The sequence below is a fragment of the Muntiacus reevesi genome, chromosome 1 (genome assembly GCF_963930625.1).
Source record: "Muntiacus reevesi chromosome 1, mMunRee1.1, whole genome shotgun sequence".
NCBI lineage: Eukaryota > Metazoa > Chordata > Mammalia > Artiodactyla > Cervidae > Muntiacus > Muntiacus reevesi.
Window position 1 is genome coordinate 114,892,474 of NC_089249.1, and position 68,919 is coordinate 114,961,392.

The 68,919-nt window shown below is 39.1% G+C and overlaps 1 protein-coding gene across 3 annotated transcripts; it reads left to right on the forward strand.

Moving 5' to 3' along the window:
- Positions 1-11,295: 11,295 nt before the first annotated feature.
- LOC136149225 (guanylate-binding protein 5-like) lies at positions 11,296-34,749 on the forward strand. Of its 3 annotated transcripts, XM_065909332.1 has the most exons (12): positions 11,297-11,522; positions 17,407-17,610; positions 18,126-18,253; positions 19,392-19,501; positions 19,757-19,953; positions 20,520-20,762; positions 22,022-22,302; positions 24,262-24,474; positions 25,246-25,348; positions 25,655-25,830; positions 27,270-27,363; positions 34,407-34,747. In XM_065909332.1, the coding sequence occupies exons 2-12, from the start codon at positions 17,415-17,417 to the stop codon at positions 34,493-34,495; spliced, it is 1,830 nt and encodes a 609-aa protein (XP_065765404.1). In that variant the 5' UTR covers positions 11,297-11,522; positions 17,407-17,414; the 3' UTR covers positions 34,496-34,747. The 3 variants fall into 3 exon arrangements, with proteins under 3 accessions (XP_065765413.1, XP_065765404.1, XP_065765419.1); XM_065909341.1 differs by lacking the exon at positions 24,262-24,474 and having other exon boundaries at positions 11,296-11,522; positions 34,407-34,749; XM_065909347.1 differs by lacking the exons at positions 11,297-11,522; positions 17,407-17,610; positions 18,126-18,253 and adding an exon at positions 18,547-18,849 and having other exon boundaries at positions 34,407-34,748.
- The last annotated feature ends 34,170 nt before the right edge of the window (positions 34,750-68,919 follow it).

Sequence of the window (68,919 nt, forward strand, 5' to 3'; positions counted from 1 at the left end):
TCTATGGGAGGAGGCGAGGGGGGGATGATCTCAGAGAACAGCATTGAAACAGGTATATTGTCAAGTGTGAAACAGATTGCCAGCCCAGGTTGGATGCATGAGACAAGTGCTCGGGTCTGATGCACTGGGACGACCCAGAGGGATGGGATGGGGAGGGAGGTGGGAGGGGGGTTCAGGATGGGGAACACATGTAAATCCATGGCTGATTCATGTCAATGTATGGCAAAACCCACTACAATATTGTAAAGTAATTAGCCTTCAACTAATAAAAATAAATGGAAAAAATAAAATAAAATAGAAAAATAAATTAGAAAAAAAATAAAATAAAGAACAATACTGCATAGGAACCTGGAATGTTAGGTCCATGAATCAAGGTGAGTTGGAAGTGGTCAAACAGGAGATGGCAAGAGGGAATATTGACATTTTAGGAATCAGTGAACTAAAATGGACTGGAATGGGCAAATTTAATTCACATGATCATTATGTCTACTACTGTGGAAAGAATCTCTTAGAAGAAACGGAGTAGCCCTCATAGTCAACAAAGAGTCTGAAATGCAGTACTTGGGTTCAATCTCAAAAAAACCCAGAATGATCTCTGTTCATTTCCAAGGCAAACCATTCAATATCACAGTAATCCAAGTCTATAGCCCAACCACTATTGCTGAAGAAGCTGAAGTTGAATGGTTCTAAGAAGACCTAGAAGGCCTTCTAGAACTAACACCAAAAAAAGATATCCATTTCATTATAGGAGACTGGAAGGCAAAAGTAGGAAGTCAAGAGATACCTGAAGTAACAGGAAAATTTGGCCTTGGAAAATAGAATGAAACAGGGCAAAGGTTAACAGAGTTTTGCAAAGAGAACACACAGGTCATGGAAAACACCCTCTTCAAACAACACAAGAGACAATTCTACACATGGACATCATCAGATGGTCAATACTGAAATCAGATTGATTATATTTTTTGCAGCCAATGATGGAGAAGCTCTATACAGTCAACAAAAGCAAAACTGGGAGCTAAGTGTGGCTCAGATCATGAACTCCTTACTGCAAAATTCAGACTTAAATTGAAGAAAGTAGGGAAAACCACTAGACGATTCAGGTAAGACCTAAATCAAATCCCTTACGATTACACAGTGGAAGTGACAAATAGATTCAAGAGATTAGATCTGATAGACAGAGTGCCTGAAGAACTATGGATAGAGGCTCATGACATTGTACAGGAGGCAGTGATCAAGATTATCCCCAAGAAAAAGAAATGTAAAAAGTCAAAATGATTGTTTGAGGAGGACTTAAAAATAGTTGTGAAAAGAAGAAAAGCTAAAGGTAAAGGAGAAAAGGAAAGATATACCCATTTGAATGCAGAGTTCCAAAGAATAGCAAGGAGATATAAGAAAGCCTTCCTCAATGATCAATGCAAAGTAATAGAGGAAAGTAATAGAGTGGGAAAGACTAGAGGTCTCTTCAAGAAAACTAGAGATACCAAAGGAATATTTCATGCAAAGATGAGCACAATAAAGGACTGAAATGGTATGGACCTAACAGAGGCAGAAGATATTAAGAAGAGTTGGCAAAAATACACAGAAGAACTATTCAAAAAATGCATTCATGACCCAGATAACCACAATGGTGTGATCACTCACCTAAAGCCAGACGTCCTGGAATATGAAGTCAAGTGGGCCTTAGGAAGCATCACTACGAACAAAGCTAGTGGAGGTGTCGGAATTCCAGTTGAGCTATTTCAAATCCTATAAGATGATGCAGTGAAAGTGCTGCACTCAGTATGCCAGCAAATCTGGAAAACTCAACAGTGACCACAGGACTGGAAAAGGTCAGTTTTTATTCCAGTCCCTAAGAAAGGCAATCCCAAAGAATGCTCAAACTACCACACAATTGCACTCATCTCACATGCTACCAAAGTAATGTTCAAAATTCTCCAAGCCAGGCTTCAACACTATGTAAACTGAGAACTTCCAGATGTTCAAATTTGATTTAGAAAAAACAGACGAACCAGAGATCAAATTGCTAACATCCATTGGATCATTTCTACTTCTGCTTCATTGACTACACCAAAGCCTTTGACAATGTGGATCACAACAAACTGTGGAAAATTCTGAAAGGGATGGAAATAACAGACCACCTGATCTGAGTCTGAGAAATGTGAATGCAGGTCAAGAAGCAATAGTTAGAGCTGGATATGGAACACTAGACTGTTTCCAAATAGGGAAAGAGTACGTCAAGGTTGTATACTGTTACCCTGCTTATGCAGAGTTCAGTTCAAATCAGTCCAATTCAGTCACTCAGTCATATGCGACTCTTTGTGACCCATGGACTGCAGCATGCCAGGCCTCCCTGTCCATCACAAACTCCCAGAGTTTACTCAAACTCATGTCCGTTGAGTCGGTGATGCCATCCAGCCATCTCATCCTCTGTCATCCCCTTCTCCTCCTACCGTCAACTTTCCCATCATCAGGATCTTTTCCAGTGAGTCAGTTCTTCTCATCAAGTGGCCAATGTATTGGGAGTTTCAGATTCAGCATCAGTACTTCCAATTAGTATTCAAGACTGATTTCCTTCAGGATGGACTAGTTGGATCTCTTTGCAGTCCAAGGGACTCTCAAGAATCTTCTCCAACACCACAGTTCAAAAGCATCAATTCTTTGGCACTCAACTTTCTTTATAGTCCAACTCTCACATCCAAATATGAATACTGGAAAAACCATAGCCTTAACTAGATGGACCTCTGTTGGCAAAATAATGTCTCTGCTTTTTAATATGTTGTCCAGGTTGATCATAACTTTTCTTCCAAGGAGCAAGCAATTTTGGAGGAGAACTAATGCTGAAGCTGAAATTCCCATACTTTGGTCACTTGATGTGAAAAACTGACTCAGTGGAAAAGACCCTGATGCTGGGAAAGATTGAAGGCAGGAGGAGATAGGGACAACAGAGTATGAGATGGTGGGATGGTTGGATGGCAGATTATATCATGTAAAATGCCAGGATGGATGAAGCACAAGCTGAAATCAAGATTGCCAAGAGAAATATCAATAACCTCAGATAAGCGGATGACACCGCCCTTAAGGCCGAAAGTGGAGAACTAAAGAGCCTCTTAATGAAAGTGAAAGAGGAGAGTGAAAGAGTTGGCTTAAAACTCAACATTTAGAAAACTAAGATCATGGTATCTGGTCCCATCACTTCATGGCAATTAGATGGGGAAGCAATGGAAACAGTGACAGACTTTATTTTTTTGGCTCCAAAATCACCGAAAATGTGCTAACTTTGGGTAGAGAGCTTATAAAAGGCAAGATACTTAAATCATTCAGAATAAGAGAAATGAAATGAAAACAATGAAATGCAATGTTTCACTTCACATGTTGTCAAGTTTTGTTCCCAATGTGTTTGAAAACATGTACTTTTATGGGAGTAAAAATTGTATAGTATCTATTGAAATCATGTCTAAATACTTCTTAAATGTGAACATGTTAACTTTGGCCACGAGTTCAGTTTTAGGACACACACACATAGAAATTATATTATTTGTATTAATAATTTTAAAGATTGACAACTGCTTTTCCATGCCTATATATATGAGATTGGTAATATAAATTTTAGCACTCATACAATGGAACACTGTTTATCCAGAAAATTGAGAGACATTGTTCTTTTTTCATGTAATACTTACTGAACTCAGAAGATCTCATATAGTCAGAACTGCAAGAAAGACCACCAAGTAACTGGGTAGGCAAAAAAAAAAAAGAAAGAATCAGGACAGGACCTGTTTCCCTGGGAGGGGGCTGTGAAAGAGGAGAGGTCCCTCACCTTGGACCTGAGAACTCCCTTCAACAGCCGGGAGATCAGCTCTGTGACAGACAGGGAGCTTCAGAGGCTAAAAGAAGAATGCAGCAGCCAGACTGCTACAGGCAGAATAAAGAGAGACCAGCACAGAGGGTCCATGTCACCTGGCTGCATTGCTCAGCCTGAGACAAAGTGTCTGCTAATGTATGAGGGTGGAGGGCAGAGGTCAGGGGGTGGGTTGAGGGGTTGGCTGGGTGCTGAAACTCGGGTTTCAGAGGACAGACCTGGGGAGAGGACTGGGGTTGGATGCACAGAAACAGCCCGAAGTAGCTAGTGTGTGGTACAGGAGAGTGGTACTCCCAACTGGGAGTGTGTGCAACAGAGCCCAAGTCCACAAAAAAGCCCCACAGTCAACACACCCCCAAAGGGAGGGGAGGGGCCCACCACAGCAGCCCCATTCTCTTGGCTTGTTCACAGAGGGTATAGCTCTGCCTCCACAAGTTCTGAGAGCACTCAAGCACAGGCAGATTGCCCCCAGGTGGAGGCAAGCCTGAAATCCTAGCTGTGTCCCAGGTGACTTTAGCGGATTTACACTGCCAGTGCCCATGGGCCATCCAAGCAGAATACTGGTGCTTGGTTGGCCTGGCAGTGGCTGCTGTGGGCTTTGCAGTGTAGGCACACAAGGGTGGGGCCAGGGTCTGGGCTGATTCCATAGTTCCCATGGTGGATCCTGGTGCCTGACTTTAGTGGATCTCTGCTGGTGGCTTTGTGAAAGCATCTGAAGGACATCCAGGCTGACTGCCTGCATCCCCATGGCTAAGGTGGGACTGACAGCAGAGCCAGCAACAGTTACCATTTGTTCCCCATGCAGTGGGTGACAAGAGACCACAGAGTGCAATTCCTGGTGGAAGATCCTGCGGAGTAATTCTCAGCATCTCCTCTCTCAACAGAGGCACTCCAATCTGGCCTACCTAACACTGCAGCTCAAATGGACCTGGAGACTTCTCCTCCAATATCTATGGGTTACAGCCTTGTGTAACTCAATGAGGCTATGAGCCATGCCGGGCAGGGCCACCCAAGACAGACGAATAATGATGGCCTGTTCTAACAAATAGCAGATTGTCGTCTGTTAGAGTTCTAACAAAATGTGATCCAACTGGAGAAGGGAATGGCAAACCACTCCGATACTCTTATCTGGAAAACCCTATGTCCATGAGGTCACAAAGAGTCAGATACAACTTAGGGACTCAGCAACAACTCCAATGACTTGGCCCCCACAGAGCTGTGACACCCACAGAGCAAAGAGGAGTTTCCACTCAACATCCAGTGCAGGCTCTGGACACATCACTAATCACACCTCCTCTCAAGGGGATAACAGCCAACACACACTGAGTTAAAAAGGCAGGAAACATCCAACTAAAAGCAGCCCCTGTACCAAAATTATTAGACTCAGGCCGGCTACACAGGAACACTCTCATATAAAAACAGCCCTTTAAAACCAGACTTGATAACTATTACTCCTAAATTCACAAAGTAAGAGAAAAATATGTAAAATAAAGAAGCACGGTGACCATTCCCAATTAAAAGAACAAGAGAAATCCCCTGAAAGAAAAACCATGAAAACGACCTTTTCAGACTACTAGATTTTGAGTCCAAAAAGGAGGTAATAAAAATACCACACACACACACAAAAATTATAAGCAATATCACTGATAAACAAAGATGCAAAAATCCTCAACCAAATACTAGCAAAACAAGTTCAACAATACATTGAAAGAATCATATACCATGATCAAGTGGGATTTATTCCAGAAATACAAGGCTTTTTAATATCCACAAATCAAAGTGTGTGATATATCACATTAGCAAATTGAAGAATAAAAATCATACAATCATCCCAGTAGAGGCAAAAAGCTCTTGATGAAATTCAACATCCATTTATGATAAAAAAATCTCCAGAAAGTGGGCATAGAGAGAAAATACCTTATCATAATAAAGGCCATATATGACAAACTCACAACTAATATTATATTTAATGGTGAAAAGCTAAAAGCATTTCCTCTAAAATCAGAAACAAGACAAGGATGTCCATTCTCACCACTTTTATTCAACATACTTTTAGAAAACAAACTTATGGTTATCAAAGGGAAATGTGGGGGAGGGATAAATTAGGAGTTTTGGACTAACATATACATACTACTATATACAAAATAGATGATCAACAAGGATCTATTGTATAGCACGGAGAATTTTACTCAACATTCTGTAGTTACCTATTTGGGAAAAGAATCAGAAAAAGAATAGATATGCATATTTGTATGACTGAATTCCTTTACTGTATACCTGAAACTAATACAATATTGTCAATCAACTATACTCCAAAACAAAGAAAAGTGAAAGTGTTATTCACTCAGTCGTGTCTGACTCTTTGCAACCTCATGGACTGTAGCCTGCCAGGCTTCTCTGTCCATGGGATTTCTCAGGCAAGAATACTGGAGTGGGTTGCCATTCCCTTCTCCAGGTGATCTTCCTGACCTAGGGATTGAACCCAGGTCTCCTACATTGCAGGTGGATTCTTTACTCTCTGAGCCACCAGGGAAGTCCAATATAAAATAAACATTAATTTAAAAAAGAAAACAAAAAGAGAATATTGTCTATCAAAAGTTTCTTGTAATTCTTTTTATTTCTACTCAGAATAATATTAAATAAAGAACTGCAGGACTTCTCTGATGGCCCAGTGGCTAAGATTCCACACTCCAATGCAGAGGGTGGGCCTAGGTTCTATCTCTGATCATGGAACTAAGTCCCACATGCTACAACTAAAAAGTTTCCAAATAGCAACTCTTCAACTACAGATCCCCCATGCCAAAATGAACATCAAAGATCCCAAGAGCTGCAACAAAGACCTAGCACAGTCTTAGAAATAAATATGTAAAAAAGTAAATATTAAAAAAAAAAACCTGGTATCAGAATAAAATCCAACATCATCATTAAAATGATGATAAGACAAATCTAACTTCTAAGATTACTCCCTTTTGTACAACATACATATTTCACAGAGACAAGGGTTTCTTTTGGGTCATAGAACCACGAAACTAAATCTAACATGATAATGGTGATGATGAAGACAATGACAGTAACAAGTACAGTAGTAGAAGGGCTCACATTCATGAAGTCATGTTTGAACAGAATGGAATGGATTTCCCACATTTTGTCTACCAGGTCAAACAGTCAAGATGCTGTAAACCAAACTCAAATGTAGACCTGACTGATAAAACTCATATACTTTTAAACATGATTGCATTTAGTTATTTAGTTAATAGATATTGACTGCTGACCATGTCCTGGACACTGTGGAAAGCATTGGGGAAGGCAGCAGGAGTACTATGGTTAGTAAAACAGCTATGGTCCCCATGTACATGCAGTGTTTTAGTTCATAAGTAAGACATCAACAAATTGGCATCCCAACAAGTGTAATCTCCTAACTTATTTCTCCTCCTCCGCCTTTCCCCTTCAGTAACCATAGTTTGTTTTCTATGTCTATGTGTCGCTTTCTGTTTTGTAAATAAATCGTATCATTCTTTAGATTCCACATACACGTAATATCACATCATATTTGTCCTTTTTCTGACTTACTTCACTTAAAATGATAATCTCTAGGTCCATCCATCCATGTTGTTGCAAATGGCCTTATTTCATTCTTTTTATAGCTGAGTAATATTCCATTGTGTGTATATGTGTGTGTGTGTGTCTGTGCTCAGCCGTGTCTGACTCTTTGAAACCCCACGAACTGTAGCCCTCCAGGTTCCTCTGTCCATGGGATTTTCCCAGCAAGTGTACTGGAGTGGCTTGTCATTTTCTTTACCAAGGAATCTTCCTGACCCAGGGATAGGACTCACATTTCTGCATCTGCTTCACCCCAAAATTCATGATAGAAGGGGAAATGTGCATGTTTATAAAAATTTATTCACATATGTGTTAGAGCAGAGGTGGTAAATACAAGGACGTAAGTCTTAGCAGAAATATATCCTCTAAAACTCAAGGTAGAGAGTAGAGGAAAGCAGACAGAGTAATAACAGATTGTGGAGTCATCAAGGTAGAAAGAAAATGAGTTTTGGCACTCATCTCACATGCTAGTAAAGTAATGCTCAAAATTCTCCAAGTCAGGCTTCAGCAATACATGAACCATGAACTTCCACATGCTCAAGCTGGTTTTAGAAAAGGCGGAGGAACCAGAGATCAAATTGCCAACATCCACTGGATCATTGAAAAAGCAAGAGAGTCCCAGAAAAACATCTATTTCTGCTTTATTGACTATAAACTGTGGATCACTATAAACTGTGGAAAATTCTTAGAGATGGGAATACCAGACCAACTGACCTGTCTCTTGAGAAACCTGTATGCAGGTCAGGAAGCAACAGAACTGGACATGGAACAACAGACTGGTTCCAAATAGGAAAAGGAGTACGTCAAGGCTGTATATTGTCACCCTGCTTGTTTAACTTATATGCTGAGTACATCATGAGAAACGCTGGGCTGGAAGAAGCACAAGCTGGAATCAAGATTGCCGGGAGAAATATCAATAACCTCAGATATGCAGATGACACATGCTCATGGCAGAAAGTGAAGAGGAACTAAAGAGCCTCTTGATGAAAATGAAAGAGGAGAGTGAAAAAGTTGACTTAAAGCTCAACATTCAGAAAACTAAGATCATGGCATCTGATCCCATCACTTTACGGGAAATAGATGGGGAAACAGTGGAAACAGTGTCAGACTTTATTTTTTGGGGCTCCAAAATCACTGCAGATGGTGATTGTAGCCATGAAATTAAAAGATGCTTACTGCTTGGAAGGAAAGTTATGACCAATCTAGATAGCATACTAAAAACAGACATTACTTTGCCAACAAAGGTCCATCTAGTTAAGGCTATGGTTTTTCCAGTGGTCATGTATGGATGTGAGAGTTGAACTGTGAAGAAAGTTGAGTGCCAAAGAATTGATGCTTTTGAACTGTGGTGTTGGAGAAGACTCTTGAGAGTCCCTTGGACTGCAAGAAGATCCAACCAGTCCATCCTAAAGGAGATCAGTCCTGGGTGTTCATTGGAAGGACTGATGTTGAAGCTGAAACTCCAATACTTTGGCCACCTCATGGGAAGAACTGACTCATTTGAAAAGACTGTGATGCTGGGAAGGATTTGGGGCAGGAGGAGAAGGGGATGACAGAGGATGAGATGGCTGGATGGCATCACTGACTCAATGGAGATGAGTTTGTGTAAACTCCTGGAGTTGGTGATGGACAAGGAGGCCTGGCAGGCTGGGATTCATGGGGTTGCAAAGAGTCGGATATGACTGAGCGACTGAACTGAACTGAACTGAAGGCTTGTATACCCATCAAAGTTGTGATGAGCAAGAAGTCTTAGGAAAAGAGATGACTCCTACAGTACATCTTTAATAGAATCTACTATACTCACATATGACTTTTATATAGCCTGCATTTGGGAGTGGAGTTTATAGGAGCTGATATTTCCAATTCCACCTCAGATAAATTCCAGTCCAAAAATTGAGTGTTCACCATCACCGTGACTAAAAATTCATGCTACAATAGATCGGACAATGATCCAGTATGGTCTCAGCTTGCCACAGAAAACCAACCAAATGTCATATTGTAGGAATAGAATAGAATCATTCTTATTCGATTTTCCCTTTAAGGTATGTATGTTAGGGTCTCTAGAGAAGGATCTGCCACTTTGGTGCCCCAGATGGTGACACCACGGATACCAGCCAGCACCAAGGCCCCAGCAACCCTAGAGGCACAAGTCTGGACAAGTAGACACCAAGGGGCAACTCTGCCAGAGGCAGTGGAGGGTGGAAAGTGCTAACCCTCAAGTGTAACCAGAGGCAGTTCAGATAAATAAAAAACTTTAGCTAGTGCCAAGTTTTCCATAGTGCCACCTATAGGAAAACAAAAAATGGGCTCCTATTTCTAAAGAAACTAAATATCCACTGACAGAGGAACTGGTAAAGGAGATGTGGTACATAAATAAAATGGAATATTACTCGGTCATAGGAAAGAATGCAATAATGCCATTTGTAGCAACATGGATGAACCCAGAGATTATCTCACTAAGTGAAGTAGGTCCCACAAATAAAAATATTGTGGTATCACTTATATGTAGAATTTGAAAAAAAGGATACAAATAAACTTGCTTACAGAACAAAAACAGACACACAAACTTCAAAAACAAATTTATGGTTACCAAAGGGGACAAGTAGGCGGGATAAATTAGGAATGTGCAATTAACCTATACACCCTATTATATATAAAATAGATAATCCAAAAGGATATATAACACAGGGAATTCTATTCAGTATTCTATAATAATCTATATGGGAAAAGAATCTGAAACAGCATGAATATCTGTAAAAATAAATAAATAGTTTTCATTTTTTTAAAAAAGGTAGAACCAGAGACACACACTCAAGCTTTACATAAAGAAGAAAGGTGCTCACCACTTCAAATGCATCAGCACAAGAAACAATGACTCTTCACTACATGAAGAACAGTAATACTGTATCACACAAAGAAAATGACAGTGCTCCAGGAATTCAGAAAGGCAGTTCAATGGACTCAGGAATAAAATAAGTGAACAGAAGGAATACTTTGCCAAAGAGACTGAAACACTAAAAAAGAGTCAAATAGAAATTCTGCCACTGAAGGACTCAATAAACAGGATAAAGAGTGCGTTAGAAAGTATTAGAAATAGAGCAGACCACATGGCAGAGAGAATTAGTTTGAAGATAGAAATCTAGAAATAATAGAGGCAAAAGTGGAAAGAGAATTAAAAAATGAGGAAATTCTGTAAGAACTATCTGACTCCTTTAAGAAAGGCATAAGGGTAATGGGTTTCCCAGAAGGAAAGGAGCACAAGGGAGCAGAGAATTTATTTAAAGACATGATAGCTGAGAACTTCTTAAGCCTGAGGAAGGAACTTGACATTTAAGTTCATGAAGCAAACTGTTTGCTTTGAATATTTGCCTGACTGATGAAAGGCACAGTTGCAAAAATCCATTTGTTGACCATTTAATGACATTATTTTTTAAAATCTTTAAAACTGTTTAGCATCTGGTTTATTTACTTAGGAAGTCTTTTTCTTTTTCTTTTTTCACTGAAATTATACAACAGTTTATTCTGTGTGTCAAACTCAGGTTTTCTTAGAAAAAATTCTATCAAAATTCCTAAATATTTAGCAAGAGAGGACCTGAATTGTATAGGATGGCTGCTTCCTTACTTTGGGGTTATAATCACTGTTACTGTAGACTTACTGTGGTTTTTTCACAGCCTTGAAGACAGTTTGGAGAAGGGAAAAATGCAAATGATTTCAAAGTTCTCTTCCATGGACAATATACAGTTTCTGGGAAATCAATCCAAATATATCCAGACCAAGAAGCTCCATCTGAAATCATTTAGTCACTGAGTTTGGCTTTTGGTTTCAGTTTCCTTCAGCGACATTTCAAAAACCCCTTTCACTATGAGTTTCCGTTTCATATTCTAATCTTTTGTCCTCTGGCAGAGTGGGGTGAAGAGAAAAGAAATCCCTAGGATTGGTAAGGAAAAAAGATATCAGAAACCAGCACAAATAATCTAAGAGAAGGAGCAAGAACTCAAGTTTTCAATGAAGCAGCTTTCTGAACAGCTCTAAGAGATTTCTTCTACTGAATTTACAGTTAAGGTAATACCGGGGGAAGGGTGGGAGAATGTTTGCAAGGGGCAGGATGTTTTTAAAAAGCCATTCATGGACCTGTGCAACAGTAGGAGAAAGAGAGGGTGGGACGAATTGAGAAAGTAGCATGACATATATACAATATCGTGTGTAAAATAGATAGCTAGTGGGAAATTGCTATATAACACAGGGAGCCCAGCCTGGTGCTCTGTGACAACCTAGAAGAGTGGGATGAGGGGAGGGGAGGGAGGCTCCACTGGGAGGGGCTTTGTATAAATATATATAAAATTATGACTGACTAGCATTTGGTATAGCAGAAACCAGCGCAACATTGTAAAGCAATTTTCCTCCAGTTAAAAATAGTCTGTTCATGGTATGATGCAGCTGAGCTCGATGTGGACTGTCAGAGCCCCATTAAAGGTAAATTGTGGTGATGTCAGCCAGGCAGCAGAATTAATTGTCAGTTCCTTTTGCTTATGGTTGAATTAGACAGGAGCATGTACGGGGACAGAGAGTGTGAAATGTCTTCACCTGTTTTTCTTTCTTTGCCACCTTATGATCCATGGGGATTGTAACTGCCACTTAAACTGTCTTTGATAAAAAACCTGATTAAGATCCTTCAAGTTGCAGCCTGAATTTTTCAACAACTATGAATTATTTTCATGAGAAACGGCATTGAATGAGATGTAATGTAGATTGGCTTGCTTACATTAAAAACAAAAGAGAAAAAAGGAAAACAGTTGAATCCCAGAAAGTACAATGAAATAAGGGTTCACGAAAATGGCTATACAGTTTGTTCCTAGTCTTGTACTTTGTTTGACGATGGATTTCTTTGTTCAGAAAGAATCCTAAATTAATTAGCTTTGATTTCTTGACACCCTTTCATTCCTTAAGGCCTTTTGTATTTTTGTATTGTTTCTGCTACTCTATTGATGTTACTATTAAGAATCACTTGATATAACAGTTGCCTCCTTGAGCACTTTAAACTTTCTGGCAATTTCCTTCACTCCTTGGAACTCTCTCCTCCTTTGAATGTATTGTTGTTGTAGCCACGCATTCCGGGAAACAAACTCACTCAGAAGGACAATGCAGACAAGACAGAGTCTCCTCTTAGTCAAGGACCCTGTCCAGTTTTTTGAAAACCTTATATACACTAAGTGTACAAACCCGCCTCCCCAAATTCCCTGAAACTAGTCTGAACGAAGGAAAAAGGAAGATACAATCAAAGTTAACCCGTGATTCATATGCCTTAAGCTAGGTAGTTAACAGTGGACAATTATCAATAGGCCTGTGGTCATACCCCAATAAGCATAATAGAATGTATGATTCTACTCGGCTACACAGATAATCAGGGTATTCTTTTAGGCAGCATGGAGAGTCTAGGTACAAGCCCTGGGGGGCCTGGTTTTCCAGTTGGTATGTCGTTGCCATACATACTGGGCATATAGCTCAAAGTCCACAGTCCGGCCCAAGAGGAGTCCTGCTTTCAAGATAGAGTCTATCCTGTCTGTTTCCTCCTTCATTATCATGGCATATACTTTGCACATCTCCTTCTTGTTTGATTTCCATTTTCTCCTTTATAAGAGTTTTTTTCTCTACAAATTCAAACCAAAAACAACACAAAACAAAGTGAAGGCAAACAACAATAACAAAACCACACATCATAAACTGAGTTATGATAGCAGAGCAACAGTTACGCATGGGGCTCAAACACAGTGAATCGGCAAAGATGTTTTGGAGGCTGGGTTATTTGATTAACATTAAAGATGCTACCCAGATAACATCTGGTGACAATATATAAAATACTTCCACTAGTATAAATACACAGCCCTAATGATATTTATTAAGTGGCCTGAAAATTCAGTCAATTTCATTTCCTTTCTTGTTAGTGACATCATCTCACAGCAAAAGATCTGGTAAGCTCTCAATATCTACAAATAAATTTTGATTGCTTATCTTCTGTTTTTCTAGCTAATTGTTTTAAGTCATAACTGCCAGGTCTCCATATCTTTCTAATCTAAAAATGATTGTGATTCCTGCTATAAACAAATCAGACAATAGAACTCAACAAACATAAGATGCCAATATTGCTTTGGAAATGAGTTAAAGTAAAAAGAGATTTGGCCTTTGGGAATGTAAAATTATGTGGAATCCTCTCTTTTTGGATCTGGCTTGGACTGGGCATTTCTAGCTCCCATATCCTGGGGCTATGTTATTTGCAATGGATCTCTTATCTGCTCCCAAGCAGTTTCTATTTATCTGTCACCTGGATAATCTCTGGGACATGGGCAATTAAGGAAAGGGGGAAATGGTCTTCACACTTTTAAAAAAAGGAATTTTCACTTTAGATAACAAGGGAATCCAGACCTTTTTATTGTAGGATATCCCTTTAAAAAAAGGCAAGCAGATGGTGAGATTTTAGCTTCTGTTGTAAATAATCACTTCTAAAATGGAAGATAATCATTCTTTATAATATGGCAAGGCAGAAAAGCAAGCATTTGTATACATTTCAGATAGCTTTAAAACTGTTTTATCAGGGATTCTTTAGGTTACAAGAACTAACATTAAGAAATTAGAAAATAGCTGTTACAGTGAAGGCAGTTTGGGGAACCAGCTGGGGTGTCAGGAATACCAATTGATGATTTTCAGTGGACCATTCTGAAGAGCTATTAAGTCCAGACATACTAAACAAAAAAGAAAATGCTGCCACAAGAGTTCTCAATTGCTAAAAATGAATCAAACATATATATATATATATATATATATATATATTTTTTTTTTTTTTTTCAAATATAACCTTTCAAATTATAAAAAGTGCCCTGAGTGAATAGGAAAAAAGACTTTATTTTAGCAAGCAAGATCAAAATTATGAATAATAGAATTCAAGGAATCTCACACATATTTAGGTTTTTATACATTTTATTCCATTATCTGAATCTTATAATGGTTAAGTGTTAAGAAAATATTTTCACTCACTTTCTCATTCATAAAATGACCACTCATTGAAGCTTTGATTGAATAACACATATTAATAGTTATATAAAAGTTCTTTAAAAGTAAAGCTTTAAGAAGTAAACAATTACTATTTGCTAGACAATGGTACATAAGGACCTGGCAGGGTTTAGTTTAATGCACTTTGGCTGGAGATAGTCCTAAATGAGAGAAAAGCAGGTTGATATTGGGTAAAGGAAAAAAGTGTAATAGAACAAATAGTGGTCATAAATATTCAATCTGGGGATTCAGGGAGATACAAACTAAGAAACATAACCAAGACAAAAGCCAATGGAGAAAAGCGAGACTCAAATTAGCAGTAGTTTAGATTCAGAAAATGCTTTTCTATACATTCACCAAATACTTAAGAACCAGTGGGGCAGTCTCTAGTAGAACTCTGAAGGGCCTCAGTTCAGTTCAGTAGCTAAATCATGTAGGACTCTTTGCAACCCCATGGACTGCAAAACGACAGGCTTCCCTGTCCATCACCAACTCCAGAAGCTTGTTCAAACTCAAGTCCATTGAGTTGGTGATGCTATCCAACCATCTCATCCTCTGTCATCCCCTTCACCTCCTGCCTTCAATCATTCCCAGCATCAGGGTCTTTTCCAATGGGTCTTCCCATCAGGTGTCCAAAGTATTGGAGTTACAGCTTCAGCATCAGTCCTTCCAATGAATATTCAGGACTCATTTCCTTTAGCATTGACTGGTTTGATCTCCTTGCAGTCCAAGGGACTCTCAAGAGTCTTCTCCAACATCACACTTCAAAAGCATTGATTCTTCAGTGCTCAGCTTTCTTTATAGTCCAACTCTCACATCCACACCTGAATACTGCAAAAAACCATAGCTTTTACTAGATAGATATTTTTCAGCAAAATAATGTCTCTGCTTTTTAATATGCTCTCTAGGTTTGTCATAGCTTTTCTTTCTCCCAAAGAGCAAGCGTCTTTTAATTTCATAGCTGCAGTCACCATCTGCAGTGGTTTTGGAGCCCCTCCAAAAAATAAAGTCTCTCACTGTTTCCACTGTCTCCCCATCTATTTGCCAGAAAGTGATGGGACTGGATGCCATGAACTTAGTTTTCTGTATGTTGAGTTTTAAGCCAACTTTTTCACTGTCCTCTTTCACTTTCAAGAAGAGGCTCTTTAGTTCTTCTTTGTTTTCTGCTATAAGGGTGGTGTCATCTGCATAACTGAGGTTATTGTTATGTCTCCCAGCAATCTTGATTCCAGCTTGTGCTTCAGCCAGCCAGGCATTTCACATGATGTAATCTGCATATAAGTTAATAAGCAGGGTAACAATATATAGCCTTGACATACTCCTTTCCCCATTTGGAACTAGTCTGTCATTCCATGTCCACTTCTAACTGCTGCTTCTTGAACTGCATACAGATTTCTCAGGAGGCAGGTCAAGTGGTCTGGTATTCCCATCTCTTGAAGAATTTTCCACAGTTTGTTGTGACCCACACAGTCAAAGGCTTTGGCATAGTCAATAAAGCAGAAGTAGATGTTTTTCTGGAACTCTTTCTTTTTCGATGATCCAGCGGATGTTGGCAATTTGATCTCTGATTCTTCTGCCTTTTCTAAAATGAGCTTGAACATTTGGAAATTCATGGTTCACGTACTGTTGAAGCCTGGCTTGGAGAATTTTGAACATTACTTTGCTAGCATGTGAGATGAGTGCAATTGTGTGGTAGTTTGATGTTCCTTGGCATTGCCTTTTTTGGGGACTGGAATGAAAACTGACCTTTTCCAGTCCTGTGGCCACTGCTCAGTTTTCCAAATTTGCTGGCATATTGAGTGCAGCACCTTAACAGCATCATCTTTTAGGATTTGAAATAGCTCAGCTGGAGTTCCATTGCCTCCACTCACTTAGTCATGTTGATGCTTCCTAAGGCCCACTTGACTTTGCATTCCAGGATGTCTGACTCTAGGTGAGTGATCACACCATCATGATTATCTGGGTCATGAAGATCTTTTTTGTATTGTTCTTCTGTGTATTCTTGCCACCTCTTCTTAGTATCTTCTGCTTCTGTTAGGTCCATACCATTTCAGTCCTTTATTGTGCCTATTTTTGCATGAAATGTTTCCTTGGTACCTGTAATTTTCTTGAAGAAATCTCTTGTCTTTTCCATTCTATTGTTTTCCTCTATTTCTTTGCACTGATCACTGAGGAAGGCTTTCTTGTCTCTCCTGATTATTCTTTGGAACTCTGCATTCAAATGGTTATGTCTTTTCTTTTCTCCTTTGCCTTTTGCTTCTCTTCTTTTCACAGGTATTTGTAAGGCCTCCTCAGACAACCATTTTGCCTTTTTGTATTTCTTTTACTTGGGGATGGTCTTGAACACTGCCTCCTGTACAATGTCATGAAACTCCATCCATAGTTCTTCCAGCACTCTATCAAATCTAATCCCTTGAATCTGTTTGTCACTTCCACCATATAATCATAAGGGATTTGATTTAGGTCATACCTGAATCGTCTAGTGGTTTCCCTACTTTCTTTAATTTAAGTCTGAATTTTGCAGTAAGGAATTCATGATCTGAGCGACAGTCAGCTCCTAGTCTTTTTTTGTTTTGTTTTGTTTTTTTCTGACTCTATGGAGTTTCTCCATCTTTGGCTTCAAAGAATATAATGAATCTGATTTTGGTATTGACCATCTGATGATGTCCATGTCTAGAGTCTTCTCTTGTGATGTTGGGTCTAGGACTTCTCTTTTGTTGAAGGGCTTGGACTTATGTTACTATGACCCTTTTTACTATCTTTTTATATATTATTATTCACTTCTTCAGAAACTTAGACCATCTGGGGAGAAGTATGTCCACAGATTGAGGAAGCAAAATGACTTTTCTCTGCTTTAAGAATAGAAACTTCAGCCTATCCCATGTCTGTCCTTGAACATCAGGAGACACTATGGACATGGCCGCATTGAATCACATGCCAGAACCCTTGTGCCTCATCGGGAACACTAATGGGCGACTGCTGGTTAATCTGAAAGCCCTGAAGATCCTGTCTGCCATCAGGCAGCCTGTTGTGGTGGTGGCTATCGTGGGCCCCTACCGCACAGGCAAGTCCTACCTGATGAACAAGCTGGCTGGGAAGAAAAAGGGTGAGTGACACGGGCAGAGCCCAGCCAAGTCCCTTCTGTCCACCCACACCCCCAGCACGCAGGACAGTGATGTGAGGAGAGGTAGTGAGAGACCTGGGAGGAATATTGAAAGCTAATGCTTGGCTCAAATCTAGCTAATGATCTTCTGGGAGATGAAAGGTAGAGTTCTCCTTCTGATATATCACCTCATTTTTTCCCCTCAGTATGTACTTAGAAAAATTACAGTACTTTCCAATTATAAGAAGACATCAATGAAATAACTTCTACATATGTAATTATAAGTGACTAAATTTTGATAGTGTAATATTCTTGCAAAAAAAGAAATGTCAAATTTCCAGCCCTATGGTACTTGACATTCTTATTATCACCTTCCTCTATTGTAATTCAGATCAATACAGAGTTATATTTTCTGCCATAGCCTCATCTTGCTTTCCTTATATGGTAGCTCACTTATTAAGACAGTCTCCAGTTTCCAGATCCACTCCTCTATTACAGCGTTTCAACTCCCCCTGTAGGATTCTCAGTTGGATCTACAGTGCAGTGTAGCACGAAGGGCATCTGGATGTGGTGTGTGCCTCACCCCAAGAAACCAAATCACACCCTGGTTCTTCTTGACACTGAGGGACTCGGAGACGTAGAGAAGGTAATTAACAAGAATTTCTTTTTAATCACCCTCTTCATCCCTGAACACTCTTTACACCGGGAGGTTTTTTTTTTTTTTAACTTCTACTTGACCAGGGTATACTTTTTTCCTCTTTCTGTTTTTAATAGTCAAATTTTAGAAACCTGACGTGAGAAAAATAGGTGTGAAAGCCAGAATCACAATTGGAGATTGTGCTAATGTGGAGCTAGACAATTAACCAAACTGAAAAGAGAGACAATGCAAATAAAGTCACCGTCATAAGTCTGTCACTGCAGAGGACAGAGGTTAGCAGTGGGCTTCAGGGCAGCAGAACTTGAGTCCAAATCAGGATCCTGGTACTTGCAGCTCTTAAAACTTTGACAAACAAGAATAAGTCTCCTCAAATCTCCTATTTCCCCTTTGGTCTGATCCATTTTATCATTTGCACAGGAGATGCACGTTATTTTTCCACTTCTATCTGGCAAGAAAAAAAGCCTTGATTTGTAGTACTTTCAAGTTTTCTAAGTGCTCTCATCACAGTTGACTCCAAGCTACCAAAGTGAAGTCACTAAACTCAAGGCTCAGAAAAGATGTACACAATCGGCTGTTGTAAGTTGGTATGAGATGGCTTGAGCACAAAACGGGATCTTTCCCTTGTACTTCTCTTGTTTTTTATGTCTTTGTTTTGCTTTTGATTTACCACAAAATGATAAACCCATTTTTGCTTTAGTTTGCTTACCTGTAACATAGAGACAGTAATTAAAACCTTATTCTTACAGCATTGAGTATTAGATAAGATCAGTAATGTGAACTTCCCTGTGTATAATAGTTATTCAATAAAATAGATGCATGTATTATTACATACAGACCAACTTTGTTCTACACAGTCGAAAATCTTGATTTTAACTCCTCTGATTACCTTCAGTAAATTTGACTGTCGATTTTGCAAATACCTAACAAGTTATAAGAGGGACTAAAAAATTAACAAAATATGGTTTTATATAAAATTATCAATGCTAATGACAGAACTAAAGTTCCCATGTTTCTCACAACCATTTTAGTTTGTCCTGTTTAACATTAGTAGATCGAGGGCCTGTTTTTAGTAACTGCTTATATGGGAGCGCCATGAAACATGACTGAAATTTATTCTGACTTCTAGGGCGACAAGACAAATGACACCCATATATTTGTACTGGCACTACTATTGAGTAGTACTTTTGTATACAATACCATGAACAAAATTGACCATGAAGCTATCAACCTCTTGCAGTATCCTTTTGTGGTCCAGGATGGCACCAAAGCCATAAAAAATTCCTCCATTCACCAGCTAATGAGTCCTTGTGTATCAAACACAAAAATGAAAACCCTGTGAACATTGAAAGAACAAGACGAAGTCCTTATGTTTATTGAATGCAATGAGGACTTGGTTACAACTCAGAGAATATAAAAGTATATAAAGGCATGGAATTAAATATGGCTCAGATGCAGTCCAGTTTCCAAAAGTTTTCCTTAATTGCATCTCAGCTATGTGACAGAACTGTCACAACTGCTCAGAATAGATACCTCACCTGCTCTTAACAGGGTAGATGATGCAGCTGACTTTGTGAGAGTCTGTCCAGACTTAGTGTGGACTTTGAGAGATTTCTACCTTGACCTGGAAGCAAATGGGCAACTCATCACAGCAGATGAATACCTGGAGAATTCACTGAGGCCAAAGCAAGGTAACAGACTCCAATTTTGGAAAGAGGGAGAAAAGTAGCACAAGAAGTTATCTCTTGTATGTTGCTGGTTAAACTTAGAGTTTCCTATATTTACTCAGCTGACTAAGTGACCATATAAATAATTAATACTATTAATTTAAATGAACTAATAGAGTCGATATTAAATTATATTATTCCCTGTTCTTGGAGCAAATAACTTTTCCATTTTCCTTTCCCTGGTTGATCACCTTTTAAGCTTTTGCTTAGGGTTTTTGAAAATGTAGTGACACAAATAACATCAGGGAGTGAAAGTGAAAGTCGTTCAGTCATGTCTGACTCTTTGTGACCCCATGGACTATACAGTCAATAGGATTCTCCAGCAAGAATACTGGAGTGGGTAGCCTTTCCCTTCTTTAGGGGATCTTTGTAACCTGGGATTGAACCCAGGTCTCCCACATTGCAGGCAGATTCTTTACCAGCTGAAGAAGGGAAGCCCAACATCAGGTAGAGGACACATTTATTTGTGGGGAATAGATTAAAATGAATGTAATTTGATACCAAATAAATCCTATTTTTTCCCTCCTCAGGCACCAACCAACATTTTCAGAATTTTAATCTGCCCCGTCTGTGTATACAGAAATTCTTTCCAGTAAAGAAATGCTTCATTTTTGACTTGCCCACTCACCAGAAGAAGTTTGCCCAGCTTGAGACACTGCATAATGATGATCTGGATCCTAAGTTTGTACAACAAGTGGCAGAATTCTGTTCCTACATCTTTAGCTATTCCAAGACTAAAACTCTTTCAGGAGGTATCCAGGCCAGTGGATCTCGTGAGTACCTTTTCAAAGGTTTTCCCTCAATTCAAAATAGAGAATGAGAGCACTGTTGTAATTTCTCCTTCCAGCTGTCAATGCTAAAAATGCATAGTCAGATATTACCAAGAAAATCATAGGTATCATATTTATTAAATATTTCAAAAAATATTTCTAGATGTTTTTAGTAATGCTTGCAACATAAGATAAAATAGGAAGAATAACCTGAAGAAAAGGTCAAGTTAAAAAATTCTGCCTATAAACAATCCACAGTTGAACTAGACTAACCTGCATGGGTTGGCAGCATTTGTTCCACCAATACAGTGGGTACTTGTTAAGTGCCACAGCCTTAGATAGGCAGAAAATGGGAAGACATTCATTGTAGAAATGGAACATACTTAACATAAACATTAAACAAACAGATGCCCAGATTGTCTAAAATCCTTCAAGAAATCTAAGCAGACTTCTCAATCCAATTGTTCTTAAATATTCTATGTCTTGGAACTTTGTAAATTATTGTGTTAGTCACTCAGTCATATCCACTCTTTGCAACCCCAAGGACTATAGCCTGCCAGGCTCCCCTGTCCATGGAATTTACCAGGCAAGGATACTGGAGTGGGTTGCCATTTCCTTTTTCAAGGCATCTTCCCAACCCAGGGATCAAACCCGGGTCTCCTGCATTGTAGGCAGATGCTTTACAGTCTGAGCTACTAGGGAAGTCCATATTGTAAATTATTGCTATAATCTAAAGGGAAGAGGAGGGCAAATGCAAGTAGGCAAAGGCATAGGAAGACAAACAGGAAAGTTCCAACAAAGAGTAAGGTGACCTGGCTTAATTTGCCTACTCTGTGCTTTTTTGGGTGAGGGTAACACTCACACCAGCTTTATATATTGAAGTGGAGGAGAAAAGAGAATTCTAAAGGGAATAGAAACCTGAGGAAGAGAGAAAGAAAGGGAAGAGTAAACAGGCAAAAGGTCTATAGTATTCTAAATAAATGAATACACACAAATTTGTATAACCATCTTCTCATTGTTCAATTAGAAAAGGATGAAATGTGGATCATCACACAAATCTTCAATTTTCTCCTTTGAACACTTTCCTTTATCAGAGAATGAAATATCTGTCTTCTTGATCACATAATTTCCCAAAGGAACTTACTTGGGCCATTTAAACACTGTGCATAAGGCTGAATATGCTAAATTAACATTCTCAGAAGTAGTTCAGAGCATGTCCTTTTTCTCTGCAAATAATTCAAGCATCTTTTCTCCCTGTGAAGATCTAAAGAACCTAGTGCAGACCTATGTCAATGCCATCAACAGTGGGGATCTGCCCTGCATGGAAAGTGAAGTCCTGACCTTGGCCCAGATTAAGAACTTGGCTGCAATGCAAAAGGCCATTGCCCATTATGACCAGCAGATGGGCCAGAAGTTGCAGCTGCCCACAGAAACCCGCCAGGAACTGCTGGACCTGCACAGGGCTAGTGAGAAAGAGGCCATTGAAGTCTTCATGAAGAACTCTTTCAAGGATGAGGATCAAGGGTACTGGAAAAAATTAGAGGTAATTAAGTTTTTTGTTATAGTCATGGGACTTAGGCACAATAAAAGGCAAAATGTTGCTATGAAATACAAAATGTGGACTTAAGAAAAACAGTTCTCACTAGACTGAGAGATATGACTATCACTTATGTGACCAAGATTTCACTATTATTCTGAAGACAAGTAACAACAAAAAAGCTTATAACTACCCTGGACACTACTGTTATTGTCATTATTTAGTCTTAAGTCATGTCCAACTCTTTGCAACCCCATGGACTGTAGCCCTCCTGGCTACTCTGTCCATGGGATTTCCCAGACAACAGTATTGGAGTGGGTTGCCATTTCCTTCTCCAGGCAATCTCTTCCCAACACAGGGATCGAATCTGCATCTCCTGCATTGCAGGTAGATTCTTTACTATTGAGCCACCAGGGAAGCCCCTAGACCCTATAGACTCTGAAAGTTTCGCACACAGATAAGTCATCTTATTATGTTATGCCCACAGACTAGTTTTTTAAAAAGCAATCTTATCCCTTAAAAATTTGTATTCATAAAATATTAACTTTCCTTTTTTATTAATCAAGCATACAGAATTGCCAAAGGCTCTACTAAAATATTATCTCCTCAGGTTTAATAGCATATGCTCATTATTCAGGCTAATTATCCATTCTACCTCCTGGAGATCCCAGGATCTGGAAATCCCAGACCCACTATAATATTGAAACAGTAGTAACATCAGTTCAGATCGGTTCAGTCACTCAGTCATGTCCGACTCTTTGTGACCCCATGAATCGCAGCATGCCAGGCCTCCCTGTCCATCACCCACTCCCGGAGTTTACTCAAACTCATGTCCATCAAGTCGGTGATGCCATCCAGCCATCTCATCCTTTGTCGTCCCCTTCTCCTGCCCCCAATCCTTCGCAGCATCAGGGTCTTTTCCAATGAGCCAACTCTTCGCATGAGATGGCCAAAGTATTGGAGTTTCAGCTTTAGCATCAGTCCTTCCGATGAACACCCAGGACTGATCTCCTTTAGGATGGACTGGCTGGGATCTCCTTGCAGTCCAAGGGACTCTTAAGAGTCTTCTCCAACACCATAGTTTAAAGCATCAATTTTTTGGCACTCAGCTTTCTTCATAGTCCGACTCTCACATCCATACATGACCACTGGAAAAACCATAGACTAGATGGAACTTTGTTGGTAAAGTAATGTCTCTGTTTTTTAATATGCTATCTAGGTTGGTCATAACTTTTCTTCCACGCAGTAACTGTCTTTTAATTTCATGGCTGCAATCACCATCTGCAGTGATTTTGGAGCCCCCCAAAATAAAATCTGACACTGTTTCCACTGTTTCCCCATCTATTTCCCGTGAGGTGATGGGACCAGATGCCATGATCTTAGTTTTCTGAATGTTGGACTTTAAGCCAACTTTTTAACTCTCCTCTCTCACTTTCATCAAGAGGCTTTTTAGTTCCTCTTCACTTTCTGCCATAAGGGTGGTGTCATCTGCATATCTGAGGTTATTGCTATGTCTCCCAGGAATCTTGATTCCAGCTTGTGCTTCTTCCAACCCAGCATTTCTCATGATGTACTCTGCAAAGAAGTTAAATAAACAGGGTGACAATATACAGCCTTGATGTACTCCTTTTCCTATTTGGAACCAGTCTGTTGTAACAGTAGGTTGCATTTAAAATTAGGGCTTGAGGCTAGAGATCTGTAGTCTGAAGATTCTATCTAAAGTAGAAGAGGCAAAAGAAAGGGGTGTCCAGAGACTTCAAGTATAAAAGTAAAGTCACTTTTCTACAGTGTATTATCCACGGAACTTTTTAACAATAGGTTTGGTAGGAAGAATATAGTATTGCTTGTAGTCTTTGAATCCCCCCCCCCCGCCCCGCCCAAATACAGAGATTCTCTTTGTGAATCGTTTCTAAAAATACTGAAGTGTTGGTAATACCTTTTCCATGGGAATTTGTCCCCTTAAAGATGCAGCTAGTAGCCAAACTGAATGACTTTCATAAACGAAACAAGGAGGCGTCACTGAATCGTTGCTCAGCTTTACTTCAGGATATTTTTCATCCTCTAGAAGAAAATGTGAAGCAAGGGGTTTATGCAAAACCCGGGGGGCACTGTCTCTTCATTCAGAAGAGAGAAGAGCTGAAGGAAAAGTACAATCAGGAGCCCAGGAAAGGAATACAGGTATCCTTGGTTTTATGTATTAATTATGGGGGAACTGTAGGGGGTCTTCTTTGAAAAATCAATGATGACAGACAGGAAGAATAATAGTGGTGGAATTAAACTAGACTATTGCCATAATCACCAGACTTTTATTACAACCATCAACATTCATTGCAACAAAAGGACATTTTTGGATACACAGGACAGAATCCCAATAAATGAACTAACCTAAGAAAATGATACATTGATGCACATAAACTAAAGGCAAAATGTTTAAATTTAATTGTAAGTATTAATATAGATATGTCCAAGAGTTTAATCAGTTGATTACATGTAACAATGTAATCAATGTTCCCCTTTCCTTCTTTCTTTCCTATCCAAAATCCAGCTTTTTCTGTTTTCCTCACCATTGACTTCATTCTCAGGCAGCCTCACCCCACAGGGCAGCAAAGATGACACCGACAGCTCCCAGCTTAACTAGTCCTTCATGACCTCAGTCTCATGGGAGAGAAGATATCTTTTCCGGCATCCATATCAGTCTTTAAAACACTCAAGTTGCAGTATTTTCCCACCTATACCCAAATCTTCTGCATCAAGTGGCTTTGGGTACTCCAATAGGCCAGCCTGGAGCTTGTGTCCACTCCTTGACAGAAGAGGCTTGACTGGCAGTTTCACTAAGTACAGGCTGAGCACTTCTAGGGAGGAAAAGATGCTGGGAAGAAAAGGAAATAAAGAGGTTTACAACATTCCTAATCATTTTTTACTTCTGATTATATTTTTTCGGGTTCTTAGGCTGAGGAAGCTCTTCAGAAATATTTAGAGTCCAAGGAGTCTGTGAGTGTTACCATTTTGCAGACAGACCTTGCTCTCACAGCAAGCGAAAAGGAGATCGAAGGTGAGAAAAGCAATGGAAAAAAAAATGCAACACAGAAATTCTACACATTTTAAGTTAATTTGACCTGGTTAAACCTGGGATCATTAAACTAGAGCTAGAATGGCAAAGATGTACCATTCTTAGCTCCTCAGTCTATACCTGAATAGGGCATATACCCTCAGCTACCATATGATTACTTGCAGGGAGAAAAATTGACCAAGGAAATTTTATCTATGAAGTAGCGGCAATAACAAATAAGGGAGCGGGGCAGAAGGAAGGGTACTTTAATCCTAGAGAGGTTTGTCATTTTCTTCCTCTCTGAGGTAGGTTTAAGAGAAGAATTTATGAAGGCTGAAGCACAAAGGTTGATGCAAAGTCTAACGCAGCATCAGCAAATGATGGAGCCGAGGAAGACAGTCCATCAGGAACAAGTGAGACTAATGGAGACAAACAGAGTATACCAGGAGGCCCTGCAACAGAGGGCCATGGAACATCAGCTCCAGGTACTCATCAATTATTTCTTCTCAGGATTTTAGTCACACTCCCTCCTCTGTATCAATGAGAACATGAAGCACCAACAACATGGAAGAGGCAGCATAATATTGTGGCCTAGGGCAAAGACTCTGGAATCAAATAGTGTGGGTGAGAAATCCAGCTCTACCTCTTACTAAATACATTGTTTGGAGATACTTATATTAATATTGCTTATTTTATAGGGCTATTTTGAAGCTTAAATGAGTCAATATTTGAGTTTAGAATGGTGCTTGGCACAGCATAAGCACTATAATTTGTTAAGCAAAATCCAAGGACATTTCTAACCCACAGTGATCAGTCTTTTTGTTATTTTGTTCATTGTTCTAGCTAGTCTTTTCCTTTGATCATAGATTACCTTGTTGAATTAATCTCATATTACTATATCCATGCCCCTGTCTTTAGCTTAATTGTTGCTGGTTCTGAAGACCTTTCACTTGTAGAGTTTGTTTCATCCAGCCCTCTGCTATTATTATCACTCAGTTGGCAGCGGTTTCTACCTACCAAGCACTGTACAAAGCACCATACACACATTCCTTAGCCTAGTCTATTCAGTGAATCAGGGCCATTATGCCCCCATTTTTCTGATTAGAAAAATTAAGTTCCAAAGAGATAATTAATGCCACTATCACACAGCCTAGCAAGTTATCAAAACAGTCTTCTCAGTGCGTGGGATCTGCAATGCTTTCATATCTGCAAACCTAGTCTTACATTCTTCTGTGAGACAAAGGGCATCCTGCCCATCATGGCTGATCTACCTGTAGGTCCTTGTTGCCCAGGGACTGTTTCAAGACAATTTTGAGATTATAGACCCGCACCGAAGGGCAGTATTTTCAATCTAGGGTTTCTGATCTCATCCTTTCCTTCTATTTTAACCCCGTTACTGTGGAGACCCAGAACAAATTCCCTTATCTAAGGCTCAGACCCATCACCTGATTGAGGATATCACCTAGACCACCCAGTTGAACTTTTGTAATGAGTTATAAAGTTGTGATATTGATATTCATAATGGATAAAATGTGCATTTTACTAATTTCAACCTCTCCTTGTAATACTAGATCTGATGTTCCTTTGTGTGTACATAAGAACTGAAGTCAAGATGTGGTTCAGATTGCTTAAGGACAAAGGGAGAAGGGGCCTTAGGATATAATTCTTGGGATACCAATATTTCAGGGATTGAGAGATGATGTTTCTGCAGCTATAGGAACAGACTGGGAATAAGAATTACAGGAATAGGAAACCAAGAGTAAGAGGTAAAATGAATATGAATGGAAAGGAGGAATTAGGGACCGTCTTTTATTACTGATTGTTTAAAATAAGTAAGGGAAAGTCAGTGACTGGGACTTTCCCTAAACAATGATCTGGACACTACATTTTGCTCAGCTCTTTTGTTTTATGTATCACTTTTTAGGAAGAGGTGAAAAGGCTCAAGGAGAGATTCCAAGCTGAGAACAGACAACTTCACAATGAGCTCCAGAATCTTCTGAGGAATGACTCACCAAATGGTACATGCATCTTACTCTAAAGAGCTGAACACTAGAATTTCATTTACTTGTTCATTTTCACTGAAGATGCAAAGGAACAAGAAACTATAGAACTTGATACAATCATCATTTAAATAAACTTTGATAATTATATTGAACTTTTGTACTGAATTATTAAGTTATGATATTCAATGGGTAAAATGTGCATTTTACTAACTTCTTAGTAAATGCACAAAAAGTTTAAGTATTGATTGCTTCCTTAAAAAGATTATGACTTTTATTATAAGGGACATTTTATCATTGTCTCTTGGCAGTGATATTGGGCAGGTTGTATTAGGGAAACTTTCTCTTGTACCTCTAATTTTCCATATTTTTCTCAGTGGGGATTGGAAGTGACCTGGAGTGGGAAATATTTCTATAATAATCCAAGTCACAAGGATCTTGATTGAACTCAGGTGGACATCACTCTTGCCAAGTAGTTTTGTGCTGGAGGCCATCAGGGAGAGGCATCAATGATAAAAACAAACAAAAACTAACCTAGCTTCTTAGTGCAGACAGTATACAATGTATGGTTCCCAACCGGATGGAGGACACGCAGTTTATGGGCAATTATATGATTCCTGGTCATGGTTAATGGACAATCAGCTTAGATTATTCTAAGCTGTAAGCAAATAACATCATAATGAAATAGAAGTACTCTAGAAGATGGAAAGAACTACCAGCACGGAAATTATGTCAAAAGTTGAAAAGCTAAAGAAGTCTAACCCTCCTTTTATCCTCACCAAGGGCATAACTTAAATAGGATATTTTATATTATGAACCAATTTCTATTGGATTTTGTGTATAATCCTTTAAGTCTGTAAATAAATAGTAAAAGGAATGCAACATAATGTGACAAACAATATGATGGGGCTCATTTAATTTTAAGCCCCAAATATTGGCATTTAATTTTGATCATTGCTTACAGTACTAAAATTAAATGAGTGTAATTGCTTGCAATCATATATGAAAGCCTACTGATTTTTATTAAAAACTATAGGTTATAAAAATATATGCATATATATATTTTTAAATGTAAATAACCATAAAATTTTTAAAAATAATTCTACCACTTTGGCTTTTTTTCTCCCAATAGTTACATCTTCAGGGATTTCTGTATTTCCCTAAAATGACTGACAATTCTTTCACTTTACAGTACTAAAATGAACTGAGTGTAACTGCAATCATATATGAAAGCCTACTGATTTTTATTAAAAAACTATAGATTTTATAAATATATGTATATACATATTTTAGCTGTGAATAACCATAAATTTTAAAAAAAGAATTCTACCACTTTGGCTTTTTTTCTCCCAATAGTTACATCTTCAGGGATTTCTGTATTTCCCTAGAATGATTGAAAATTATTTTAATAGTAAAAATTAAATATTTTCTTACACATTTTATTTCCTTTTTGTTTTTTTATTTTATCTCCAGTATAATCAGTTCAGTACAGTCACTCAGTCATGTCCAACTCTTTGTGATCCCATGGTCTGCAGCATGCCAGGCTTTGCTGTCCATCACCAACTCTGGAGCTTATTCAAACTCACGTCCATCAACCCAGGGATGCCATCCAACCATCTCATTCTCATTCTCTGTCATCCCCTTCTCCTCCAGCCTTCAATCTTTCTCAGCATCAGGGTCTTTTCCAATGAGTTGGTTCTCCACATCAGGTGGCCAAAATACTGGAGTTTCAGCTTCAGCATCATTCCTCCCAATGAATATTCAGGACTCATTTCTTTTAGGATTGACAGGTTGGATCTCCTTGCAGTCCAAGGGACTCTCAAGAGTCTTCTCCACCACCACATTTCAAAAGCATCAATTCTTTGGTGATCAGCTTTCTTTATAGCTTAAATCTCACATCCATACATGACTACTAGAAAAGCAAGAGCTTTGACTAGATGCACCTCTGTTGGCTAACTAATGTCTCTGCTTTTTAATATGCTGTCTAGGTTGGTCATAGCTTTCCTTCCAAGGAACATGTATCTTTTAATTTCATGCCTGCAATCACCATCTGCAGTGATTTTGGAGGCTCCCCCCCCCCAAAAAAAATAAAATCTTTCACTGTTTCCATTCTTTCCCCATCTATTTGCCATGAAGTGATGGGACCAGATGCCATGATCTGAGTTTTCTGAAAGTTGAGCTTTAAGTCAACTTTTTCACTCTCTTCTTTCACCTTCATCAGGAAGGCTCTTTAGTTCTTCTTTGCTTTCTGCCGTAAGGCTGGTATCATCTGCGTATCTGAGGTTATTGATATTTCTCCTGGCAATCTTGATTCCAGCTTGTGCTTCATCCAGCCCGGCATTTCACATGATCAACTCTGCATATAAGTTAAATAAGCAGAGTGACAATATACAGCCTTGACATACTCCTTTCCCCATTTGGAGGCAGTCTGTTGTTCCATGTCCAGTTCTAACTGTTGCTTCTTGACCTGCATACAAGTTTCTCAAGAGGCATGTCAGGTGGCCTGGTATTCCCATCTCTTTCAGAAGTTTCCACAGTTTGTTGTGATCCACACAGTCAAAGGTTTTGGTGTAGTAAAGAAAGCAGAAGTAGATGTTTTTCTGGAACTCTCTTGCTTTTTTGATGATCCAACGGATGTTGGCAATTTGATCTCTGCTTCCTCTGCCTTTTCTAAATCCACTTTGAACATCTGGAAGTTCACAGTTCACATACTAGTGAAGCCTGGCTCGCAGAAATTTGAGCATTACTTTCTAGCACTAAAGGTAAAGGAGAAACGGAAAGATATAACCATTTGAATGCAGAGTTCCAGAGAACAGCATGGAGAGATAAGAAAGTCTTCTTCAGTGATCAATGCAAAGAAATAGAGGAAAACAATACAATGGGAATGATTAGAGATCTCTTCAAGAAAATTAGAGATACCAAGGGAAATTTTCATGCAAAGATGGGCACAAAAGAGGACAGAAATGGTATGAACCTAAGAGAAGCAGAAGATACTAAGAAGAGGTGGCAAGAATATACAGAAGAACAATACAAAAAAGATCTTCATGACCCAGGTAACCACAATGGTGTGATCACTCACCTAGAGTCAGACATCCTGGAAAGCAAAGTCAAGTGGGCCTTAGGAAGCATCACTATGAACAAAGCTAGTGGAGGTGATGGAATTCCAGCTGAGCTATTTCAAATCTTAAAAGATGATCCTGTGAAAGTGCTGCACTCAATATGCCACCAAATCTGGAAAACTCAGCAGTGACCACAGGACTGGAAGGTCAGTTTTCATTCCAATCCCAAGAAAGACAATCCCAAAGAATGCTCAAACTACCACACAATTGCACTCATCTCACATGCTAGGAAAGTAATGCTCAAAATTCTCCAAGCCAGGCTTCAACAGGTTCAAGCCATGAACTTCCAGATGTTTAATCTGGATTTAGAAAAGGCAGATGAATCAGAGATCAAATTGCCAATATCCATTGGATCATCAAAAAAGCAAGAGAGTTCCAGAAAAATACCTACTTTTGCTTTATTGACTATACTTAAGCCCTTGACTGTGTGGATCACAACAAACTGTGGAAACTTCAGAAAGAGATGGGAATACCAGACCACCTGACCTGCCTCCTGAGAAATAAGAATGCAGGTCAAGAAGCAACAGTTAGAACTGGACATGGAACAACAGACTGGTTCCAAATTGGGAAAGGAGTACATCAAGGCTGTATATTATCACCCTGCTTATTTAACTTATATGAAGAGAACATCATGTGAAATGCCGGACTGGATGAAGCACAAGCTGGAATCAAGATTGCCAGGAGAAATATCAATAACCTCAGATACACAAATGACACCACCCATATGGAAGAAAATGAAGAAGAACTAAAGAGCCTCTTGATGAAGGTGAAAGAAGAGAGTGAAAAAGTTGACTTAGTACTCAATATTCAGAAAACCCAGATCATGGCATCCAATCCCATCACTTCATGCTGGGGAATAGATGTGGAAACAATGGAAACAGTGAAAGATTTTATTTTGGGGGGCTCCAAAATCACTGCAGGTGGTGATTGTAGCCATGAAATTAAAAGACGCTTGCTCCTTGGAAGAAAAAATATGACCAACCTGACCGCATATTAAAAAGCAGAGACATTGCTTTACCAGCAAAGTTCCATCTAGTCAAAGCTATGGTTTTTCCAGTAGTCATGTATGGATGTGAGAGTTGGACTCTAAAGAAAGCTGAGTGCCAAAGAATTGATGCTTTTGAAGTGTGGTGTTGGAGAAGACTCTTGAGAGTCCCTTGGACTGCAAGGAGATTCAACCTGTCAATCCTAAAGGAAATGAGTCCTGAAAATTCATTGGAAGGACTGATGCTGAATCTGAAACTCCAATACTTTGGCCACCTGATGCAGAGAACTGACTCATTGGAAAAGACCCTGATGCTGGGAAAGATTGAGGGCAGGAGGAGAAGGGGACGACAGAAGATGAGATGATTGGATGGCAGCACTGATGCAATGGACATGAATTTGAGTAGGCTCTTGGGGTTGGTGATGGACAGGGAAGCCTGGTGTGTTGCAGTCCATGGGGTCACAAAGAGTCAGACCCAGCTGAGCGACTGACTGAACTTAACTTGCTAGCATGTGAGATGAGTGCAACTGTGTGGTAGTTTTAATATTCTTTGGCATTGCCTTTCTTTGGGATTGGAATGAAAACTGACCTTTTCCAGTCTTGGGGCCACTGCTGAGTTTTCCAAATTTGCTGACATATTGAGTGCAGCACTTTCACAGCATCATCTTTTAGGATTTGAAATATTTCAACTGGAATTCCATCACCTCCACTAGTTCATAATGATGCTTCCTAAGGCCCACTTGACTTTGCTTTCCAGGATGTCTGACTCTAGGTTAGTGATCACACCATCATGATTATCTGGGTCATGAAGATCTTTTTTGTATTGTTCTTCTGTGTATTCTTGCCACCTCTTCTTAGTATCTTCTGCTTCTGTTAGGTCCATACCATTTCTGTCCTCTACTGTGCCCATCTTTGCATGAAAATTTCCCTTGGTATCTCTAATTTTCTTGAAGAGATCTCTAATCATTCCCATTGTATTGTTTTCCTCTATTTCTTTGCATTGATCACTGAAGAAGGCTTTCTTATCTCTCCGTGCTATTCTTTGGAACTCTGCATCCAATGGGTATATCTTTCCTTTTCTCCTATTCCTTTTGCTTCTCTTCTTTTCTCAACTCTGTAAGCCCTCCTCAGACAACCATTTTGCCTTTTTGCATTTCTTTTTCTTGGGGATGGTCTTGATCACTGCCTCCTTTGTAATGTCACAAACCTCCATCCATAGTTCTTCAGGCACTCTGTGTATCAGATCTAATTCCTTGAATCTATTTGTCAATTCCACTGTATAATTGTAAGGTATTTCATTTAGATCATACCTGAATCATCTAATGGTTTTCCCTACTTTCTTCTATTTAAGTCTGAATTTTGCAATAAGAAGTTCATGAAAAAAGGAGTTCCAGCAAAATAGGTCTTAAAAATTACAGAAATATTATGGTGCATGTGTGCTAAGTCACTTCAGTCATATCTGACTCTGCAACCTTTGGACTGTAGTCCACCAGACTTCTCAGTCCACAGATTTCCCAGGCAAGAATACTAGAGTGAGTTGCTGTGCCCTCTTCCAGGGGATCTTCCCAATGCAGGGATGGAACCCGCATTTCTTATGTCTACTGTATTGGCAGGCAGGTTCTTTACCACTAGCACCACCTGGGAAGCCTATAGAAAAATTACAGAAAAAGTGAAACGTAGCAGGTCAGTGTGTCTGGACTCTTTGCAACCCCATGGACTGTAGCCCACCAGACTCCTCTGCCCATGGGATTCTCCAGGCAAAAATACCGAACTGGGTTGCCATTCCCTTCTCCAGGTGATCTTTCTGACCCAGGGACTGAACCAGTGTCTCCTGCATTGCAATTTGCAGATTCTTACCACTGAGCCACCGGGGAAGCCCTGGTGGAGTTTTATATGAATTACCCAATTGGGTTACATTATAGGAGCTTGAAATTTTTTAGTTGCTCAAAATATGATTTATTATTAAAGGAAGAAAAGCAAATATTTTAACATCTGTCTTTTCCCCTGTTCTTTGCAGAGTTTTATTATGCTGAATTTCCCACAATCAGATAGGGTTTTGTTCTTACTGTTCAGCTGTACTTCCAGACTTGAACTGAACTTTCAAAGGTACCAAAGACCACAGCCTATTTTGCTGGAGCACTTACTAATAATACTTTATAACTGCCTTTGCAAGCTGTACAATTCATAAAGGAAAATGATAATGTACAATTTAATATCCAAGGAACTGTCTTGGTTGAAAAGAACACTATTTCAAAATCAATACTGATTTCATTATTATTTCTCTTACAGAGATTTCTAAAAGCTGAGATTGGGTAAAATTAAGTCACTTATCGAAAGTTCCAAGTTTGTTACTGTTAATGTAGAGCATGTTACAAACTGTCAGATCTCCAGTATACTTTGTGCTCTTAAGTAAGACACAGCAATAGACTATGCTGTGTCTATTAACTCTGTTTATCAATACAAATGCTGGTTTTGATAGCACTGGAGCTATAATAATGACTTATAAGTGAAAGTGAAAGTGAAGTCACTCAGTCCTGTCTGACTCTTTGAGACCCCATGGACTGTAGCATTCCAGGCTCCTCAGTCCATGGAATTTCCCAGGCAAGAGTACTGGATTGGGTTGCCATTTCTTTCTCCAGGGGATCTTCCCAACCCAGAGATTGAACCCGGGTCTCCAGCTTTGCAGGCAGACACTTTACCGTCTGAGCCACCACGGAAGCGATAGGCAAGATGCAAATCAATTGCTTTTGACAGAGACGTTTGATTGACATGACACCCAAGTCACAAATGTGAAAATTTCTTAACCTAAAATGAAGTAGCCTTGAAATGTTTTAGAAATGTATAATGGACACTTTCAAACTTATGATAATCTTCTCATAGACATCTTCACCTTTGGAAATAGATGTCACAGGAAACAAAGGAAGCCAAATTATATAACTGTTGTTTTAATTTCACAGATTGGATCTTAAGACCAAGAGGTGAAGATACTACTTCCAACTGGCCTCAATTGAGAGGCACCAAATCTGCTCCTGTGGAATGGTGTTAGCGCAAATGAGGAACACTCCAGACTCCAGGGCTGTATCTGCAGTAGTGTTTATGGTCACCATCAGTGATGTGGCTTCACAGGAATATACTCAGCCTTAGAAAAGAACAGCTGAACCTGTGTTGAAGGAAAAGGGACAGAAGGGACATCAGTGCCTCTCAAGGAGTGACAGAAGAGAGCCTTTCGTCTTCTTCACATTCACAAATATGTGATGCCACATTTAGAGGGATACTTTCTTGTATCTATCCTACAAATAAGAAATCTTCATATAAATTTTAAAGTCACCTTTCTTCCACCAACAATAGCATAAATTTTCATTGGATTTACACTGAGTCCATTAAAATATATTTCTATCAGCTTTGCTATGAAATCTCTGTATTTTTATATCCATTTGGAGACTTTTTTTTACTGAGTAAAGAAATCTGAGTTAATATTGTTTTATTTAGTACTTTAGAAATGTCTTTCCACTTTCCCTAACTTGCAGCATTTCCAGAAAGAAGTTGTTCATATTTTTACCCTTGTTTCCCTGCATGTAGCATCTGTTTTCGGAGAAGGCAATGGCACCCCACTCCAGTACTCTTGCCTGGAGAATCCCAGGGATCGGGGAGCCTGGTGGACTGAAATTTATGGGGTCGCACAGAGTCGAACATGACTGAAGTGACTTAGCAGCAGCATTATCTGTTTTTCTCATAGCCTTCAAGATCTTTTTGTTTAGATCTCATTGCTCTGCCTATATTGTGTTTTTCTTTGTATTTATCCGCTTGGGTTTCTCTGAACTTCTGAACCTGTAGTGTGCTGTCTTTCAGTAATTTTGGAAGGTTCTCGTTCCTTTTGATTTTTTAATATCACATGTATAGCAAATCTTTTGATACTGTTTTATGATAACTGAGCTACTGGATTCTTAACTATTTCTTTCACTCCTTGAATAACTTCACGGTTCAGTTTAAATTCTATTGACCTATCTAAAGTTCTCTGATTCTTTCCTCCACTGGGTACTCATTTGGTCATCTGCTAAACCCATTAAAGTGTGTGTTAGCCATACACAAAAATAAACTCAAAATGGATTAAAGATCTAAATGTAAGACCAGAAACTATAAAACTCCTAGAGGAGAACATAGGCAAAACACTCTCTGACAAAAATCTCAGCAGGATCCTCTATGACCCACCTCCTAGAATATTGGAAATAAAAGCAAAACTAAACAAATGGGACCTAATGAAACTTAAAAGCTTTTGCACTACAAAGGAAACTATAAGTAAGGTGAAAAGACAGCCCTCAGATTGGGAGAAAATAATAGCAAATGAAGAAACAGACAAAGGATTAATCTCAAAAATATACAAGCAACTCCTGAAGCTCAATTCCAGAAAAATAAATGACCCAATCAAAAAATGGGTCAAAGAACTAAACAGACATTTCTCCAAAGAAGACATACAGATGGCTAACAAACACACGAAAAGATGCTCAACATCACTCATTATTAGAGAAATGCAAATCAAAACCACAATGAGATACCATTACACGCCAGTCAGGATGGCTGCTATCCAAAAGTCTACAAGCAATAAATGCTGGAGAGGGTGTGGAGAAAAGGGAACCCTCTTACACTGTTGGTGGGAATGCAAACTAGTACAGCCACTATGGAAAACAGTGTGGAGATTTCTTAAAAAACTGGAAATAGAACTGCCATGTGACCCAGCAATACCACTTCTGGGCATACACACTGAGGAAACCAGATCTGAAAGAGACACGTGCACCCCAATGTTCATCGCAGCACTGTTTATAATAGCCAGGACATGGAAGCAGCCTAGATGCCCATCGATGAATGGATAAGGAAGCTGTGGTACATATACACCATGGAATATTACTCAGCCGTTAAAAAGAATTCATTTGAATCAGTTCTAATGAGATGGACGAAACTGGAGCCCATTATACAGAGTGAAGTAAGCCAGAAAGATAAAGAACATTACAGCATACTAACACATATATACGGAATTTAGAAAGATGGTAACGATAACCCTATATGCAAAACAGAAAAAGAAACACAGAAGTACAGAACAGACTTTTGAACTCCGTGGGAGAAGGTGAGGGTGGGATGTTTCAAAAGAACAGCATGTATATTATCTATGGTGAATCAGATCACTAGCCCAGGTGGGATGCATGAGACAAGTGCTCGGGCCTGGTGCACTGGGAGGACCCAGAGGAATCGGGTGGAGAGGGAGGTGGGAGGGGGGATCGGGATGGGGAATACGTGTAACTCAATGGCTGATTCGTGTCAATATATGACAAAACCCACTGAAATGTAGTGAAGTAATTGGCCTCCAACTAATAAAATAAAATTAAAAAAATAAAAAATAAAAAAAAAATAAAGTGTGTGTTAGTCGCTCAGTCGTGTCTGACTCTTTGCGACCCCTGCTACCCCATGGACTAAAGCCCACAAGGCTATAAAGGACACCTTGATTGTCATTTACAGTATTTCCATCTGACTCTACTAATAGTTTGCAGTTCTCCACTGAGAATTCATATCTGTCTACTGTGTTTATCTTCTCACTAGATCCTTTAACATAATAATTATAGTGATTTTAAAAGGGCTGTCTGATGGTTCCAGCACTTGGCCTATCACTATCTCTGTTGCTTGCTTTATGTCTTCACAATGGATAGCTTTTACTTCATTTTTTTTCTGTGTCTCATAATTTTTTACTGAATGCTGGTGACTGTGTAAAAAATAGTTGGGACTGACATAGTACTTATGCTTAGAAATAGGTACATCTCTTTTCTGTTAAGATGATTCAGTATAGTTACAGTTCAGGTGGACATGAGTTTTGTTTATTTTATAGCTAATTTAAGTGAATAAAGCCTCAAATTTCTCCAGTGGAGTTCTGCAATTACATTGTTCTTTATGTAAAACCTGGAGAGTCAAAAGGTTTTTCTCAGTATTGCTGTTCTACTCCCAATTTTAGCAGACTCTGAACACCTGCATCATATGGGTCTTTTATTTCTTTATGATCTTATTCCTAGCCCAATGGTGGGCTGCAATTACCTGTAATTCAGCTCCAGTCTCCTGATGACAACATCAGTCATCTCTCTTCTCTAGGTACAGAGGCATAACCTCAAACTAAGAAATGTCCAGCCTGCCTGCCCCACCAAGGCAGCTCCCTCATGCCTCCTGCCCTACACTTAATATTTTCTGTGAGCACCTGATGGAGGTCAGCTTTTTCAACTTTCCCAAACTTTGTGTAGCAGGAAGTTGAATAATGAGATTGCTCCTGTCTGAATATTTTCATTACACCCAATGGCTGAGTACCCTAGGTTTCAAAGAACCCCACCATTTCTAAAACAAGATGCTAGACCATTTTTTTCTGGAATTCAGTAATAGAATATGAAAAATTTCATATCACTTAAATGCAGCCCCATTAAATTCTACCAGTTTAATAAGCCATTTTAATAAAATTTCCTTTACCAATACTATACTCTTATAACTGAACTTTTGAGTGTAATTAAAACAAATATTCTTTGGAACATTTACAAACCATGGAATCTGAAAGAAATAATCTGAATTTATTTTTGCCTGCATTATTGAATATTAAAATTATCTTGTTTGCATTCAAAAAAGAACTAACTCTCCTTAGACTATTCTTTTCTAGAAACCCATCTTTATAGCCTCAATAAACCATATTAAAAATAAAGCCAAAAACATAAGAGAGAAAGGAGGACTTCTTGGATCCAGTGAGGAGATAAAGGATTGTTATTATTCAGGTCTGGGTCATGTGCCCACCCTCCTTCTACATCAATCTCTGTGTCTCAGAAGTACAGGGGCACTATACTTAGCCCAGCTTGGGTTTAACTTTCAAAATGGCCAAGACTGTTTCAGGATTCATTAAAAAAATTTGTGATATTTTGTTGCATATATTTTTGGTGTTTATAACAAAATTATCTCATGGTTTCCTGAGCACATCAAGCTTGTTTTCACCTCAGCAATCTGCGGATTCCCTGCCTGAAACACTATTCCACTACCTCTTCAAATAGCTTACCCCCTCCCTTTATTGACAACTTTTATATATGTTACCTCTTCAGAGAATTCTTTTTTGACTAACAGTTAGAATAGCTACCCGCTATGTCCATTACCCATATACTTGTTACCATTCTTCATTTTCACCTGAAATTTAATATGCATATACTCATTCATGTGTATACATTCATGTTAACACATACATATTCATATACTAATTATTATTTGAATTAGTATCAGATGTGACTTAGCAACTAAACCACCACCACATTTCCTTTGTATGTTTTTCTTATAAAACTCTCACCTTTCAAGATTGTAAACATTTCAATATCTGGGACCATGTCACAGTCTATATCTATTACAGGGATAAGCATATAATAATAATGCAATTAAATGTCTGTCAAATTGAACTGAATCATTATAGAATCAATCACATTTATTACTCATTTACTTGTACTGATTTTTTTAAACTGACTAAAAGATTAAAGAGTCCATCTTTGTGGGTACACACCAAGTGTTAAAATAGTTTTAAAAAAAAGAAATACAGCTTTCAGTTTAATGCCAATTATTGCTTGGAAGATTCATTCTAAAAGCTCACATATGTAGCAAACCTTTGAGGTACATATTGAGGAAATAATATTTTTATTGCCAACTTAGAGTTAAGCGAATTGAAAATCTGCATTGATTTTAATATCATAAATTGGAAAAGTACAAACAAATACTAGAAGTTAGCTAAGTCCATTTAGAGATAAATAAACTGCAGCTAAGAAAAACTAACAGAATTCCCAAAGTCTTTTCAGACTCTGAGTGGACTAATGTCAAAAGATGAAATACTGGCAATGTTGAAATAGAAAATTATGTTTACTTCATACATTTTGTAGAGTTTTTTTTTTTTAAAAAAGAAAGCACTTATCATCTAATTTCACCATGATACTATATTGGACTAGTACATTTTAGCTTTAACATTAGGAAAGATGGTATATAATCACAACTTAAAGGTAAACTTTCCTAAGAAAATGTGATGAATAGCATTACATCAAATATAAAAGAAAAAAGGATTTTTATACCTCAATATTAAATTCAGGAGACCACACAAGATGATAGAGTAGAAAGACACTCATCTGAGCTCACCTCCTCTGATAGGCATACCAAAGTCATAACCATTTGCAGAACAACCATGGATAAAAAAAACTGGAACCTTCTGGAAAAGATCTACCACTAAAGATCTAAAGAACCATAAGACAGATGGGGGGGGGGGGCGGGGAGTCATGTGTCCAGATTTGTGGACACAGCAGCAGGAGGAGAGGGTGGGAGAAACTAAGAAAGTAGCATTTCCATATATACACTATCATGTGTGAAATAGATAGTTAGTGGGAAGCTGCTTTATAACACAGGGAGTTCAGCCTCTGTGCTCTGTGACCCTAGAGGGACAGGATGGCGGGAGGCTCAAGAGGAAGTATATATATATATTTAAAATGACTGATTCACGTTGTTTATGGCAGAAGCCAACACAACATTGTAAAGCAATTATTCGCCAATTAAAAAATAAATTAAAAAAGAAAGCTAGCTAATGAACCAAAGACCACGCTGTTCTAGCAAAACAGCTCCTACCTATAACTATTCAGAAGACAACAAAAATAGTAAAAGGTTAATTTAATTATAACTGTCATTCAGTTGCTCAGTATAATGAAATGAAATTTTAAAATGCACTAAAAATGTTTCTTCTGTAGGGCTCAACATTATTAAGAATGCCAGAAATTATTGTGTACAATGAAATTCAAATATGATAAGAAATAAGAAGAAAGTACTCTAACATGTGCAAAAAAAAAAAAAAAAAAAAAGAAGGTAATATAAAGTTCTGTAGCCCTCTCGGCTTTAAGAAAATGTTACTTAGAATTTATTTGTTAATTTTAATTTTTTTTGAATTTTTATTTCTTATTTTCTCTAAAGCAGAACTCAGGCTATCAAAATACAGATACACCTTAATATAAGAAAGAAAAAAAAATCAAGAAGAACGTACATCAAAATCGTAGTGATTATCTTTGGGTAATCTGTATCTATAATATCAAAGTTTCATATATGCACAAACATACTGCACGTATTTTTATTGTTATGAATAGAGTAGGTATGTTAACTACAAAAGTACTCTTTTTAAAAGCTGTGGGAGACAGAAAACAGACAGGAAATGCGTAAGCAAAAATTACCAAAATTAACCATTCACGCAAACAAAACCTCAAACCTCTTTCCCAGCAAAGCACCCCTGAGAAACGGTCTGTTGAACTATTTCACCCCACAGTTACTTTGTCACATTCACGGCTGCTGCTCTGTATTGCGCGGCCAAAGAAACCCAAGCCAACCGTAAAAACCGGGCCAGGACTCGTTTGGGGATACCTGGGTTTCCAATGCCAGGTGTAGAGGAGCCAAGCCGACTTGTCACCAGCCTCCTCCCACAATCCGTTCCCCAATTAAAAAAAAAAAAAATGAAAAGGAAAAAAAAAAAAAAAAAAAAAAACCACCAACGTTAAAAACTCCGACAGTTAAACCACAAAATGAGCTCTTCTTTCGGTTCGCCTCTTCCCCAAGCAGGAGGGCTTCCCTGCTTGATTTTCAGCTACTGAACAGTCGATTTCCGAAACCAGACGCGGGGAGAGCGCGAGGGGCGAGCAAAGGCAGCTGAGAACTGAGAACCTGTTCCCCAGCTACAGCTCCCCCGCGCAATACACAATTCGCTTCTCGGTGTGGTCTTCCAGGCACGTTTCCGTTAGCGAACAACAAGAATTTCCCAGCACAGACCGCACTGGCGTACCCTCGCTTCACCTGCAAGCTGAAAGGTAGCTGGTGGCCGCGCGGCGATGCTGTGTGTGGTGGTTGCGGTTGCGAGACCAAAGTAAGATGCGCTGCTCCTCCTCCGGCATCCCCCTGGGGGCTGCACAAGAAGCCCTACAAAGGAAGAGGAATGAATCCTACCTCAACTGCGGAAAGGAGGCTGATATCCTTTCTCTGACTGAGGACCAAAACTCAGCCCCTTTGCTGAGGTGCAGGGTGGGGTCGCTTCCTCCCGTCTCCTCCTCCCTCCTTCGAGCATTTTCTAACTGCCCCCTACCAGGCGTTGGAGAAACCTGAGAAAAAAAGACTAGAGGGCCCCTACCTTCAGACTGTTTACACCCCAGTAGGTTATTTCTTGCTTATTTTTGTAATAACTATATTTAATTTCATAAATTCTTCAAAGCTCTAATATATGAAATAATTCATTCACATTTACACTCACCAGCTGTTAAAAATAGCTATAAAGTTTACTCATTTAGCGTGCACTTTTTAAAAGCATGGCTCATGCACAAGTTATATCAGAATCAGCTGTGGTAACTTGCTGTAAATAGGGATTGGGGACATTTTTAATCATCACGGAGACTTTACGGATAATAACTTTTGGAAACTGTTAATCATCTACACAATCTAATAATCTAATTTACCTGTTTAATTGAAGTTTAAAGTTTATTTGCTTGGATATCTCCTTTACAGTAAAAGCGAAAAATAAAAGCAAGCAAACAAAACACCTGAAATACCCAGCTGTGTAAACTCATCTACTCTTCCCCAAAGCTTTTTGAAATATTAACTCTAAGAATTCTTTAAATTCTCCTGCTTATAAGACACCAAAAAAAAAAAAAAAAAAACAAAAAAACAAAAAAACAAAAAACCCTGCTTTACTCCATACTACTCCCCAACAGATAAAATGAAATAAGATATTTCATACAGAGGAGAAGTGTTAAGCCAATCTCTCATTTTTTTCTGACAAAATAATCTATCAATCAGATTTCTAGGCATTTTACAGTTTACAGGACTTACGGACATATGAACTCATGGCTTCACTTGCTCACTGAAGAAGTAGTATATTAATCCTGGCTAAATAAAAATTATTTATCAAGCTATTTGTTATCAACCTGTACAGTAACAAATCCAGGAGGAGTTATTGTTTTACCTACCTATTCTTAAGAACATGGAGGCTCACAGAGCTAAGATCTTTTTTCATGCTTTCATAGGCAATAATTATTGAGCAGAGTTCCCTGTGCCATGCAAGGCTTTCCAACTCTTACACAAGAGAGAAATAAAACTTTAGGCTTCCCAGGTCTGGCTAACAATGTTTGTATCGTGCATGGGTGGGCCAAGCAGATCAGGGTAGCTAGGGACCTGGCACAGAGCAAGTGTCAGGAGAAACCTGTTCATAGGAGCAGACTCTTGGGGGTTCAAGGCATCTACGTAATTCCAAGGCCTAACGTACACAAATTCCCATGTTCCCCCGAAGGCAGAACTGAGAAAATCTGGACTTCCTTACCTGGGAGAATTGGGCGGCTAGCTCAGGTATCCTCCAAAAAGAGACACTCAGCAGCCTTGATTTCCAGAGAATCCCAAGACCCCTCAGGCAGTCCTTCCAAATGGAGATTGACTATCACCAATTTAAAGCTGCTCAGAATGATTTTTATCGGTTGTATTCCCTCCACTCCTGAGGCTATGCAAGTTGCTGGGGACAGGCCTGAGCTCCACAGTTCTGGAGAGCACCAGGAAATATTCTCATGTGATTAGGTAATGCCACCCTGGTCAGCCTCCAATTTCTTAAAAGTTAAGTTGTGTTCTATAAAGTAGCCTAAGCATAGGATGAAAACAGCCTATTTCCAGGGACAATGCAGTGTATGTATATTAGAGGAGAGATATCTTCAGGGACTTTTTAATTCTGCTTACCAGAGACACAATCACTGAAAGCTTTTTTTGGTTTTTCTTTTGCCTATAGAACTTCCTTTTCTTTAATTTATTTAGTTTTAATTGGAGGATAATTGCTTTACAGTGTTGTCTTGGTTTCTGTTGTATATCAACATGAATCAGACTAAATAACGTCTGACCAAAAAAGTCTTAGTTCATATTGATAAAGTGCCAGAAAACAATCTGAATTGTAATTGTCAAGAGCAAGGGAACTTGTCCATTTCCATATCTTCACACCTTCAAGTCATCATTCAAAGTACTCATGAAAGGTTCCACACTATGTTCAGAGTGCTTGGAGCCATTACTGGGCAAGTTATTTTTCTACATGTAAATTTTCATTCACAGCAATGCAGGTTATTTGAGGAAGCTCTGCTTTCAGCCACAATCCACCCTTTTATTGCTCATTATTGGGTGTTGGGTCACTATTAATCATACTACAGTTGTACTAGGGTATCTCCAGTTCATGGTTGCCAAACTCATCATTTTATGGATAATGAGATTGGCCCCAGGGAATTAAGAGAATTTCCTTAGGTAACCTCAAAAATTAGTCAGAAGTGGCTGGCTCTAAAACAAGTTTCTAGATACCTTGCCCATTCCAAATTCTAGCCACTCTAAAGCCATCAGGCTATTTTGTCCAAGAGAATCACAGCTGGAGCATCCCTTCTGTTAATAACAACTTCTTTATATTGTATCTTTATACATTTCCCTGGCAAGATACTATAGAAAAAAGAAGGATGATTTATTGTTGCAGAATGAAAAGGTATCTGTCAGTTATTGCCAGGTTGAGCTGAAACTGCTTTTAGAGGCCACAGTGGAGACTATTTCAACAAATTTCTCTGTTCCTGGAGGACACAATCTTTACTCAGAGGCAAAGAAAAGGTTGAACTTGACTATAAATTAGTGCCCAAGAAAGGAGTTAAGATAAGGAATCTTTGCAACTCTGTGGACTTTAACTGCCAGGCTCCTCAATTCAGGGGATTTCCCAGGCAAGAGTGGAGTGGGTTGCCGTTCCCTTCTCCAGAGGATCTTCCCGACCCAGGGATCAAACCCAGGTCCCCTGCAATGTAGGCAAATTCTTTACCATCTGAGCCCCCAGGGAAGCCCAAGGAGAGATCAGAGATGGGTAAATGAAAGAAGTCAAATGGTCTTTATTCCTCTTTCTGAAGGCCTAAGACCAAACAGTACCAGCTGTAGGGGGGAAGTGGAACATGGTGATAGCTTGACTTTTTATCTTTTTATAACCACAATTAGATATTCTTGAAGAGACCACAAATATTTCTAAAAATAGTTTAGAATAATGAATCCAAGTAAATGAGATTTCTTTCTTGTACTGACTTTTTCTAAAAACGGGATACAATATTTAAGACACACTTTTGATTGCACAGTGGTTATTATCTGAAATGTAAACAAAGATAATAGTTGATTGAGTCTAGTTTAAAAAGAGTTATCATACTAGAATACACAGATGATGATGATGATTGACAAGGAATAGTATAAGAAGAAAGGTTCCTAACAGCTAATACATATTCAGTATGCAATTTTTGTACCAGGCATATTCTAAAGTGCTTTTGCTGGATTACCAAGTTAAGACTCAAGAATAATATTATGCATTAGATTCTACTGCTACCCACAATATACAATTGACAAATGTGATGCACAAAGAAGTTAAGTTATTCAAAGTCACACATCCAGCATGGATTATAGCTAAGGACCGACTCAAAGTACTTGACAGCCATTCCAAATCGGGAAGGGAGCTTAAGAAAAATTGGGGTAAGAAGAGATACAAGATACTAGAAGTAGTATCACTCAGTGTGCTGAGTGGTTGAGAAAGGGTGGATGAGCATCAAGCCACAAGAAAAAGTATGTACAAATATGTGAAAAAATAGAGATTGTGTTCTTGTATGTTATAACTCATTGGGAGGTGGGAGGCATCACTTAAGGGATAAGGATGGAAAGCTAGAGAAAAAACTGTGAAGGAGGGTATGTCCAGTTCAGTTCACTTGCTCAGTCATGTCTGACTCTGTGACCCCATGAACTGCAGCACACCAGGCCTCCGTCCTTCACCAACACCCGGAGTTTATCCAAACTCATGTTCCTTGAGTTGGTGATGCCATCTAACCATCTCATCCTCTGTCGTCCCCTTCTCCTCCTGCCCTCAATCATTCCCAGGATCAGCGTCTTTTCCAATGAGTCAGCTGTTTGCATCAGGTGGCCAAAGTATTGGAGTTTCAGCTTCAGCACCAGTCCTTCCAATGAACACCTAGGACTGATCTCCTTTAGGATGGACTGGTTGGATCTCCTTGCAGTCCAAGGGACTCTCAAGAGTCCTCTCAAACACCACAGTTCCAAAGCATCAATTCTTCTGTGCTCAGCTTTCTTTATAGTCCAACTGTCACACCCATACATGACTACTGGAAAAACTATATCCTTGACTAGATGGACCTTTGTTGGCAAAGGAATGTCTCTACTTTTTAATATACTGTCTAGGTTGGTCATAATTTCCCTTCCAAGGAGCAAGCATCTTTTAATTTCATGGGTGCAATCACCATCTGCAGTGATTTTGGAGTCCAGAAAAAGAAAGTCAGCTGCTGTTTCCACTGTTTCTCCATCTATTTGCCATGAAGTGATGGGACCGGATTCCACGATCTTAGTTTTCTGATGTTAAGCTTTAAGCCAACTTTTTCACTCCCTTCTTTCACTTTCATCAAGAGACTCTTTAGTTCTTCTTCACTTTCTACCATAACATAGTGTCATTTGCATATCTGAGGTTATTGATGTTTCTCCTGGCAATCTTGATTCCAGCTTGTGCTTCTTCCAGCCCAGAGTTTCTCATGATGTACTCTGCATATAAGTTAAATAAGCAGGGTGACAATATACAGCCTTGACACACTCCTTTTCCTATTTGGAACCAGTCTCTTTTTCCATGTCCAGTTCTAACTGTTGCTTGCTGACCTGCATACAGGTTTCTCAAGAGGCAGGTCAGGTGTTCTGGTATTCCCATCTCTTTCAGAATTTTCCACAGTTTGTGGTGATCCACACAGCCAAAGGCTTTGGAATAGTCAATAAAGCAGAAATAGATGTTTTTATGGAACTCTCTTGCTGTTTTGATGATCCAACGGATGTTGGCAATTTGATCTCTGGTTCCTCTGCCTTTTCAAAAACCAGCTTGAACATTTGGAAGGTCATAGTTCGTGTATTATTGAAGCCTGGCTTGGAGAATTTTGAGCATTACTTTACTAGCATGTAAGATGAGTGCAATTGTGTGGTAATTTGAGCATTCACTGACATTTCCTTTCATTGGGATTGGAATGAAAACTCACCATTTCTAGTCCTGTGGCCACTGCTCAGTTTTCCAAATTTGCTGGCATATTGAGTGCAGAACTTTCACAGCAGCATCTTTTAGGATTTGAAATAGCTCAGCTGGAATTCCATCACCTCGACTAGCTTTATTTGCAGTAATGCTTCCTAAGGCCCAGTTGACTTTGCATTCCAGGATGTCTGTCGCTAGGTGAATGATCACACCATCATGATTATCTGGGTTGTGAAGATCTTTTTTGTACAGTTCTATGTATTCTTGCCACCTCTTCTTAATATCTTCTGCTTCTATCAGGTCCATACCATTTTGGTCCTTTATTGAGCCCTTCTTTGCATGAAATCTTCCCTTGATATCTCTAATCTTCTTGAAGAGATCCCTAGTCTTTCTCATTCTCTTCTTTCCTCTGTTTCTTTGCTGAAGAAGGCTTTCTCATCTCTCCTTGCTATTCTTTGGAACTCTGCATTCAAATGTGTATATCTTTTCTTTTCTCCTTTGATTTTTGCTTCTCTTCTTTTCACAGGTATCTGTAAGGCCTCCTCAGACAGCCATTTTGCTTTTTTGCGTTTCTTTTTCTGAATATTAGGTACATGAATCAAGGCAAATTGGAAGTGATCAAACAGGAAATGGCAAGAGTGAACATTGACATTTTAGGAATCAGCGAACTAAAATGGACTGGAATGGGTGAATTTAACTCAGATGACCATTATATCTGATGCTGTGGGCAGGAATCCCTTAAAAGAAAAGGTGTAGCCATCATAGTTAGCTAAAGAATCTAAAATGCTGTACTTGGATGCAATCTCAAAAATGACAGAATGATCTCTGTTCATCTCCAAGACAAACCATTCAATATCACCGTAATCCAAGTCAATGCCCTGACCAGTAGTGCTGAAGAAGCTGAAGTTGAATGGTTCTATGAAGACCTATAAAACCTTCTAGAACTAGCACCCAAAAAAGTTATCCTTTTCATTTTAGGGGACTGGAATGCAAAAGTAGGAAGTCAAGAAACACCTGGAGTAACAGGCAAATTTGGCCTTGGAGTACAGAATGAATCAGGGAAATCGCTAATAGAGTTCTGCCAAGAGAACACACTGGTCATAGCAAACACCCTCTTCCAACAACACAAGAAAGACTCTACACATGGACATCACCAGATGATCAACACCGAAATCAGATTGATTATATTCTTTGCAGTCATAATGGAGAAGCTCTATACAATCAGCAAAAATAAGACTGGGAGTGGACTGTGGCTCAGATCATGAACTCATTTTGGCAAATTCAGATTTAAATTGAAGAGAGTGTGGAAAACCTCTAAACCATTCAGGTATGACCTAAATCAAATCCCTTATGATTATAAAGTGGAAATGAGAAATAGATTTTGAGGACTAGATCTGATAGACAGAAAGCCTGATGAACTATGGACAGAGGTTTGTGACATTGTACAGGAGTCAGGGATCAAGAGCATCCCCAAGAAAAAGAAATGCAAAAAAGCAAAATGGCTGTCTGAGGAGGCCTTAGAAATAGCTGTGAAAAGAAGAGAAGTAAAAAGCAAAGGAGGGTTTGTATGTCCCACCAAAGAGCTTGGAATGTATATTATGGTCAGGGACATAAAGACACAAATGTGGACCAAGTCCCTGCTGGGCCACCTGCAGAACCACAGGGACCCATCAGTCAAGTGCTTACACACAGGCCCCATGATGTCCTGTCAGGACTGTTCCAGAAAGGATTCTGTTTTCAGGACAAAGCTTTCCTCCAGTGCTTCTCCAGACCTACAACACTTGGGCTGGTGTATCATTATCTGCACCTTCATCTACACACATCTTGTTTTCACAGAAGAGCACTAGCACCTCAAACCATCCAAAGGAGCTCAGAGAGACAGCATAGCCTGGAAATTCAGCCAAAACAGACTGTATTTCACTCTAGTTCCATGATCTGATTTCTCAGGACACAAGGCTTTCTCATCGATATGAACAGCTGCAGTTTCTCTGAAGATTCTTGTACTGGAGATCAATTCTGCTTCTATTATGAAAATCCAGACACCAATCATTTATTTTACACATCTTTGAGTGTCCTTCTGTGCCAAGACCCAAAATGTATTTAGTTGTCACATCTCCTTAGTTAGTGTCAATCTGTTAACAGTTCCTTGGTGCTACAGACAGAATATTTTTCTCCCTCCAAAATTCACATGCTAAAATCTAATCCCTAAAGTATTTGGAGGTGAGACTCTTGGGAGTTGATTAAGTCATGAGGACATATGCTTCATGAGTGGGATTAGTGCTCTTATAAAAGAGGACCCAGAGAGCTCCCCCACAACTTCCTCACGTCAGGACATGACGAGAAGGCACTGTTTATGAACCAGGAAGCAACTCTCACTACACACCCATTTTCTGGCAACTTGATCTTGGACTTCCCAGACTCCAGAATTGCAAGGAGCAAATGTTTGTTGTTTGTGAGTGATGGGGAAGAAGAAGAAACAAAGCAAGATCTTTGGGTGCTGTTTTGCCGAAAATTTTCACTTTCACCTGACATTCAAAGGATTTGTTAAAATAAGCCACTTGTGATGTACTAATAAATAATACCAATATTTATTAGAGAATTATCTGGCTTACTTTCAAAATGTGTGTGTGCTAAGTTCCTTCAGTCGTGTCTGACTCTGGGACCCCATGGACTGTAGCTGCCAGGCTCTTCTGTCCATGGGATTCTTCAGGCAAGGATACTGGAGTTGGTTGCCATGCCCTCCTCCAGGGGATCTTCCCAACCCAGGCATTGAACCTGCGTCTCCTGCAGCTCCTACATTGCTGGTGGATTCTTTACTGCTTGAGCCACTAGAGAACCTTTCAATATACTAACATTAAAAGAAAAGAGAAATAGAAATAGTAGAGGATATGTCACCAAATTGGGTTTTGACCAACACTCAGACTTAAATAGTGCTGGCAAGTCCCATGACACAGCACATCTGGAGTCCCGATTGGGAAAATGTCCTAGGCAATGTGTCTTCTTCATGGGTGAGACGTCAAAAATTGCAATTTGGGATTCCTGTTTATAATCACAGGAGGCAAACTGATATCATCATCAATCTGTCAGCAAATTGCAGTTCTGATTTCTTGTTAGTGCTGTTTGCTTTGTGTAAAACTTGTAATGTTGTTAAGTCTTGGGCTTCATTGGCCAGACCCCCTCCTGAGGCTCAACAATCTCAAGATTTGTCCTCTATCTTATATGGGGCCTCAAGGCTTGAACTCTCAGCAGGCAGTCAGGGTGCTCACAATCAGGGCAGTGTCCAGGCAGGTTAGAAGCAAGGTCAAGGCCAGCTCTGTTTTCTCTCTGAAGCCTGAACAAGGCTATCTATTTAATTTTCCTAACACATGCAAAGTTTACAAGGTCAGATTTGGCATTTCAATTTCCCTAGCAAGAGTTTAGATCTTTCATGTGTATGCATTCTCAGTCACTTCAGCCCTATCCAACTCTTTATTACCCTATGGACTGTAGCCCACCAGGCTCCTCTGTCCATGGGATTCTCCAGGCAAGGATACTGGCATGGGTAGCCATTCCCTTCTTCAAGGGATCTTCCCGACCCAGTCAAATCTACATCTTCTACATCTCCTGCATTGCAGGTGGACCTTTTTTTTTTTATTAACTGCTGCGCCACTAGGAAGCCCTCTAGATCTTTCTTACCTGAAATATTTTTGTTCCTTGTTTCTTCAGGTGACAGAGGTCTCCCAGTGTTCCCTGCAGTCACAGAAAACAATAGAGGAATCCATCCTGCAGATAGACAAAGCTCTCACCAATGGAGAGAAGGCCCTAGCAGGTATAGGGGCAGGGCTCAGGTCAAGCAAATGAGAAGGTTTTGGCAGTGCCTTCTGACATATTTGAGTGGGGTATCTTCCTATAAGGAGGAACATCATCTCTTTTTGTGGAACACATTCTGCCTTATCTGAAGAAAACAAGTGAGGTTATAGTTGGATGTCCAACCAGACAGGCCTTGCCTTGCCCATCACATTCTGATATATGCTTTTGATGGTGTGTACACTGAGTGGATTCAGAAATTTTGCAACTATTCTTAACTTTATTTCTCTGGTCTCAGGACAGCAAAGCATAGGTCTAACTGTTGCTTTTGTCATAAAAACTTCATGGGTAGTAGACTGGGCTAAGGAAACAGTTCAGAAGGAATGGGAGCTACTAAGTCAGAAACTATGAAAGAAGCAGCAACAGATGATGGCTCAAGAGTGAACCTTTGGTAGATGAACCTAGATCCTCTTGTACAGACTGAAGTAAGTCAGAAAGTAAAAAAAAAAAGTTCCATATTAATGCGTGTATCTGGAATCTAGAAAAATGGTACTGATGAACCTATTTGTAGGGCAGCAATTGAGACACCAACATGGAGAATAGACTTGTGGACACGGTAAGGGAAGGAGTGCATACTAAGTTGCCTCAGTCATGTCCAATTCTGTGAAGCCCTAAGAACTGCAGCCTGCCAAGCTTCTCTGTCCATGGGATTCTCCAGGCAAGAATACTCCAGTCGAGAGTCTTCTCAAGAATACTCCAGATCTCCTCCAGGGGATCTTCCTGTCCCAGGGATCGAACCCGTGTATCTTTCATCTACCTGCATTGGCAGGTGGATTCTTTACTACCAGTGCCACCTGGGAAGGCAGGGTGGGACAAATTAAGACAATAGCACTGAACCATACACAATACCATATGTATGCACAATACCCATAAAATATATAGGCAGTGGGAATTTGCTCTATGACACAGGGAGCTCAAACCCAGTGCTCTGTGACAACCTAAAGGGGCAGGATAGGGTGAGAGGAAGGTTCAGGAGGGAGGGGACGTATGTATACCTGTGGCTGATTCATGTTGCTGTATGGCAGAAACCAACACAACATTGTAAAACAATTATCTTCCATTTAAGAAGAAATACATTCAAAAAATTAAAAAATAAAAATTGAAACTTTAAGGAAAATAGACCCTGACTCAAGGCTGAGAGAATGGGAAAGAATGCCGAAGCACCAACTGAAGCTAAGTCTAGATCAGACCTGGGCAATGCCTGATGAATAATGCCAAGGCATTTCATGAAGTACTGACCCCAAATTACAAGTGAAGTCATGGTCTCAGAGAAAAACACAAATGGCTTATGGCTCACCAACTGCCTCAAATCCATCTGGATTCTGCTGAAGCACTTAAATCTATAAGAGTCCACCATTTTCTGTTATGTTAGGCTTTAGAGTGTACATGTAACATCTCCCAGGGAGCTGGGCTTCTATGTATGTTGATTATAGGATGGCCTCATTGTGTCCTAAATGAATAGAGCCTTAGCCTAATGTAGCCTTAGCCTACCCTTCCTAATTTTCTTGGTAGAACTATCAGAGAGACCCGAAATAGATACATCTAGACTTACAAGTATCAGGCTTGGTCAATATGGAATACAGGATGTGGACATTTCTAAAACCTGTTGCATTTACAAACACTGAGGAATATACTTTCTTTAATTTAACCTGGGCTTCCCTGGTGACTCAGATGGTAAAGAATCTGCCTGCAAATCAGGAGACCGACACAGGTCTGATCCTGAAGTCAGGAAGAGTCCCTGGAGAAGGGAATGTCTACCTACTCTGTATTCTTGCCTAGAGAATTCCATGAACAGAGGAGCCTGGCAGGCTACAACAGTCCATTATGTCGTGAAGAGTGACTAACACACTTCACTTTGTTACACAGTGATTTATACAGGATTAACAGTTTCCATTATTTGTTAGATGCTACCTCAGTGAAACTGAGAATTAGGACCACTTTCCCTCCACACCAAAACCAATGCATCACCCATGGAGAGGGCACATCAGTTGACTCTTAATACAATCTTTTCTAGATTGGATCTTGGGAAGATGGATAAGGTGGGTTTGTTTTTTTTTTTTTTTTAAACTCAACCCGTTTACAAATCACTGAATTTTTCTCTAGGGAGGTCAGTGAATCTGTGTGGGGCCCCCTGACAGGAAGAATGACCAGGAGTCTCAAGCGTTAGCCAGCAGTAACCATCAGTGATGTGAGACAAGGCTATTCTTACCTCTTGCTGGGGTAGATGTGTGTCAGGGATCACTATGGGCAGAACCAGCTTGGAGAAGGGACCAGGGAACTGGCTGGAGCCTCTCAGAAAGTGGCATGCAAACCAACCCTGACTTTGTAAACATAAATATGTAACTCTAACATGTCAATACCTGGGTCTTACTTAAGGCTTCTTTTCTCCCTAAGTAGCTATCCTACAAGTTAAAAGCCTTTGTTACCAAGTTTTTCCTTTAAATCTTATGCTCCAGAGACACTGAAACTAAATAAAGGGTGTATGTTTTGGTAATACAACTTTCATCCCAACTTGCAAGCAACATGGCATTTATTTTGCTTTCTCAACCTGAAAGTTTTATTGCCTTACATTTGTGTAAATCTGAATTCTGACTTTCTTATCCTGGGTGCTTCCATGCCCAGAAATATCCAATGTATGTTTTTTTAAATTTTTTTATTAGTTGGAGGCTAATTACTTCACAACATTTCAGTAGGTTTTGTCATACACTGATATGAATCAGCCTTAGAGTTACACGTATTCCCCATCCCAATCCCCCCTCCCACCTCCCTCCCGATGTATTTTTATTTTAGGTGTTTTTTTTCTGAATTTTTTCCATGGAAAATCTTTCTTGATTCATTTGTCATTTTTAACAGTATTACCAAAAGTGAATCCCTAACATCTTAGTAGTTGGTTTTTTTTTTTTTTTTTTTTAATAGTATTGTCTGAGTCAAATTTACACAAAGATATTGCTGAAAATGGAATTACCATTTTTAATGTCTTGTCATCCACTCAGAATATTCTGGGCAAAGTGGCTGATAAACCAACGTGCACAAAGATTCCATGACACAGTTCCTATCTGTATCCATCCAGAGGCCAACAGATGTCAGGTAATGGATCATGTAGTTTTAGTTCACTAATTCAGTACAGGGGAGTGCCTTACATTTGTATATATTTAGCTTCTCCAGAATTATTACACTAATATTCAATGATTATTAGAAGCACCCTATAGAAGAAAAACTGGAAGCTGAGAGAAACTGTTTGATGATTTGACAGATATGAAAAATCTATTGGTTATGGTTGCTTTGCACACTAAAATAAATATGCACTTTTGAATTTTTTTCTTATTTTTAAAATTTTAAAAATTAAAGCATAGTTGAGTTACAATGTATTAATTTGTGCTATACAGCAACTGATTGACTTTGAATTTTTATTTATGCATCATTCAAAGTGAAGTCCCCAAAGATATAAACTCTGGTTCCCCCAAATCTGCATTCATTCCAGTGAAAAAAATGAGCCTCCAAATGATAGCGATTATTTTGAACTATAAAACCATATGTTTTACAAATATACACATTCAGACCTTTTAGTGGGGCACCTTTGGACAAGAGAGCTCCTCTGACATGGGCTCCAGGAGGGCCTTAATGACTGTCTAAAGTTACCCCAGCTTAGGCAGAGGACTGGAAGCAGTGTGAGAACATGTGAATGCTGCATAGCACTGTCTTTGAATAAAGGGGTAACCATGCTTTTTACTCTCTGTATCTTGAGGTCATGAAATGTCCCACTCATTGAGAAGAAAAAATACAAAGGAGAGCCTCCCTCAGATGTCTGACTCTTGTCAGACCTGGGAGATCCTCAGACACCCTCACTATTTTTTTCTCTCTTCCTGTCAACCTATAAACAAGAAATGTCTTCTCCTACCAGTTAATTAAATTAAACCTTGGCATATAACTTTCCCTAGACATGATGCAGGCCTTTCCCTTCTTTGTGGGGCATCAGGAAAAATATGTAGATTTACAGAGGTTGCATTTATTCTGTAATGTTACAGAGTTTAGCTTATAAAGATGTGTGGTGAATAGGGAACAGAGCATGTTTCCTAAGAAAGTATTTGATATGTATAAAGTTTTGATTGCCTGTCTTTGCTGAAATGGAAGCAACTTCTTTTCCTGTTGGGCCCTTAATTTCTTACTAGTTTAATTCCTTTAGCCCAGGGGCCACCTGGATGACCAGCTGTGACTTAATGTCATGTACTTCTCTTCCCTTACAGGTTTCTATCTGGGATCCACAGTGTGATCTGAATCCAAGGTCATCTAAATGTTATGTACTCCATTCCTACAAATAGTGTTTCTTATGGACACAGAGGATTTGGACAATGAGGATCATGGAAAAAAAATCTTATTTTCCCTGGCCTTTTAATTTGCCCTCCTAATTCAACCTTTGTGACGTCTTCCTGCAAATTGTAACCCTAAATGCTGGACGTGCATGTGCTCAGTCACTCAGTTGTGTCCGACTCTTTGCGACCCCATGGGGGATAGCCCACCAGGTTCCTCTGTCCATGAGACTTCCCAGGCAAGAATACTGGAGTGGGCTGCAACTCCCTTCTCCAGGGGAACTTCCCAACCCAGGGATGAACCCCATCTCTTGCATCTCCTGCATTGGTGGGGAGGATTCTTTACCGCTAGCACCAACTGGGAAGCCAACATTATCCATCCAACATTAATGTTGGAAAATAAAGTAAAATTCTCTTACCTTAAACATGTTTTCTTGATCAGTAGAAACATCTGTATTTTAAGGCAAGGTTTTCATCTGATTTTTAACACTGGGAAGAATAACACAATTTAATAAATGCTTTACTGAATGGCGGAATGCTGGGCTCTGTATTAAGTCTTACAGACACTGCAGTGGAGAAAGGACCAGAGTCTAGTTTGGGAGATGACAGTACAGAGTGTGATCAGTATAGGATGCCATTGGTGCAGCCCTGTTGTACACGTAGAGAAAGTTTCACTGTGAGACGATCTCTAAACTGTAACATGTGAGGTCAGTAGGAGCCACCAGTTAAAATGTGTGGAGTTATGAGGTTGGGTACAGGAGCCTTGAAAATAGGCTTTCAATATATTTAAACTGTAAAGGAAGATATTTAAACTGTATCTAGTAAGGCTTTAACTGCTACAGAAACATTCATAAAGATTTTGGTGCAAATTTTGGGCTTTGAAGATAGATTCTTTATTGTCTTTTTACTGTCAAAAGCACAAGTTTAAACAATGAAAAACATGGTAAATGTGATAATTTTTGGTACACTGACTTTATACAGTAGGTGAAATCAGTCATTTTTATGTTAGACTGAGTCTGAATCTACATTGAGTATAGTACAATGACAATAGGCTTCCTTTATTGAAAAAAATAGAAATAATTTAAAAATTCTGAATTAAAATTATCTTTAATTTGAAAAGTTTTAAAGTATTCAAACTAACGATATTTAAAGTTTTCAATATAAAATATAAAGCTAAGATGGAGTCCTAGTGTTAAAATAGACTGTACTTTAACTTCAGTTCAGTCACTTAATCGTGTCTGACTCCTTGCAACCCCATGAACTGCAGCACGCCAGGCCCTCCCTGTCCATTACCAACTCCCGGAGCTTACTCAAACTCTTGCCCATTGAGTCAGTGATGCCATCCAGCCATCTCATCCTCTGTCGTCCTCTTCTCCTCCTGCCCCCAATCCCTCCCAGCATCAGGGTCTTTTCCAATAAGCCAACTCTTCGCATGAGGTGGCCAAAGTATTGGAGTTTCAGCTTCAGCATCAGTCATTCCCATGAACACCCAGGACTGATCTCCTTTAGGATGGACTGGTTGGATCTCCGTGCAGTCCAGGAGACTCTCAAGAGACTTCTCCAACACCACAGTTCAAAAGCATCAATTTTTCGGCTCTCAGCTTTCTTCACTGTCCAACTCTCACATCCATACATGACCACGAGAAAAACCATAGCCTTGACCAGATGGACCTTTCTTGGCAAAGTAATGCCTCTGCTTTTTAATATGCTATCTAGGTTGGTCATAACTTTCCTTCTAAGCAGTAAGCGTCTTTTAATTTCATGGCTGCAGTCAGCATCTGCAGTGACTTTGGAGCCCAAAAAAATAAAGTCTGACACTGTTTCCACTGTTTTCCCATCTATTTCCCTTGAGGTGATGGGACCAGAGGCCATGATCTTAGTTTTCTGAAAGTTAAGCTTTAAGCCAACTTTTTCACTCTCCTCTTTCACTTTCATCAAGGGTCTTTTCAGTTCCTCTTAACTCTCTGCCATAAGGGTGGTGTCATCTGCATATCTGAGTTTATTGCTAATTCTCCCGGCTATCTTGATTTCAGCTTGTGCTTCTTCCAGCCCAGGGTTTCTCATGATGTACTCTGCATAGAAGTTAAATAAGCAGGGTGACAATATACAGCCTTGACATACTCCTTTTCCTATTTGGAACCAGTCTGTTGTTCCATGTCCAGTTCTAACTGTTGCTTCCTGACCTGCATACAGGTTTCTCAAGAGGCAGGTCAGGTGGTCTGGTATGCCCATGTCTTTCAGAATTTTCCACAGTTTATTGTGAGCCACACAGTCGAAGGATTTGGAATAGTCAATAGAGCAGAAATAGATGTTTTCTGGAACTCTCTTGCTTTTGGCAATTAGATCTCTGGTTCCTCTGCCTTTTCTAAAGCCAGCTTGAACACCTGGAAGTTCACGGTTCATGGATTGCTGAAGCCTGGATTGGAGAATTTTGAACATTAATTTGCTAGCATGTGAAATGAGTGCAATTGTGCTGTAGTTTGAGCGTTCTTTGGGATTGCCTTTCTTAGGGATTGGAATGAAAACTGACCTTTTTCCAGTCCTGTGGCCACTGCTCAGTTTTCCAAATTTTCTGGCATATAGAGTGTAGCACTTTCACAGCATTATCTTTCAGGATTTGAAATAGCTCAATGGGAATTCCATCACATCTACTAGCTTTGTTCATAGTAATGCTTTCTAAGGCCCACTTGACTTCACATTCCAGGATGTCTGGCTCTAGGTGAGAGATCACACCATTGTGATTATCTGGGTCGTGAAGATCTCTTTTATACAGTTCTTCTGTGTATTCTTGCCACCTCTTCTTAATATCTTCTGCTTCTATTAGGTTCATACCATTTCGGTCCTTTATCTTACCCACCTTGGCCTGAAATGTTCCCTTGGTATCTCTAATTTTCTTGAAGAGATCTCTAGTCTTTCCCATTCTGTTGTTTTCCTCTATTTCTTTGCATTGATCGCTGAGGAAGGCTATCTTATCTCTCCTTGCTATTCTTTGGAATTCTGCATTCAAATGGGAATATCTTTCCTTTTCTCCTTTGCTTTTTGCTTCTCTTCTTTTCACAGCTATTTGTAATGTCTCCTCAGACAACCATTTTGCCTTTTTGCATTTCTTTAACTTAAACTTATTTAACTTAACTTAAACTTAGTTATTTTAATCTAGTTACATTGTTCAAGGCACCAAATCACATCAAATTATTCATGACAATGGAAATAAAATCGCTTGTTAACTTCAGGACCCATAGTGTGATTTGAGTAGTGTCCAGTGTTATTTGTTCAACCTTCAGGGTCTTTCACATCTTGCCAAAATTTCCTTGACTTCCATTCTCAGAGAGGTATCCAATGCTTCAGTCAAATGTAATGACTTTATAATACCTTCATATGATGGTGTTTTTAAGAATTCTGACTTGGCTTGTGTTGGTCCTCCCACTTGCATGATCCTTTTGTCTCCACAAGTCCATATTCTACCACTTCTTTCATGCTCAACTTTTTTCTTTTTTGACCTACTACTGTCATTTCATAATAAGATATATTCTTGTTGCATATTTTTATGTTAACTGGATTTACTCCTTTTTCTTTTTCATTATAGCTTTGGTTTCCCTCCTGGCAGAGATATTAAACTTGTTTGCAGTTGTACATTTACTTACTGGTCTGCCCATCTACAAAGTCATCTTTTTGGGTGGAGGGACTATCATAAGGAACTTTTTTAAAAACACAACTATATATGCTGCCTGGCATTTAGTAGATGCCCAATGAATAGTCCTTGAGTTTCGTTGAATAGCTCTGTGTTTCTAATATTGCCATGATGGATTAAATTTGCTAGAGATATCATTCTTTGCTTATTAGTTCACACCTACTATATTCTAGTCTTTAATTAGTGAATTAAACAGTGAGTGAATGAATGAAAGAATGACTTCTTATCCTTTAATATAGTTTCTAAAGTGACTGTAAGAATGACTCTTAGATCCTGGCATGAGCTGTGCTTCTGAGTAATGATTTTGTCTATAGTAGTATGGGCACCATCATTAACCAAGTGAATGAACTAACCCTGTGTTGTTCAGTTAAGATATGGCAACTGAGACTATTCTTTTCTGTGCCTCAGTTGTCATGGTTGAAAAGGGGCCTGAGACAAAAGTTAATGTTTATAATTTTTTTCTGCGATCTGGACAGTGGGATGTAGAATACTTTGGCTCCCTTATCTAATTTCCCAGCTATGTGACTCAACTAACAGAGCTAATTAGAACAAAATGTTCCTTGAAACCTGGTGAAATAAAAGAATCCACAGAGGTTTTAAATGTCTTTCCAAATTTTGTTTGACCTATCTTGTTTTTGCCTTGGAGATAAAGATAGGAGTACTTGGAAGATGCCTTGAAATTGATTTTAGGTGCCAGAGCATGGCCTGGATGGTGGAGGTTTCAGCAGTGTATAGGATCAACTAAGTACCATCATTCTGAACTTGACTTCAACTTCTGAGCCTGAAATGAGATTCATACTAATAGCAGAGATTGTTAAGTGGCAATTGGTGATTAATATTCAATTCTTATGCTGGATAAGCTTACTGAAGAAGTAGTCAAGATTCTCCAGAAAAACTGTATATAATTATAGAAATTACAGGAATTGTTTCTTCCAATTATGGAGGCCAAGTAGTACCATGCTCTGTAAGCTAAAGAAAAAGAAAGTCAGTGGTAAAATTCAGTTTGAGTCTGAAAGCATGAGACAAGGGAAACTGATGGTATATAACACTCAGTCCAAGGCTGAGGGCCTAAGAAGTAGAGGGAGGCTGATTTAATTCCAGTTCCTACATCCTCCTGATGTTGAAGGATGTAGGAGGATGAAGGAACTTTGTTTTCGCTTTTTCTTTTTGTTTTACTTGAGTTGTTAAGGGATTGAATGAGGCCCACTGATATTGCCGAGAGTGGACCTTCTTCACTTAGTGCATTGAATCAAATGTTAATCTCTTCCAGAAACCCCCTCACAGACCTACTCAGAAAAAAATGTTTTGCAAGCTCTCTAGGCATCCTTTGGCTTTTTGACTCATAAAATGAACAATCCCAAAATTTGAGAACCAATGTTGGCACAAATAATTGTATACCAATTGATACCATGAAAATAATTTTCCAGCTTATAGTAAGTGTTATAACTTCACAAGGCTCACATATATATATATTCCTTATTCTATTTTTTCCTGTTCTTTAATCCCAAAAAGAATTCATCAGAGCGTTGGTTAATAAACATAGAGTCTCAAGAAATAAAATTATGTCATTTAAAAACTATTTCATAATGCATATTTTACTAGTCCCTAGACAGTTGCATCTATCAGAGAAAGGATATTTATACCTAAATGTTTCCCCCTAAATGATGTATCCTTCCAGAAGACTATCACATCTTTTATTTTACTTTCCTCAGGACTTAACTACTCATTCTACAACCTCACACACAACAGTACTCATTTTGCTATTATAATTTTAATACATTTGTTGTATTTGGCACAATGGATAACTGATGGCACCAAGGAAGAATATCCATTTTTGTTTACTCATTCATTTATTCATTCCATTCACAAATGTTTGTTAAATACCCAGTAAGGACCACAAAATGGCTCTGTAAGGCATTGTCAAGTGCAATGTAATCTTGTAATTCTACAAGCAGGACATATTCTCTTAACTCTAGGCTTTTGCAGCACAATGAACAGATTTCTTAAGAAGGCATTCTGGCTTCCCCATCGGATACTCCTTACTTGTTACTTCTGTTCCTCCTCGTGGTCCCCTACTGCCTGAACTCCTGAGCCTGGATGGGTGACCACCTCCGCGCTGACACTGTGCCTTGCATGTTGTCACTCCTACAGCAGCACGTTTTATATCATTGTGAAATGGAAACTGTTGTGAAGTTTTGTCTCCCCTGTCTCTTGATCTCAGGTATTTGGTCTCCATCATATTTCTTTATTTCCCGGTATAGAATCCACCACATAAAAAAACTGGTGTAAGTTGAATAAATAAAGAACTGCCATTCAATTTACCATGCCTCCACTCTATTCCCTGCTCTTCAGGCTTCTCAAAATACAGGTCACAGTTTAGGAACTAGTGCAGATGGAACTCTCTGAGGCAGAAAGGGTACGCTCTCCCATCTGAACCGGCTGTGCTGTTCTCTCCTAGGTGTGGGAACTCCATGTTCCCTGTGTTCTTAAACTTCCTCCAGGTTAATTGCCAGAACTTGACCCAATGCCTTTGGCTCACAGAGTGATCGTGGTGTTTAAAATAGTAAATAAATTACCAGAATCATGAAAATCCCTCATATTTCCACCATAGTTTTTTTTTTTTTTTTTTTTTTTTAATCAGTTCAGGGTGTTCTGAAATAAAATCATACTTTTTCTATGAGAACCAATATCTCAGTGCATTTGATAACCACAGGCTGATAACATGATGGAACCTGAACACTGCCTATTGAGCCATGAAACAGAACCTTGGTAATCAGTCTTCATCTTTTCTTTCCTTCTAAGGGCGGAAGGAAGAGCACAGCTGTGCTTTTCTGAGGAAAGTGAGGTAACTCTCAGTCACCTTTTGGTTCCTCTCACCAACACGGAAATGAGAAGTCAGAGCTGAGCCAGTCCTGAAGCCCATAGGTCTCACCAAAGCAATGTGCTCCATGTGGCATGTCTGGATGGTCTGGAAATGGAATGAGAAGGCAGGCAAAACGGTTGTGTCCTCATCAATCTCCCCAGCATAGGAACCAGCAAAGGGAATATGAAATAGCACAATAGTGTTGACATGGAATAGAGCTGTCTATAGATCAGGAAGGGATCAAGAGAGAGTCAAAGGACAATGAAGCTGAGTAAAAGGAATATGTACCCACTTTGCAAGTTCAAGTATAACTTGTCATCTGTTGTCAAAGTTTATATAAATCCCAAGAAAAGGCTTCAGGCAAAAGGCCTCTCACAAACTTGAAAGCTAATCAATAATTATTGACTGAATGAAGGAATAAGAGATCTATTTCAAGTACTTTCCCACAATTTTTTGGATGCTAGGTTCACAACTCTCCTTGCATGTGGTATTTTATACACCAGATTAGCAGCTTGACCACTCCTAGAATTCTCTCTATACTTTCTCCACTTAGTCTATAGCTTGCCTCACTGATGCTGTCTTCTCACCTGTCAATCTGGCCTCAAATTGCACACAGAGTATTTCCTAAGGAAACACTTCACTGATGAAGTAGGGATTAGGGACAGGAAATTGAGGAAAATACAAAGAAAAACAGAGGAGACCAGAACACAGGAAAGAGCTTAAGAAAGCTCAAGAGAGCTGGTAAGAGTGTCGAGTGGACTACTGCAGACTTCTCAGTATCAGATAAAATTCTGCACGTATGTGTACCTTGAAGATAACAAGAAGGTTAGAGCATTTAAGCAATCTCCCTGCAGCGTGGGGAGGTCCCTCTGTGGCAGGCAGAGTTTCATCCCCAGGTTGGGGCAGTGAGATTCTGCAGCAGGGACAGGAGCCTCCCTCTGGGGGGGAAACAGGACCACAGGTTCCAGTCCAGGGACACGCACAGTGGGCAGGGTACCTGCGTCTGCTCGTTCTCCCAAGCTGTCACACACTGTGAACACTAGTGACATCCTTATTTCTGCCAGCTTGCATGCCAAGTAACACATTCATTTTTGTTAGTTCAGAAAAGAATACTTCCTGTGCTAAATCATCAACTCTTAAAGTCATGTTTTCAGATTAGGGCAAGTCACGTGTTCATTAACAACTCCATGGGTTTAAACTGGAGATAGCTTGAAAACATACACAGCACACTGTTTATTCTTAAAATAAATTAGAATAATGAATAATATAACAGTAATATAATAATTTTTCTTCCTGATTTCCAGGAAGATAAAGCTGGATGCTGTATACTGGATGCTGCAAGTATAGCAAACAAAACTGGTTTCTGTCCAAACCAAGGGAATCAATACAATCCTCATTCCAAGTTGCCTTTCCTATATGACTTACCTTAATATTAATGTAATGAGTCCCCTTATATTATGGTTATAATTTATTATATGGTTTTATATTATTACTATATCACTAATTATTAATATAATATACATACATTAGTTGAACACTAATGTATGACAGGCTTTGTATACCATCATTGTTTATTAAAAACTTGTATAATAAGAGAGTGACCAATGGATTGTGATACTAAAGAAATATTTCTTGAATAAATGATTTTATTTCTCAAAGGGAAAATTACTTTTTGTTGTATATGTTTTTCTACTATTATAAAATAATTTTATATAGTCGTTTAAAGAATCCACAAAGTTCAGAAACACAAAATAATCTCTGCTGCTGCTGCTATGTCACGTCAGTTTTGTTCAACTCTGTGCGACCCCATAGATGGCAGCCCACCAGGCTCCCCCGTCTCTGGGATTCTCTAGGCAAGAATACTAGAGTGGGTTGCCATTTCCTTCTCCAGTGCATGAAAGTGAAACGTGAAAGTGAAGTTGCTCAGTCATGTCCGACTCTTAGAGACCCCATGGACTGAAGCCTACCAGGCTCCTCCATCCATGGGATTCTCCAGGCAAGAGTACTGAAGTGGGAAAATAATCTCTAGTGCCATCAATTAGTGAAAAATAAGATTAATTTTGGAGTATACAATATATGCTTCCAGCCTTTTCTATACTGATTACTGATTTATAAATTTTTCATAAGTAATTTTATACCTACCATAAATTAAATTATTCTTAAACAAAATTCCAAATTTATTATGATAAATATCTTTAGCTCATCTGGAAAGGGATTTGGAGTATAATGCAAATTCAATTGTTTCATATTTTTGGTGCATTAAAATTTTAAAATGACAATTTAGAAAAGAAAGAAGACTATCTCATTTTAGGGTAAAAAGAATTAAGTACATGCATATAGGTAGACTGAAAGTGACTAGTAAGTAGGATGAAATGTTACACTTTTTATATAGCCAAACAGGTAAGATTCTTTTGCACTGTTTTACCTAACATGTGACACATTTCCCTGGGTCAACAGTATCCTGTTTTCCAGTGAGTATGGGGCAGCACCATTTGCTATGACATCCAGAACTTCCCATGCCTTCCTTTACAGAGTTCACCCTAATCTCACTGGACAATTGAGGTAGCTACCTGTTAATTTCTCTCATCTGAAAGAATAATATAAAACTTTTCTTATCTCCCTACGTAGAAATAGCTTTAGCCAAGACTGAACTTAGGTTAAACTCCCAAAGTGTTAGGGAGCCTGAAGCTTTAGCTTTCTGGGTAGTCAGTTTCCAATATGGGTGAAGCCTAGATACTTGGAGACTTCTCTGAGTGTTAAAGCTGCCAGTAATTTTAATTTGACCCTAAACTTTTATTGACATTTAGATGTTTAGAGAAAAGAAACTATCTATTAGTTTCTGAAGAAAATAGAACCTCTGAAAAGTGGATAGGGAAATGAACTTTTTCTGGTTTATAAGCACACTCTCATTACATATAATTCACAGGAAGACTAAACTGTTTCTGGAATTACTTCTTGTTGCCTGATATAAGCAACAGATTTCTTTGGTCTGGAGAAGCAACAGCATTAATCCTATTTCAGATCAGCCCTGTCCTACTTTCACATTCACTTTCACTTATGTTAATAGGAAATGAAAGTTGCAGGAATACTTCTCAACCCTGGGTCATGTTTGCTGACATATCATTGTCAAGTCACACGGCAAAACATAAACTTAATGTGGAGGGGACTACACAGGGCATAAGTACTAGATGTCTTCTGGTGCCACCAATATCACTACCAAACCTACCTGAGTGGTTGTACTAAATTTACTCAGGAACTATGTCTAAGAATTCTAGTAGCTCCATGTCTTCGTCTACATTTCCATTTATCAGTATTGTTAATTTAGGCCATTGTAATAGGTGTGTGCTACAATAGCCTAGTGACATTAACTTGATTTATCTTATGATTTATGCTGTTAGATCTTTTTCAAATGCTATGATCATTTGGATATCTTTTTTTTGAAGAACTGAATTATCATTTTCAATTTTCTATTGAGTACCTATCTTTCTAGAAGTTATTTATATGTTTGTATATGGTCATTTATCATTTATATATGTCTTCCCATATGCAGTTTACCTTTTTCTATTAGTAAAGCATCTTTTATTAACAATATATCTTAATTTTCATATAGTCAAATTTGTTAATCTTTACAACTGCTTCACACATTTTATGCCCTAAAACTACCTTTCCTATCCTCAAATTTTCTGTCACCAGATGGTCAACACCGAAATCAGATTGATTATATTCTTTGCAGCCAAAAATGGAGAAACTCTATACAATCAGCAAAAACAAGACGGGGAGCTGACTGTGGCTCAGATCATGAACTTTTTATTGCCAAATTCAGACTTAAACTGAAGAAAGTAGGGAAAACCACTAGACCATTCAGGTATGAACTAAATCAAAACCCTTATGATTATACAGTGGAAGTGAGAAATAGATTTAAGGGACTAGATCTGATAGACAGAGTGCCTGATGAAGTATGGATGGAGGTTCATGACATTGTACAGGAGACAGGGATCAAGAACATCCCCATGGAAAAGAAATGCAAAAAAGCAAAATGGCTGTTTCAGGAGGCCTTATAAATAGCTGTGAAAAGAAGAGAAGCAAAAAGCAAAGGAAAAAAGGAAAGATATTCCCATTTGAATGCAGAGTTCCAAAGAATAACAGGGAGAGATAAGAAAACCTTCCTCAGCGATTAGTGCAAAGAAATAGAGGAACACAACAGAATGGGAAAGAATAGAGATCTCTTCAAGAAAATTAGAGATACCAAGGGAACATTTCTTGCAAAGATGGGCACAATAAAGGACAGAAATGGTATGGACCTAACAGAAGCAGAGATATTAAGAAGAGGTGGCAAGAATACACAGAAGAACTGTACAAGAAAGATCTTCATGACCCAAATAATCACAATGGTGTGATCACTCACCTAGAGCCAGACATCCTGGAATGTGAAGTCAAGTGGGCCTTAGAAAGCATCACTATGAACAAAGCTAGTGGAGGTGATGGAATTCCCGTAGAGCTATTTCACGTCCTGAAAGATGATGCTGTGAAAGTGCTGCACTCAATATGCCACCAAATCTGGAAAACTCAGCAGTGGCCACAGGATTGGAAAAGATCAGTTTTCATTCCAATCCCTAAGAAAGGCAATGCCAAAGATTGCTCAAACTACCGCACAATTGCACTCATCTCACATGCTAGTAAAGTAATGCTCAAAATTCTGCAAGCCAGGCTTCAGCAATCCATGAACCGTGAACTTCCAGGTGTTCAAGCTGGTTTTAGAAAAGGCAGAGGAACCAGAGATCAAATTGCCAAAATCTGCTGGATCATTGAAAAAGCAAGAGATTTCCAGAAAACATCTATTTCTGCTTTATTGGCTATTCCAAAGCCTTTGTGTGGATCACAACAAACTGTGGAAAATTCTGAAAGAGATGGGTATACCAGACCACCTGATCCGCCTGTTGAGAAACCTGTATGCAGATCAGGAAGCAACAGTTAGAACTGGACATGGAACAACAGACTGGTTCCAAATAGGAAAAAGAGTATGTCAAGCCTGTATATTGTCACCCTGCTTATTTAACTTCTATGCAAAGTACATCATGAGAAACGCTGGGTCGGAAGAAGCACAAGCTGAAATCAAGATTGCTGGGAGAGATATCAATAACCTCAGATATGCAGATGACACCACCTTCATGGCAGAAAGTGAAGAGGAACTAAAAAGTCCCTTGACGAAAGTGAAAGAGGAGATTGAAAAAGTTGACTTAAAGCTCAATCTTCAGAAAACTAAGATCATGACATCTGGTCTCATCAGTTCCTGGGAAATATATGGGGAAACAGTGTCAGACTTTATTTTTGGGGGCTCCAAAATCACTGCAGATGGTGATTGTAGCCATGAAATTAAAGGATGCTTACTGCTTGGAAGGAAAGTTATGACCAACCTAGATAGAATATTAAAAAGCAGCGATATTACTTTGCCAACAAAAGTCCGTCTAGTGAAGGCTATGGTTTTTCCAATAGTCATGTATGAATGCAACAGTTGGACTGTGGAGAAAACTGAGTGCTGAAAAATTTATGCTTTTGAACTGTGGTGCTGGAGAAGACTCTTGAGAGTACCTTGGACTGCAAGCAAATCCAACCAGTCCATCCTAAAGGAGGCCAGTCCTGTGTATTAATTGGAAGGACTGATGCTGAAGCTGAAACTCCAATACTTTGGCCACCTCATATGAAGAGTTGACTCACTGGAAAAGACCCTGATGCTGGGAGGGATTGGGGGCAGGAGGTGAAGGGGATGGAAGAGGATGAGATGGCTGGATGGCATCACTGATTCGATGGACATGAATTTGTGTGAACTCCAGGAGTTGGTGATGGACAGGGAAGCCTGGCGTGCTGTGATTCATGGGGTCACAAAGAGTCAGACACAACTGAGAGACTGAATTGAACTGAACTGAACTGATCCTCAAATATTTGAAACTATTCTTCTATATTATTTTCTAGAGACTATTTTTTTCTCTTTTAAATTGAATTCTATAATCTTTCTGGAATAACTTTTTGTGTTTGGTATGGCATGGAAGTCATTTTCTCATTTTTCTTTGTGGATATTCATTGGCCTAGGACCATTCATTTAAAAATCATCATTTATGCCAGTTTTAAATGATTACTGGCGGTCCTCAAGCTGTCAGTTGAGGCATAAGCCTGAGATAATATTTTAAATGAGAATCCACCATAGCATTAGCATTACAATATGTTCTGTCCACACTTGCTCTTTTTTATTCCCACTGATTCTTATCTTTGCCATTTAGTAGTTTATTATTTAACTCTCTGTTCAACTTAATAGGAGGTAATTTTTCAGGTGAAGATTAGTTTTATTCATATTTATGTTATATAACTATTTATTTGTATAAATTGCTAGATGGAAATTTGGAGACATAGAACGGGATGAAGAGCAAAGAAAGGAATTCCACTGAGTTCTATTAAGTTCTATTGAATATCTATTGAATATCCATAGAACACTGTAGCCAACATACAAAGGGTTTATTTTAAAGTACACAAGAATATTTAGGCTGACTTATTTCTTACCTTCTGACTCTTTTTCCTCATTAACTACGGGGATAATAAGTGTCCCATATCTGAAGTATTGTTATGAGCCTTAAACTACACATTGAAACAAAGAGCATTGGCTTCAAAGTCAGACAGACCTAGATGGCTTCAAATTCAGGTCCACATTCACGTTTACTAGTCTTGGACTTCTGACAATTCACAGTCTCTGAGAGCCTCAGATTTTATCATCTGTAGAATGGGGATAAACCTAGTACTTTGCTTTTATTTCTGCATTTACTCTTTCTAATACTAATACCAAATGCATGGAACAAAGGTTGGTGTATTGCCGGGGTCCCGCCTCAGCAGGATCCAGGGATACCCTCAGGATGAATGATGTCGGCGAGAGAGAGAGAGAGAGAGAGCAGATTGGGGTCTGCAGCAGGGTCTGGCCTTGCTTTATTTCTCACTGTAGCCTTTATACCCTAAGTTAGTACATTTTTTAAGGGGAGGTGAAAGATAAGCATATAGATTTAGTTTAACATTACGTCAGTTTGCCCTTTACGAGACCAGGATGTTTTTTGCACATTGTTTTGTTTATGAGAGTCTTTTTCCATAGTAGATTTCAGTACATTATCTTCTGGCCTTGGGGCCCATTGGCATTTTATGACCTGCTAACTGCTACTGCTAAGTCACTTCAGTCCTGTCCGACTCTGTGTGACCCATCCCTGGGATTCTCCAGGCAAGAACACTGGAGTGGGTTGCCATTTCCTTCTCCAATGCGTAAAAGTGAAACGTGAAAGTGAAGTCGCTCAGCCATGTCCAATCTTCGCAATCCCATGGACTGCAGCCTACCAGGCTCCTCTGTCCATGGGATTTTCCAGGCACGAGTACTGGAGTGGGGTGCCATTGCCTTCTCCTTTTTATGACCTAGGTGAATACAAAGCTGTTTTCCGGTAGTCTATTTTTTATTGTTCTCTTTTGCCTTGAGCTTAGCAGAAAACAGAAAAGTTGCAATCTCATGGTACAGCAGGTTGCAACATAGTAGAAATATAATCCTGTTAACACAAAAGTCAGTCTTTTTGCAGAAGTTCTCAGCTAAATTTATCTAAAAAGTTTACCACACAAAGACTCTGTGGCTCTGATGAGG

Excerpts from the sequence above, each read along its gene's own strand:
- LOC136149225 (XM_065909332.1), top strand. The coding sequence starts at position 17,415 with ATGGACATGGCCGCATTGAATCACATGCCAGAACCCTTGTGCCTCATC. Across the intron at positions 19,954-20,519 it reads TTCACTGAGGCCAAAGCAAG|GCACCAACCAACATTTTCAG; the intron begins GTAACAGACTCC and ends TTCCCTCCTCAG. Across the intron at positions 22,303-24,261 it reads GGTACTGGAAAAAATTAGAG|ATGCAGCTAGTAGCCAAACT; the intron begins GTAATTAAGTTT and ends GTCCCCTTAAAG.